This window comes from Platichthys flesus, chromosome 18, assembly GCF_949316205.1.
Source record: "Platichthys flesus chromosome 18, fPlaFle2.1, whole genome shotgun sequence".
Classification (NCBI taxonomy): domain Eukaryota; kingdom Metazoa; phylum Chordata; class Actinopteri; order Pleuronectiformes; family Pleuronectidae; genus Platichthys; species Platichthys flesus.
The window spans coordinates 9697765-9769853 of record NC_084962.1 but is presented as its reverse complement, the minus strand read 5'-3'; positions in this window follow the sequence as shown (position 1 = coordinate 9769853).

The window sequence follows — 72089 nt, the reverse complement described above, 5'->3', positions numbered from 1 at the left end:
ATTTAAAGCTGATATTTCACCCAGTTGTTGCTGTGTGACCTTGGATCTTGATTGCCAGATGTTATTGTGAACTCGTGAAAGAATCAAGTCGTGCACACAAACGCATTGTGTGAGCTGGAACTTCCAGATCAGCTCAGCCTCTGTGTTTCTGTCCTTTCACTGCACATACAGAATAGATGTAATATATTTCTCAGTTTGAACACAGTAAAACTGACTCACATTGAATATAACACTGGACAAAGTACACTGGAGATTGTATTTGAGTTTCAGGGAAATAAACCTGACGTGTGAATGAAAATAGAGAAGTACATAAAAGTGTAGACTCATTTATACCGTTGAACGAGTCAGATTTAGTTAATTATTAATTAATTATAGATTATTTGTGATAAACTTTATCCATTGTTGTTAAAAATGTCATGTTAAATTAAATTCATTGATTCAAATCAAGTTGTCTGTTGTATGCCTTTGTATGGTAAAGTTAAAGATTTTAGGTTTTTCTAATGTTAATAATTTGAAATTATTACAATTTAAAATACACATATGTGCATTTAGCCCAATGCACATATGTATATTTAAAATGCATATATAAAATAGTACCGTAATGACCTTAAAGGACAAACGGACACTTCCTGCTCTCCTGCCAGGAGATAAGAACATTCGCTGTTTCCCAATCCTGGGGCCGCCTCCTTCACTAAGGACAAACGTGAGTTCTGGCCTACGGAAGGTTTCCATTATTTCAGTCACAAGCTCGACTATGCAAGACATTCTTACGTTGTAATGCCCATTGGTTTTTTAGCATAAGCCTACATGTCGTTCAAGAGTCACCAAAGAGCCATGAAACCTGGGATAGGTTGGCCTGAGAAGGATCCACCCTTAAAATGATGCAGTTGTCGGCTGCATGTGAAGGAACCCGTGAAATGGGACAGCCTCGACGCACCGCTTTGACGCAATCAGTTTTCAAATGATACCTCTGAAGAAAACAGCCCCTGCGTTGTGACAAAGCAATTTACAATTGAATGCCTATGGGCTAAATATACAGCTACCTCTAGCAGACAAGGACAAAGGACACAGCTAGCATGACTAAAAAACAATCTGCCCACCGGTAACTGAATGCCTCACAAATAAACACGTGTTGTTTGTTGAATCAGTTGCTTTTGTGCAGAGTCAGGCTAGCTTACCCCCCCCCCCCCCCAGTCTTTGCTTACCCTGCTGCTGTTGGCAGCTGTATATCAAATAAACAGATATGAGGGTGCTATCAATCTTCTCATCTAATGCTCAACAAGAAAGCAAATAAAGCGTGACCACATTTACAGCAGGTGATGCATAAGTAGGTTAAAGGGGGGGGGGGGAAAGACCAAACCACGTACGTGTGTCCTTTGCTCCCCGGGATGAGCCGCTCCGTGTTGACATGAAAACAAAGGCACGCTGCAGCCTCCTCCTCTGTTTAGTGCACAACAAGCCACCCCAACCACCGCCATATTGGATTTTTCCTCTGTCTGCAGTTTTTATCTTCATGACCAAGCTATGTTTTTTAATGTAGAGTGTAAACACACATGACGTGCGCTTGAACACACACATACACACAAACACACAGGGTGGGGGAACCAGCGGGACAGGCTTGCCGTGTCTCTGTGGGGGGAGGTCTGCCATTTATCCTGTCCTGTCTCCCAGTTGCAGCCTTTGAGTGTTTGAGGCGAGACCCTGGGTGATCAGATTTACAGTTGGATGTTTCTGTCCAGCTCCTCCAAAGCAGATGATTTCCCTGAAGACCTGATGAGGTGAACACCGCCGTGGTGTTTCCCAACTTCTGCTTTTGCACGCTAAATTTGTACGGCTATTGTCTGTATCTCTCCCATCGATGTAACGCAGTAAATCTTATCGTTTGCTCTTTGTCTGCTTCCTCTCAGGGACTCACCGGGATATTTGGGCCGACAGCCGAGATACTTGAACTCATTTTCCCTGTATCTAGACGGGGAGAGTTCTGTAGCATTCTATGGGGATTATGAGAAATGATTTTCTTTTTCTTTGTAGAAAGGCTTTCTACTTCTTAAGATATATGCTTATCCTCTTTCCCTATCAGACTGCTGTCTGGACTTTCCAGCCGAGAGTGAAGTGATAGGGCCGCTGTTATCTGTGTTTAGACTATAAATGTTTATGAGGGATATATTTCGGAGTGTAGCAAAAAACAGACCTTCTGTGTTGAGTTTGCATGCGGGCTTTATTGAATGTAAGCGTGAACGAGTTACTGGTTAGAAAGGGATAAATAGTCAACTCAGAGGTTTGTTTTCCAGGGATAGAAGGAATTTGTCTTTTCCTGGACTCATACATCAATATGGCAGATGTTTCCTAAAGGATGGATCTGAGGCCTTTCAAAAGGATTCACAAACTACCTTAATTGCGGTTTGTTTTGTCTCCCCCCACCGACCCCATCCCTCTTGGCCTTGCGTCAGACATCTGAGGAGCATTTTGAAGAACAAAAAGGAACTGGTATTGCCGCTGTGTATTTGGCTCTCTGACACACAGGGAACTGGGTATTGTTTCCATGCTTTTATCCATCCACCATTTGATCTCTGCTCCCATGCACAGTCCGAAATGTCCTCAGCCCGCACAGGCTCCCTTCATTTTTCGGGGGACTGGTGAGTCCCATTCATGGTGTTTTTCCATGCCTGAGATGGGTATTGGGTGCTGATAGGATATCAAGCACACCTAAGTGCTTCCCTTTCCTCCCTCTCTTTATTTTCTTTCCTTTTCTCATCGGCCTCTGCCTCTCTATCTGGCCCCCCACACATGCTCTGTGTCACGTCCTGTCGCGAACAACAACCCTACCTTCCCTGGAAGGCTGCCATAGATCAATCCTCTGCATGTGCGCTGCACTGATGGAAAACTTGGAGAGAGATTTACTGTGGACATTTTTAGGAAGAAAGCAAGATTATTCCTGTTTTCCCTTCAAACCTCGCATTCTCCACCTTTTCCCTTCTGACTCAACCATCAAAAGAGTCACTCATCTTCTTTCTTTCTTGCTTTCGCCCTCTGTCTGTGTGTTTGTTTGTTGGCCAGCAGTCATCTTTCAGTCTCCATTATCATCAAGTAGGACTGTGTTTGTTGTTATTGTCTTGGCAACAACATGGGTTGCCAAGAGTCGTCCCACCTCCTGCTGAGAAGGAGCAAAACCGGAAATGACTTTGGTTTTAAGATACTCCAAACTTTAATAATTTGTTTGATTATGAAGGTCCGTCTGAAACATGTTCAAAAGTGGCACATGATCCGGAAATGTCTTTCTTTGAAATCCTGGGAAAGGCTGCCTGTGCGAGGGGCTTACGAGCAGGACAAGCTGCATCCTGACTGGCATCTCGGTTTGAAATTCAACGAGGGAAAAAAAGAGGGAATGACCTCATGTTTATGTGACTCAACAATTACCTTGATGCTACGTGCTCGGGAATATCGGTAAACGTTAATGAGTCCTTGATGATGCGGCGATGCAGATGACTGACCGGCGTTCCTTTACATGGCATCAGGGGGAAGGAATCAGCTCAATGCCCAGTGAAAAAGAACACTGAGTAATTTGATTATACGTGAGTTGGGGAGTGGAGTTTAAAGCCGCTGCCAGCCCCTCGCCCTCTCTGTGGCAGCGGTGATTCATGTGATTGAGAAGAGTGTGGGAGGGGAAGTGGGGTGGAAGGGGAGGAAGAGAGGCAGGAAGTAGAGGGGAAAAGCTGGTCTGTCAACGAGGCCTGATAATGGAGACCCACAGGAAACCGCTGAGGAGGATTTTCCACGATGTCGCACAGGAGCTCTGGCACTAGAGCCGACCGACTCACACAAATACACACATATGCATATTTCAACTCCCTCCCCATCCCCACCCGACCTCTAATCCCACACAAACAGGGACACACATGCCCACATGGGTGTCATGTGACCCAGCAGCGGCCCCTCGGCCAGAAAAAGAAAACGGCCGCATCAACCGTCTCAATCAGTGTTTTTTCAAACTGATTGGCAGATCTGTCAGCACGCTCTTCTTATCTCCCAGTCTGGCTACACCTGCTCCAGCGGAGCACGGTGCCAGCTCCCATCCCTGGCTCATCATTGGCTGGTGGCTCTCAGGAGCGCGCCGCATGTTGGCCAATAAACAAGATGAAAAGGGAGTGTACACAGAGAGATAAAGGTGGCCCTCATCTTCCTCCTAATCGGAAAACGTAAAGCCTGGGTCGCGCGAGCTGTGCTGCACCGCGTCTGATCTCACATCAAAACATGTCCCAGAGACGAAGCCAGCGAAGCACACGGAGAGAGAGAGTGAGAGAGTGAGAGAGAGAGAGAGAGAGAGAGAGAGAGAGAGAGAGAGAGAGAGAGAGAGAGAGAGAGAGAGAGCGAGGTGTCCAAACGGATCTTGGCTCGGCTCCAGGTCGGCGTGAAAGGACTGCAGGGAGAACATGTGTGACATGTTTGTCCCATACAGGGAGGGGCCCTTGTTTTCCTTCTACTCTTCCCTTTGGTTACACTGTTGTTTCCCAGAGTCGACCCCCCCGTACACAACACATCACATTAGGAAAACTGCTGCTGAGACCTCCGTGTCTCACACACACACACACACATATTCGTACACACGCACACACAAACCCAGGAGGAAAATCAGTGCTGAGAAGACCTTGCGTCTCTTCCTATGGTGCAGTCGTTAGGGAAATGGAGAGGCACTTCCATCTGCGTACGCCCGCTGCTAATGACATCTTGAGGCTCTCCGGCGCTGGTTAGCTGCTCCTGCTAGTGTTTACAACCACTGGTCATGTTTACGTGCCAGCCGTGGTATATGTTCCCCCTCATTAACATAAGCAACTGCTTTTTGAATACGTGCCAGATGGAGATTTAACCGTCACAATCCCCTTAACGTACACTTATTGATATTTAATGTCTGTTTTGATGTGTTTCCCGTTTACTCCTTATTTCCTCATCAGCCGTCCTGCTGTCATGTTTTAAACCTCAGGGGTTTTGCAGTCGTCTTTTTTTATTGAACCTGAGCCCCGTTCGCAGCGTATGTGCCCCGACGTGGTGTGCGGCTCGTCCCCCCTGTTTCAGAAGCTTGCCATTCTCAGGACGTCCTGTAGAGTAAACCCCCACCTCCCCCCTCTCCGCCAGAAACACACACAAACAGACACAAACAGACACAAACACTCGCACACACATACTTCAACCGAGCGACCCCCCTCCTGCTCTCTCACAGCTCCAGCTCCTTATCTTCAGGGTCCAGGCAGCTGTGTGTTTGTCTGTGTGTGTGTGTGTGCGTTCGTGTGTGTTTGAAAGAGGAGGGGGGGCAGATGAAATGTTTGTGTGTAGGTGTGTGTGTGTGTGCGTGCATCCATGTGTGTCAGCTCTCTTGTGTGTGAAGCCAGAGAAATAGGTGTGAAGTACAGTCACTGAGGTTGCCTTTCAAGTTCTCCTTCCCCCTGTGACTGCAGCCGGTAGTCGGAGTTGGGAGGGAACAGGATCAGCAGCTGCACCGGCTCAGTGAGTCGGCCACAGGCGAGGGGAGGACTGGGACTCGCAGCGTCAGCTCCAGTGAACAGTGCCGTGACCCGAGTTCATCCCAGTCCAGCATGTTGTCCTTTTACAAACATGAATGAAAAACCAAACAGAATGTATTGTTCATACAAACAGAAATGAACAATCAACAGTGGGCTTTACGGCCTTGTGAGAAATATCTGAGAAAACTTCATTTTAAGATGGTTTGTTATGCATTTTGAAATAAGCATAACAGCTGAATTCTCACGCCGGAAATAAATTGTATGGAAAAGTTACTGAACCCTACGCTAACCCCAACCCTTAGCCCCAACAACCATAAACAATCATCAAATTGTTTTCACTCACCATTGCAATACTTCTTTTAAGGTAATAGATTGGATCATCTGCAGTGATTGGTTGATAGGGACCAGGTAGAAAAGGTGACTGACAGCCAATGAACCAATCAATCATCCCTGCAGTTGATCCAATCCAGCACCAACAGTGAAGTTTGATATCGGCGGCTGTGGCTCAAGGTGTAGAGCGGGTGGTCCTCTCACCTGACGATTGGCGGTGTGATATCAGTCTTCTTGCCAAAGTTTGCTGATAGCTGCACTGTTCTTAAAGAGAAAGTGCTGACCATAGACACACTGTATGAATTTGTGAGTGAACAGGGGAAAATGGTGTCATTTGAGAGGTCATCAAGACTAGAAGAGCATAATATAAATATCACTTAGATTATTCACCATTTACCATATCAAATCAAACTGGGCCAACCTTACATGTGGTTGCTGGTCTTCTCTGTTGGTGCTCAAGCCCAGCAGCACCCATGGGATCCATGCTTATGACTTCTGTTGAACAAGACTGAGGGACTTTGGGCGTGTTGACACATATGTAGTTCATACATCAATGTCATCAACTGAAGCTAAACGCCAACATTAGCACGCAGGTGTAACATTCACCATCCTAAATAACATTGGTTAATTTGCTCTAAACAGAATTGCCTCATATTTACTCATTTCATTGTGTTGATGTGTACAACAATACGACAATAAAGAATATCATAGTTGGACTGAAGACACTGTTGTTTATAAATTAGGATGGCTGGAAATGATGGAGCTAAATTACACATTCCTGATGTCTGTCTGTCTTTAGCTGTACTTCTACCATTTCATAGTGTAGCTGTAAGTTATCCAACAGATATATTTCAGACATACAGAGAAGCCAAAGAGACTGAATCATCAAAAAAACAAGTGCTGAGAGAGACAGTGCAGTCCCAACAGCATGTTTCTACATCATGTGTGTTTGTAGTGCATTAAAACATCGGCTCCAGTTGTTTAGAGGCAGAGTGAGAGGTTCAGGATGGATTTATGTGGCCTTGACACAGATCGGGTGACTGAAGAGGGAGTCTTGCTGTTGAGATGTTGTTGGCGTCTACCAATAAAGAAATGTGATGCTCCGTCGCAATACGCTGAGTTCCCCAATGAAGATATATAGCAGCATCTTCGGTGAAAGGAGTGAAACCAAGTTGGTTTTCACTGTTTGTCACACTATCCTCTGTTTACACGTTTGTGTATCCCTCCCTACTCACATCTCCAGTGGTTTTCTACATGTCTGATTCTCTGTTTACTGGATTGTTTGGATTCACAAGTCTTTGATTTGGCAAATTGGGGCATTGGATGTTGTCTTTTCTTGGTGTGCGGCTCTCTGCGTGCATGTGGGTTGTTTGTACTTCTCTGGCATGTTGCTTTTGGGGGTTGTTGTAAGTTTGTGTAGGGATTCGGAGTCGCTCGTCCGTGTTATCTGCCAATTTGTGTCTTGCTGAGATTTCAGATTGTTTGTCTGTGTTTTTGTCTTGATTATTATGGGATGCAGCTTGCTGCTGAGCCACTTCCTGTTTATTGCCCTCATCCTGGCCCCGGGATCATCACTGACATCACAAGGTTGTTTACGGTGTGGGAACCAAGGTGAGCTATATTTACCAGGAGTGTGAAGCCACCTCTCCACCTTTAACCTTATAGAAGTCAACTGTAATATATTTGATATCAAAGCGCGGCAGTGGGAGAGAGACAACACATGCGACACAATGCAGCGGATATGTTCTGCAGTGCTTTTTTTTAAGTATATCCATCAGTTGCACAGTAGATGGATCTAAACATTTGTCAGCCTGTTTTAATGTTGGTCAGAAAATGGTGACTAAAACAAACTTTGGTTCTATTCATCATTCACTCCTTTTTTTGAACTTGTAGCAAAGTGACAGTGCGTCAATGTGTTGATTTGATTTTTTGGAATGTTGTACAATTAATGCAAATATCCCAGAGCAACATATTTGACATGTCTGAATCCTGTTGAGACACCGACTCTGTCAGACGTCTCCAACCCGTCATAAATTTTAGTAAATCATATAAACAACTTAGCTTGTCAACACAACGCACTTCAAAACAGTTTACATATGTTTAACCACATCCTCAATTGTTGGCAACATGAGAACTTTACACTTTGATTTCCCAACGCATTTATATGCTATAAGTAGCAGAGGCAAAGCTAACACATTTGCACGACAAGCCCGCTAGCCAAACCAGGCCTTGAGATTATTTTGACAGGGGTCAGTCACTGCAGAGTTTGGAATGCATTCTGCAAAAAGGCGGAGCAAGATATAAGCAGATTTACAGCTTGAGTGTGTCAGGATACACAAGCATACATGTTTCTACAGCCCGCCATCTACCCTTAGAGAAGTATGATTTATAACTTCTTGCCCATAATGTCTTGTATGGAATTTTGAGTCCAAGAAACAAGCTTTCACAGTGTTCACACACACACACAGCCATATTTCTCTGATGTCAGAGTGGGACGTTTTAATAATGTTATCAGGCCTGTGATCCAGGTTTTACATCTGACAAATAGTTATCGCTTGGATAGTTAGACGTTGGACTATTGTTCAGCTTAAAATAAATGTGTTCAAGATGTGCGCTGATATTTCAGATTTACACTATAAAACCGTCATCTCACTCAATGTATTTTGAGTTGTTGACCAATCAGGAAGCATGAAGTGATTGAGCAGCATTTAAGCTTCACACCCTGTGACATCAGAGAAAGATGGCAGCTATAGTGTGAAATACTATGATATACTCTTAGTCACTTCCTTGCTGAGAGTTGAGTTGAGAGTTTGGAAAATCAATTCTGAAGTCCATTTGATGACGATGAACTATTGGTAGCAGCCATTGAGCTCATGTTTGCACAAAGACTGGGAAAAAAAGTTGGCCTAAACCCTGTACAACTCAAACAAACATGGTATAGCGTGTTGATTAAGGAGGTTTTAGACATGAACTCAGGAGACTGTCCAAACAATGGGGTGTGAACTTTCTGAGGAGCTTGGGTTCAAGTGAGGGGTGGGGCTTCCTGCAAGAGGACGTAACATTCAATTTCTGCTGCAGAGATCACATGTATTTGTTTACAGCACATTGACACCTGTGTCTGCCCCTATCGCCAAAAGCTGTATTCTCACTTTGGGTCGTTTGGACACGATCCAGAGGTTTTAAAACGGGGCTGGCATGAGAAACTCTGCAGGAGATATACACAGCAACTGACCTGCACCTTTGTGTTGACATACTCTGGATCATTTCAGGAGATTTTATCTGGGAGTTCAATGCATATCTGAAAGCAGAACTTTAGTGGTGTTGGTAGATACTTCGCTAACTTTGGAAAACATCGGAATAGCTTTTTATGCTGAGCTACATGACTCATATGGACATATGGCAGATATTTTGGCATCTGATTATTATATCAACCAATGCTTATAAATATGGTAGTTCAGTGATTTGATAGAAAGCTTCTTATAGAATTAGAGCAAATAGAAGGTAAAGCCATTCCAGCAGTGCAGTGGTAGAAGAGATGGTATTTGGAATGCAGGAGAGAAAAGAGAGAGACAGTTTTAACAGGAGAAAGTTTGGCAGTGCAGCGTTCGTTCTGAGTCACCGCACAGGGCGGAGACCGCTTGCTGCCTCGCTGCCAACCGGGCCGGGCGCTGCGCTGCCAACTTCTGTCAAAACAAAACAGAGGAGTGGGGCGCAGGCGGCTCCCCCACTTTCCTCCCCCTCCTCCTCTGATGTCCTGCTTCCATTCCTCACCCTATTTCCGCTGAGATCGCGGCCAGCTTCCTCTTGCATCTCTTGCCTCGTCTTGAGCTCATCCACCTCCACCGTGCACCCCGAGGTCTGTGTTGAAAGACTAAATACCTTAGTATTTATTGGGTTCATTTACCATTTAGTGGATTTTCTAAGAAGGGAGCTGGCAGTTATCTTAATGAAGCCATGTTTTATCACGTCAGCAGAATTTGCCCTTTCGCGATCAGTCATCTTTGAATTTAAAGAGTAAATGTTCAACGAATCTAATACCAGGTCACCCTCTCCCATTTCGGCACTGTGCCGCCCTTATTACCCGTATTATTGTCCTCATCAGCATGTTTCGTTGTTCGCCTCTGAAGCGTGTCTGCCAAACTCCGAGCCTGTTCCACCATGTTGTTCTGGTCACTTTGACCATGAAATACGTGATATAGATAGATACTGAGATTGTTGTATACAGTAAATTACAACTACAAATAACAGATTGTCTCCACTATATCACTCGGACTTGTTAGTAACTCTGCAGCAAGGCTGGAAAACCACACCTCACTTTGCATGAGTCTTTTTTTCAAATTGCATTTGAATATTTGTCTTTAATTCAAGTTTGTAGGCCAAGTCCTCCCTGAGAGAGCCATGAACACACAGTGCCCCATGTTTTTAATGATCTTTTTTTGAGATCAGCACAGATTTTAATGGAGTTTTATGCAAACACTTCAGGTTCACAAGGGCATATAAAATGGTTGCTGTGTGAGGCAAGCAGCACATGCTGCACAAGGGATATGATGTTACTGGCAAGGCTGTTAAACAGCCCAATAGCATAGTTTTGTGGCTGGTGAAAATGAATTATTGCCAAAAGCTTTTAAACTCTGCTGCTGTAGCTTTCATACGGATTTGATCGATTTTATTTGAAAATACATTGAGAGTAGATAATTGATAAATTTACTCAGAAGACAAAGGCTTCCAGTGCTTGAAAGTATTGAAACACAAAGGTGCAATTCTTGACAAACTGACACAAGTTAAAATTTATATAGTCTAATTTATTTCATCATAATATACAACATATTTTGGGTTAAGGCTAGTAGAGTCCTTGGTTTTCTCATAAAGGATAATTCTATTTAATTTCAACTCCCCATTTTCATAATTCTGGTCATCATTTCTATTGGATAGGATAAGATTACCCTCCACTTCTAATAATGTTGCCTGTATAGCGAAGAAAGAAAAACAAGGTTTCAGATGATGAGCCAAATAGCAAAGGTATTACCAGGTCATCAAAACGACTGAGGCAGGCAAAACTGAAATCACACCAGGAAGTCTGTTAACTGTACTTTACACTGGACAGTTCAATTTGATCATTTGCCATTGTTTTTCTCTCCTTTAGCAAAACAGGAGAAGACACTTGGGTCCAAAAACCTGGTCTTTACCCTCTCTCATTTTCCAAACCCGTGCTTTATTAATGCGAGCAGCTAATGGCTTCCAGCCTGCCAGGAGGCCACCCAGGTCCGTCCCTGCTGGGATCTGCCGATCTGGGCCAACCGCAACCTTGTTAGTCGCTTCCAATACCCGACGTCCACATCAATAGAAGGCAGGCGAAAACACTGTGCTTCACTCCTGCTTTGCTCGGAGTGGCCTGCAAGAGCCACATTAGGGAAGTGAGGGTTTGCGTGCCAATATCACATCTTCTGGTGCAACAGCTGATTAGTGTGTTGTCATACAAGGTGCGGGAAGAGGCAACAATGTAATAATGAGCTGGGGGGTGAAGGGGGCGGCGCTGTCACAACGCAACACGTTGGATGTGTGTTTTACTACAGTTCACCTGGCAGAGCATGAGGCCTGTCCCTACTCCCAGTGGGATGGTGTGTGTTCGAGGCCACGCCTTCTCTTTCTCAGCCCGACTAAGCTGCTTCAGGAGTTGTCGTAGCCGAAGTCGTCATGGCTGCAAACGCTGCCGGTAACACAAGGTTCCTCTCCACTCTCTCTCTCTCTTTCTGATTCTCTCTCGGCCTTCTACCTTCCAAGCCTGGGAGCGGAATTCTGGGAACATTTTTCCATGTGAAACAGCGAGGGTTAGCGCAGGGGTGTGACGCCACGGCATTGTTCCCGCTGCGAGGAGAGGAACCCGTGCGCCGCGAGGCCAATTCCTGTCCGCTCCAAAAAAACAGCCACTTTCTCACACCGCTTTCCTTCCTCCGCCAGGCAGCTCAAAACAATCCCAGAGTGTTTGTGGGTACGAGGTACGAGCGTCGCAGGCCAGGGAGAACAAGCGACCAGAGGGAGATGCAGAAAAATTCAATTAAAAGAGGAGAATGAGTCTTTTTTTTCCCCTTTTGCTGGTTTATCCAGACTGTTTATGGACCATGGAAAACAAACAATGGGGAAAATAAGATCCCCACTGTTCTCTACTGACACTCGCTCAAACAAGCTGACATCATATCACTTGCAGTATAGGCCTCAGCAGCCGGCTGGTAGCCCAGCCTCCTGCTTCTCGGAATAATCCGGTTTGTTGTAAAAACAATGAAACATTTGTGTCATAAAAACGGACTGCTACTCCCTCTGACACAAGTTTTTTCAATCTTTTTTTCTGTCACCCATATTCTCATAAGAAAATCCTCTGAGTACATTGTAACGGTTACACTGAGTAAACTTTCTTTAAATTGAATTTGCTCGTGAGGTTCCGCATGCACAGGAGTGTGTATGAAAATATTTAAATGATGCTTTCCAGAGCATTTTCAGCTTTTGGTGTTGGCCACTTTAACTTGCGGCCAAACCCATTTTGCCCCATTTCACCGTAAATAGTCCCTGAGGAGCCAAACTAGTTGCTGTAATAATATCCTAGGGACATTACCATAACCCCAAGCTAAATGACTGTGCCCTATTTCGGTCCACAGCAAAGCTACTATTAAAGTTGTTGTGATGACACTGACAAAGGGATGCTCTCCTGTTATCATATATAATTAGTAATTTCCTATGATTTGGTAAATTGCAGCACTGGCTTTTTTTTTGCAGGCCTCCGCAAAGTTTTAATTGAAGCCACGAAGGCGTCTCGCCAAGTTTAGGTCAGAATGAGCAGTTGCATGTCTTTGGTTGCAGCCCTCCGTGGGTCAGAAGTTTAATAAGTTCCAAATGTGCTTCGCCTGTGTGCACACGTATGGAGGCCGTGCATTTAATACGGTGACGCAGCCTTGCATACGTGCACCTCTCGGCACCGGCTGGAAAGTGTCCCCCCTCCTCGCTATTCTCGGCCCTAACCCCAGCCGTCCCGTCTCACGACCCCCTTCAGAGCCGCAACAGTCCCATTGTTTCAGTCCACTATGTGATCTGCACGTATGGACACGTCACACACTGCATTCCTCTGTGCCTTATCATACTTCATTCATGGTGATGCAGCGGTAGCCTGGCTGAAGCCCCTGACTCTGTACTCAATGTATGCTTTCCTGTACTCAGCGAGGAGGAAACATGATAGGGATGAGCCCTCCAAATCCCTCTCATACGTAAAACAGGAGACTCCTTCGGTGCTGCTGTTTCCTTTAAATACCTTCTTCAAGGTTTATTTGAGTTTTTCATCGTGCCCCTGTTTACCTTTCGGAATTTTTTTTTTCATGACTGTATTTTTTTCCCTACCCTTTTCTGTCCAGAGTGGAAACCGAGAGCATGGAGGAAAAAAGCTGCTACTGCTCTCGAGAGTTTCCTGCCTGTTGTCAGGCTTGTCTGCGTGCGTGCCCTGTCCTCCGTCCTCCTTGGCCTGCTTGTCCTCTCCACCCCGCCTCTCTTGTCTGAGGATGCATGTGTGTGTGTGAGTGTGTTTGTGTGTGTTTGTGTTTGTGTGTGTGTGCGTGGGCTGGTTGTCTGGGAAAGCCTCTGACACAGCTGAGGGAGGAGATGAGCAACAGGCCGATTATAGTTTGCAAATGTGTGCGTGCGTGCGTGTGTTTGTTTGTGTATGTGTGTATGTGCGAGTGTGATGTGCATCCTTAAGGAAGCACCTGTCCCGTGTGACCGTCAGTCCTGTTGCGTTTATCTGACCCCTCTCACATCAGGTGGCTTCCTGGTCTGCGTCAGATGCTGCTCCCCAAGGCCTGCTGAGATTGGCCGACACAAGCTCCTCCTGTTCCTCTGCTGGTGTTCATTGATCTTTCGAGGGCTGTTACATCCCTCACGCTTCTTCCAAGGCCCAACGTTAGAATCTCTATTCCTGAGTTTTCTTTTAATTTAACCCTCTCACCACTGAACTTGTTATTTGAATGGAAAATGCTTGGATTTAAGGCATTTTGTCCTGATTTGTCAAATATCTGAATTTAAACTCAGAACTATTTTTTCACAATGCATAATAGAAAAGTTATAACCTGCAGGCTATTAAAATACCACTATATTGAAGGTTGTAGAATGCAAGCTGAATAATAAATTACAAGCGTTGCTTCCCACATGTTGTCTTTGCAGACAGCTACGCGCTTAGCAAATGGTCAGTTGCTTGCACCCATGAATCCCATATTTGTGAATCTTTATTCCTAGTTGGGATTTAAGCTAATGAAATATCCTCATAGAAACACTACACTAGCCTTACAAGCTCTCTCCACGGTCTCTTTAAAAATCACTCGAGCCACAGCCGAGATTTCCTCCACCCCTGCGGCCCCTGAGTCTTTACCACCCCCATCAAAGGCCGTCTTCACCTGGTAAACAGGACACTCATGTCCTACTCTCATCCTCTTGTTGATTACTCCGCCGTCTGATCCCCTGGAGTCTCGCTTCCCATGAGTGATAATGATCTACCATATGTTTGTCTTCTGGATACAGGTTATTATCCAGATATGTGAGGGTTATGCCTCTTTTTGAGACACCATTTTAGTGTTCTTATAAATGGGTCTCCGAGCAAGCAAGTGGAAAGCCCAGTGCTATCTTTCCTTCACACTTTTTCTTTATTGTGTTATTCACCACATGCACTTTTTTCTCCGTCGCCTTCCCTTCATCGCCTTCCCTTCCCCTCTTTCTCTCCGGCTGTGATTTTGTTTTATGGCCACATTATTCCTACATAGAACTGCCTCAGCTCTTTAAATTGGTCCAGCATACGGCACATCTTCTCTGCTTTTTAACCTCCTGTTTGTTTGCCAGCGGGGGGGTCTTTTCCTTGATCCCTTCAAAGGGCGGCCCTACTGTATTCTCTGATCCAGGCCCAGGACGGGACCAGCTGGGGTGACTGCTGCACACATCATTTAGGGGAATTAAACGGTTGTGGGAGAAACAGAAACGGCAAACAGACCCGAGCTCCATCCATCAGGCACAACTGGGTGCTGGTTTCTGCAGGACACAGTCCGGCAGTCTGCTCAATGATTTGATCCATTATTGATCCCATCTTCTTGCTCCAGAATCCTTGTATACTGTTGTGCAAATGACCGCTGAGTAAATCCATATCCCCGAAGAGCAATCAGTCAATATATAAAGCCTATTAGGATGTTGCAAAAGCTTCTTTTGTCGGACAAACTTCCACTTCCACAGTGGCTCTGTTGACTGTTTAGAGGATACACTTCATATGTAAATATTAAACTCAGCCTTTGTCTCTTTTTCTGCTTTGTGTGCACTTAAGCTGCACAAAGAGCCGCGCGGTTTTTCAGAAGGCTTGAAGGTGTGTCCGCTTGCGAACGCCAAGGTCAGACTGCAGGAGGGAGGAGCAGATATGAAAATTAGACAGTAAAAATAATATGGCTGAAAGAGCACTTTCCTCCGCTGTCTTTGACTTGACAAGGACGAACCCTTCCCTCTCCCTCACCAACTGGCAGTGTATAAAAATCCCTGTATTTTGACAATAACAACTCACTGACAGCCCACTATTGCTGAATTATATCGGGTCGTGCTGCTTAAGAGCATTCCGACTGCCGCTCCGACTTGATAAACGGACGACCAGGACTGCTAACCTAAGTGCATTTATGAGTGGCAGTAATCGAATACAGCCTAAAGGAAGTGATTCAATTACTTCTGTGTGTGACACGGAGTGCCCTCTTCCTTTTCTCCCCCCTCTCAATCTAATGGCATGGTGCCTGTAAAGAATGCATTCTCAATAGGCCCCAGTCATTGCACTTGTTTGGGTCTATGTTTGGCAACTGCACTGTAATTTTCAGTAGCCATAAGTGACCTCAACCATTTTCTATTCCTTTAAAGATGAGTAAATGGTCATTTTGTATGTATATTGAGCTTAAGATATCGGCACATCCTCTGTACTGTCTCTTTAACTATTACCTCTTAAGACTCAAGATCTGGCCTTTGAGTCGTACTTTTCATTTAATTTAATTTAATTATTATATCATTTCTATTTTCTCATTTTATTTGATATTTTATAATAAAATGTTGTATGATATGTATATATTTGTATATGGTTACTTGTAAAACCCATGTCCATCTCTGACAGGCAACATGGCTTCTGTCATCAAACGGAAATAAGCGCCAAAAGAAAGTAGCCCGTTAGCATTATTTAATTAAAGTTAACAAGATAGGGTGTACAGTTTTTAGAGGTTTGCTCACACTGACCAAACTCATCATTGCAGCCGGAAACATGATAAACTGGATTAAGACAGACATAATGATAAACACTGTAGTTTTGTGGTGAGTGAGCAAATAGCGTAGAAGCTGAAACCTTTTAGCTGCTGCAGATCTGCCTGAACTGTTCCTTAAATGTCTGCTTAGCTCGAGGGAACTGCAAAAACACTGAAGGACAACAACACTTAGTTTTTCTCTGTGGTCCGCAATGAAACAACAGACATAACAAACAGGTTCTATTTAATCACTTTTATGCGAAGGATAAGTGCAGAGATTGAAACACAGGAGGAGTCAGACTTTACAAGCTGTGCATGGCACTATCGAAGGTTGTCTGAAACCAGCTGTGTCCCCATCATCATCATCCTCATCATCATCATCATCATCATCATCATCATCATCATCATCAACACCATCTGACATCAGACTCCTCGCCAAAGAGAAGCACTTCCAGTCATCCCTTTAGTGAGGTGAATGTGATATGTGTGTTCATTACTGTAATGTGACTCCTGAAGGATGTTATGAATACTGAAATGGCCCTTGATAAGAAAGAGGTTACCCACCCATGGGTTACGTGACTATTCATTGGCTCGGGGCAGGACTCACTCTGGGTTCATGTGGTGTCGGAATCATCAGTCTCTGCGAGAAATTGGAATGACAACTAGAAAGTCTGTGAAGATAAAGATCCAGGAGTTGTCGAGGGCAATCGTTTAAATGTTCCAATCAGCTCTAAATAGCAGCTTCTAATCTCCATTTTTTTTTGCAAATACAGACGTTTTTAAGATCAATGTGGATACAAATTAAATTTTTCATATTCCCGTCAAACCTGATCCTTGTTTCCTCTTTGTAATCATGCAACAATTGGAAATGAGTGTCAAGGGGTTGTTTACATGCTCTAAACAAACAAACACAACATATTCTGTTAACAGCGTCCATTTTTCTCCCACATTCCAACTTCAAAGCACTTGAGCACGACGTCTAGAGGAGCATAGGTACTGACAAATCCAGTCTAGCCGTTTCCTCGCAGCTTCCACTTACTACACTGAGCTACGCAGCTGCTGCTTCAAATTGAAGATAGCAAGTGCTGTTAATCTTCCCATCTAGCTCTTGGCAACAAAACGTACAAGCACAAATAGTTTTTTATTGCTGCATGTGGTGCAGAACTCAGATGTCCCAGCGCATTTCATAACAGACACCAGAGTACAACATGTTTGGGGCCGAGCCTGAGCCTTATCTAGATAGACCCTAATGTGGTCACTACAGTCTGGTTTGTAACAAAGTCTCATAAAATCTCCCACCACTGTCACAACAAGATCCCTGAGCCTCGTCGGAGTGGCCCTGCCTGTTTCAGATCAACAACACGGCTGTGGCGCGCGACAACAAGCAGGTTGTTGCCTTCTTGTGAACTGGCCTGTTCTCTCACTGTCCACACCGTTCAGTGTTGTGTCCATGGTGTTGTCCAGCAGGTGTTTTTGAACCCCTCAGCTCCTCCTCTTGTGACCTCCCGTCAACACAGGAGCAAGTCACTGTTAAATGTTGCTGCTGACTCACATCCCCCCTGCCCCGACGCTTAAGACAAAAATAATGAGCCTAATTGACTCGGGGGTTATTTTCGAGCAATTTCCTTTTTAATGGGCGACGGCTCGATGCCATTTGTTTGGTAAACGGCATGTGCCCTTAATGATCTCTCCTGTGAATGAACCCTTCCCCCATTTTGCGCTCAAGTCCCAAGTGATCTTCAGACTCTGAGGGCTTACTTAAAAAAGAAAGAAAAAAAAGGTCTAATTTAAAGCTGGGCAAATGGGAGAACAACAAATGTTGCAGCAATAGCTTATTGTGTGTACGATCAGATTTCAGTGCAAAACTCATTTGGAGTCAAGGTGGTTACTTTAAAAATCTCCATCCAGACCAAACATCAAAATGACTAAACAATAGTAGCTCGTCATTCTTGTACTTGTATCTTCTCTTATAGTTTTTTGACATCTGTTTCTTCACTATTTCCAAGACCTTTATAACAAACTGCCCAAAGTGTTAATATACACAAAGCAACAGTGGGCCTGTGCCAATTAGTTGTCATTGTGTCCCAAACGCTCCATTTCACAAACACAGAAGCCAGATTTTTAAAGTGAGCAAAGTTTTTTGTTGAAAATGTAATTTTTAGTGACCTCTCCTTGATGAGTACAGAGGTAAAAGTTAATTTAGCCATGGTGTCTTCTAGCTGAGAACCATATTCCAAATCAATCACTTTGCAAATATTTTTGTGTTATTGTTTTCAGTGTCATTTGGTAAAAGGTTTTGACTGTGTGTATGTGAGTCTACATGTGCGTCCCGAGTTGTGGAGGTTTTTCTCATCAGGGGGTTCGGTTCCCAGGGATATTTACTCCCTGAGGCAGAGGAGTGACATTGGCCAGAGTGTGATTTGTTGGGAGAAGCGCAACCCCTACATCATACAGTGGAACACATGGCCTTTCACTCACACACACACACACACACACACACACACACACACACACACACACACACACACACACACACACAAGCACAGCCATCTGGGCAAGGCAAATGTCAATTAGAGCCAATTCGCTTTGTGTCACTCAGGAGTTGAAGTCATGCTGTAGTGTCATTAAAGACAATGTGTACTGTACCGCACTGAGATGTTGTGGAGACAAACGCGCAATCAATTTCATTTCTGCTTACCTCTGGTAGATGAGAGTCCTGCCCTGGAACAATAACACCAAACATGAGAATGTGCTGACGACCGGCTCATTTAGCTGCACGTCAGCCTCTGGCTTCACCTCTACGGTTTAGCAGAGGGAACCCTATTTGCTGATGTATTGGCTCAATTATCTCACCACTTCCCCGACTGTGAGAAACAAATATTTCACCAGTTGCATTATGTCAGAGTTGTGCATTGCCGATGGTAATCGCGCGTTTCCAGGAGAGCTCTGGGAAATGTATATCGTGGGGGAGCTAAGACGTTTGGAGTGGTTGAGAAACCCCCCCCCCCCCCTCCTCCTCGTCCTTGTTCATGGGTGATTTGGTGACACAAACCAACTTGGATTGTGTCAGTGGAGTTGAAACAAACCTGTAAGCAGTGGGGGCCCAGTGTGATGAATGTCACTGAGGAGCAGTTTCCTTACAAATGACCCAGAGAGTTTTAAACTGTTAATTTGAATATGATTCGTAGAAAAAAATAAAATGCTTGAGGTTTGCTTCGTGTTGAGCATTTATATATTTCTATTCCCAATAGATTGAACTCAGGATATAGCTCCACCTGTTGTATTCAGTCAAATTATACTTTTTTTTCAATACAGGAAGTGAAGGTGTATTTTTAGAAACGCTCTCTGTGTGTGATTTTCTTTGGTATTTTGGGGGTATTGTCTGCCTGTAATAGACAGACAACAGGAAACGAGAGGAAAGAAGGAAAGAAAATGACACAACAAAGGTTCCAGGATGGACACAAACTGCAGTTCAAGGCCCTCATTGATTTCCGTGTGTCTGCACACGTGCTATAAGGTGAGCATGGAGATTTATTCATGACCTTTGAGACACATATTTGTGGTTTATATGCTAAACCCATAGTCCACTTCCTGCTGTCCCAGGTTGTGCCACACAGTTTAGATTGCGTTAGAATATTTCACCACATAAATACTGTGAGTGCCAGCGTGCTTAATAAGTAGTCAGTGTGGTCCTGGGTAAATATATATATTGACTCAAGACAAGATCTGACTTAAGAGTGGCTCTGACTTAATTTTCATCAAGAACTAGATGTTTTTCTAACATTACAGACTGTCGTATAAAATGGCTTAAAACAACAATTGTAGTTATAGATTTGTTTAACCCATTAAGAGAAAACTTGTATAAAAGTAAAAGTAATATGAAATGCCACTGGTGAATACATTTGAGTACAAATACATAGACCAGTGGCTCTAAAGCCTTTAGGCCTTTAAAAAAATGTGTACGTGAGTTTTGTGTATTTCCATGCGAACAGTTGAAAGTGCATCTTTGAACCAGAAATGCCTACAAAAAGTTTAATGTATTAGAAACTTAGTGTTGGGAACCCCTGGCTTCACGTTGTTTCACATGCACACACTCTGTATGCACACATATAATTCTTACTCTAAGTTTTAGGTAAAGACACATGCAGAGACACATCAAATCTTGATTCCTCTACTTTCAGCACAGATGTCACGAGAACTAGATGTAATCTCAAGTCTCAACATCCCCGCCGTGCACTGACTTGCACCGCTTCTCGTATGAAAATCACACTCTGCATCTCTACCTGATTCCTCATAGAGCAGAGTCGGGGGCATTTTTCCTTATCCTCCACTCTGTTACAGTGCTACACATGCAGCGCCGTGCGGACACTCTCCTTATCTCTCGTGCGGCGTGTGCAATCTTGTTGCGGAGCATTCTTATCTGTGCCTCCCCCCCAAACAAAAACCATGACACACGACGCAGATCTGCTCCCTGCACACAGCTTGAGGGAATTTGGGGAGTTCGGGGTATTCTGTCCGAGGAGAAATTCAATTAAGTGCACGCACAACATTTGTGGTGTTTGACTTTGCTCAGGCGATGCATGTCGTCTCAAGAGCTTGCGTGACAGGAAGATTGATCGTTTGTTTATTTAATGTCAGGTTTCGCATTGTAGGCTTGGCCCCTGTGCTTGCTTAGCATTTGGCAGCAATATTGACCATCTGACACTGGAGACATTCAAACAGAGAAACCCTTGAAATTGATCTCATCCAAAATCTTTGTCAGGCGATGTGGTTTTCTAGGTTTGCACGGTAAAAGCTGTGTGTCATCTGCGTAGAGGTGAATGACAAATTGTAAATGAATTGTGTGTGGCAAAAGACCTCCATGCATTGTCCCACGGTGCCGCCTCTGGCATGATTCAGCCTAAGTCAAAGCAGTATGTCCCCTTCCCTTTTATTTATTTGCAGCTGTATTTCCCACAGTAGCGTAAATGACATTGTCTTCTAATTAACCTGAGTCCGTGGCAAAAATGTCTCAAACAAACCATGCACCGGTTTTCCCCCCACTCTCCCCTCGATCGGGATCTTTCTCTCTACATGGGAAATCACCAGGAGGTTTTTCAGACATTCCAGAGGCTGGAAGAATGACAGCTCGCCTGGTGATTGTCTGGATCTGGGTTTTGAGTGGAGGACAGAGAAAAATATAGCAGGCCAAAGAGCAACGAGGGAGAAACCTTCAAAATGCAGATTTCTCATTAGATTGGGAAAAAAAATAATTTAAAAAAGTGTGCTGAATTTGGAAGTTCACTGTCACATGTAATATAAATCAAAAAGAATATGTATTTAAGGTATAGAAAGGTGGAGAGTTACTCCTTCGAGATAAAGAAATTAAATGGCTACTCAGAATCTCTCTCGCGTGACAATAGGATGTATTTTAAACAAGTAACAGAAAACATGTCACTGTGTAGAAAGCTTTAGAAACAATAGAGCCATCAATTCAAAAAGGTTTCTTCAGCTTCAATCCATTATCACATGGCCAGAAGGCTTCAGAGAAATGGAAAAGGAATTTCCTCGTCGGGGAAGACAGCCGTCCAGACATCAAATATTCATATTAATGTTCTTTTCTTGGAAGCAATATGGAAACAGAGAGCTGCTGATGATAGAAAATGCCGTTTAACAGACTTCATTCAAACCATGTAACAGTGCTCTGGATCAGATTGTGAATCTTGGCAGCATAGCAGCCTCGCTCTGCACACTACACACTCACATATTTCCTGAGGCTGATTTACGTGAAAAACACAACAACTTTGGCACCATCCATTCAAGTTGCATTTTGCCCCTTTTCGGGCCACGGCAAGTTAACAGCGCTGCATTGATGCATGTTTATCGAGAGCGGTCCAAATAGTTTACATTGTCCCTTATCGAAATATCACATGCACATTTTAGAAACACTCTCGTAAACTGTTCTCTGCCACTCGTGTTCCCTCATGCATTGTTGTTCTTATCTTCCTGACACCATGCCCCTGGAACAGACCGTGGCACAATGAGAATTTGAAAAAAAGAGTGGAAATGTGGTTTCGTGGGTGCCCTTGAAAACTATTTGCGCTGGTATTTGTATCCAAGGTTTTGTCCGGTTTTTGAGCATTTATTTGTGTCGACATGTGTGTACTTTACATCAGCCTCCCTGCTGAGTTGCAGCATGAAGTCTGCTGTACTTTTCCAATATTTTTGTTGTAAACTCAGGTCGGGCTGCAGAGAATGCTGGTGAGTACAAAGTGAAAACACAGACAGACACCTGGATATAAAAAGAAACAGAGAAACGGTAGTGGAGGGTGGAGGTTGGTTCGAAGCCTGAAAAGGCTCCGCTCCTTCAAACAAGTCTTTTGACTACTCACTCACACTACAAGTGTTCAGCGTCTTTTTGGGCAATCGCCTGGCTACTGCACCGATGATTCGATTTCAGCTTATTAAGCTTTCTCAGCAACTCTTGTGTGGTGGATTAAACATTTTAACAGTAAGCATACGCCATAAAGGTTTTCCTCTTAACACCTTTTTATTGCATATCCTTTCTCAAAGAACTGGCTCCAGTTCTTGAGGAGAACTTAGACCCCTTCTCTCTGAGGTTTATGCCCCTTTTTCCCCCCTGGGACTGCAATATGGTAGCACAACTGAAACACCAGCTTAACTTCAGGTGGCTCACCCGTCTGTTTAAACCATTAGTCTAGAAACCTGGTATAGCACAATAAGTGCAGGGGACACAATGGTGCCGACATATGCAGACAATAATGGAGTGGATTTATATAGCAGGTTCCCAGCCCCTTGAAGCTCTTTAAATTGTAATAAAAAAAGTAGGGGAACTCGCACATGGACCGCTTAGCACAAAGCAGTTCAGGTGGCTTAAGGAGCGAGACATTCAGCATTGTTTGATCCTACAACGACCAATGCAGACATCTGGAGAGCATAAGCCTTTTAAAGCTGTTTGAATGGTACAGGACATTTCGCTACTCTCCCCCGAGTGGAGGCCACCTCCTTTAAGATGAGTGACTTATTCGGGGGAAAGTAGGAAATTGCAGTTTTGTTGAGTTCACTGGTCAAACAGTGAGCGAGTGTAGGCACCAACTTGACCCTTTGCACCCGGCGCTGGAGCGAGCGCAGCAGTTTTTTTAGGTGTTACCTCGGCCTTACACACTCACACTGACCTGCCGAGCTGTAACACGATGAGCCAGCACGCGGTTCAGCTCTCATCGCTTGTGAAGCAACCTGGGCCAGATAGACGCAACAACTCAGGCATCAGAATCTGTCTTAAATAACAAGCTTTGCAAAAAGGAGATCACGGTTTCCCAAGAGGTCGATCCGTCTCAGCAGAGACAGACGCGCGTTTGGAGAAGGGACCAGTTGATGTGCTCGCATTTGGAAAGTCATCTCCGAAGCAAAGAAAGAAAAACCCCTGAGGCTGCGTCTCCTCCATCCTCAAGTTAACCTTTCTAGATTCTCTAGATTTTTCATTTCGACGTCTTTATCCAAGTAGCACATAAGGATTATTCTAGTTAAGGCTGTGTTGTTCTGTCTGCTGTCAGTGGGGCCACAGCTTTGGTCCAGAATTGAAATATCTTAAATGATGGATTGCCATGAAACTCTCATAAAGACATTCCTGCTCAAGATGAAGCCATCAGAGCATGGTGATGCTCTTACTTTTCCTCTAGCGCCACCATGAGGAGGACAGTCATGGTCATTGAGAGCGGGTTGACATGCTAACATGAAGCTCAAGACACAGAACGGCTCTATTTTAGAGTACACCATGTTTTTAGCGATATTTAGTGAGTAATTCTAAGTGAGGTTCACTAGAGCTCGCTGGAATGATCGTCCGCCATTTACTTTAATTGTAATGGATTTGGCTGCAACGCTGTTTACCCCCAGTCTATCCCCCAAAACTCATATATAATGAGTGAATTTTCATTTTTGGCTGAACTATCCCTTTACCATTTTTCTCAGAAAGTTACTGAAACAGAAAGGATTTGGAAAAGAAACTGCTGATGGATGCATCGAAGCAGCAAACAGAGAGAAACATCCTCTCCAGTGTTTTCTGTCAGTCGTGATCCAGGCGAACCCGTGGCACTAAAAGCATTTTCCAACCCGACCGTGATAAACCCACACCCCTGCTTTCGTACAGCTGCTCGCCCCTTGGATTCCCTCTCCTTCTCAGGTACTTTAGTTAGCTTTAATCAGACATTTTTAGAGGCGGGTAAATACAAAACAGATGCTGGCTCACACACAGGAAGCATTGTAAACGTTGGGATTGTAACGGTTTGTGACACGCTGCAGCGATGGCGGCGGGCCGGCCTGAGGCAGCTTGGTGCTTCTCCTGTGGAGTGATAACGTGTGTACCTGGTGACACTGCATACGTCTTCACCTGTGTCCAACATGAGGAGGACGTTTTCGAGCCGTGGCTGAAACCAGGGCCGCTGAACAAAAGGAGTCGAGCTTAAAATGATTGATTTTGCTGTAAGGGGGGATTTTGTGCTGGTAAAGTTCAAGTTATAAAAATTTGCAGAGAGGGGTTATTAAAGTGTATTTAGGTTACTATTCTGGGATGTTGTTTTTGTCGATAGAGTCCTGTCTTTTTTTGTTAGGATAAAGAGTGTGTGGGAATGTGTGAGAATAGTGTTTCCCTCCATGTAGCTCTGTTTGCGAATCTGTGTATCTAACTAAGCTTTTATTTCTATTCTATTTCTCTTTTTTTCTTCTCTTGGGGTGAGGAGGTCACATTACAGTTTGGGTGTTCTTCTCTGGCCACGGAGAATCAAACAGGCGATACACATTGTTCTCATTTAGCTTTGGATGGAAGAGCAGAGGCTTGGCAGAAGGCAGCAGAGGCCCCTTCTGTTGATACGAAAAAGGTCATTTCATATAATGGAAGTGACATTTAACTGGAAACACTTGACAAAAGACTTACAAATCAGAGTTTGTAAGTGGCGAGCTGAACAATATATCTGTATTCGGGATATTGCCAACTGCAGGACCAGTCTGCGTTCAAAATGACAGAACACAGTTTAGTCAAGTTCGATTGTCTTGGTCTTGATCTGATCCCAGAAACGATTTGTTTTGAATACTTGTTGAACGGTGTTTGACTGAAACAGTACATACACCAAATAGTTGTTTCATTTCATAATCAGCGACAGCAGCGTTGTGTTAATTTGAACCAGATGTAATTCCAGTTTTTCTTTAAGAAGATATTTTTAGAGAAAGGCGACTTTAATTAATTGACGGTTGTCCAAATCGTTTTTCCTGTAATTTATCTTCTAGGTAAAGAATAATCTAAACTGTACCATGTAAGTGTAACATCCCTGGTTCAAATCCAGACTCCAGACTTGCACTGTTTTTGTGTTATTACAAGCTACTACCTTGGATAAATAACTAACAATTACTTAAATAACTAATAGCTAAATATGCCCTTATTAGGCATAAACATGATTTACTGGAAACACAAAGGATATTTTTATATAATTGACTATTTGGTTGTAATAGCTTTCTGATGCTACTGCAACAGGACTTTGTTTACATTTCTGGGCCTGAACTTTTCCGTGCAACTGCACAGTGTGCTGCACATTAAATGAAACTAAAGGCCTCTGTATGCTTCTCCGAGTCTGTTGCAGAGGGACGGACGGACCCAGCGGACGGACAGTTTTTGAGTTATAGTCCTACAAGCCTTTTTGTTCCGAAAAAAAATCACCGCCAGAACATTAGTTGGCGCAACGGAAGTCGAGCTTAGAGAAGCCTACCTCATGAGGTATATAGAAGAAGTCCACACTGGTTTATTTACGTCCCCCCGGCCCCTCACACACAGTGAACGATGACAACTAACAGAAAAAGGCTGTTGATGACGCGACAGTTTTTGCTGAAATAAAGTGACACCCAGCGGGTCAAAATGCTTGTGTTATCGTGTCTTAGCGCAGTGGTACCCCGGTCTTGTTTCCAAACTGCGTTGCTAATTCAACAGCTTGAAGCTACACGCAGGCAGCTAGCTTCCCCCCCAGCTTCCACACACAGTCAGCACGGACTCCCGATACTAACTACTACCAAGTGTTAGCTTCTAACCTGACCGTGTTTGAGAAACAGTGTCATGAGAGCCGTGGGATTAAAGTCAGCGGGTTTTTGCGCTGTTCCCACCGCAGTTAGCATGGTGGCTAGCCCGCTAGCCCCGTTATGAAGTTCGTTCTAACCGTATGTTACAAATCCCGTAAGTGCTCTAACCAGCCACCGTCAGCCAGACAACGCTGCTGGCTTAACACACTTGTCACATTAATCATAGTCGTAGTTGTGATTTAGGTTTATTGTGATTTAGGGAATGAAACCGGAACTTTGAGGTCCGGAAATGATGTCGTCCCTAAATACAGGCGTTAGCGGACCATCAGGGTCTTCGCCATTCCGACGTGTAGTCAGACAAATCAGAACTGCACGAAAATCTTTCAGAGTAGCCCCGGAGAGGCCTGGAGTGGGCGTTCCACGGCGGAGAAGGTGGTCCTATCTGTCCGTGTCCGTCAAAACGGAGAAGCATACATTGGCCTTAACAAGTCAGTATTGCAGTTCTATGATGTTAGGGGACAAAAAGAAGAGGTATCTTGACTTTTAGTTACTTTTAGGAACCAAATCCTGCAACTTTCAATGTGTGTTATTATATCCACCCCCCTCGCTGAAAAAATGGCCATATCTATCAAAATTATTTGACTCTACCCAAAGCCTGAAGTTTGATTTAAAGGAACCCGAATAACCTCTTCAGTTACTCTCTATTTATTCTTGTTCTTTATCCATGTTTTGTATTCAGGGCAACAAAAAATCAAATGTAAAATTTAACATCAATTGTACATTTTAACAATATCTTAGTTTTGGACAGGGATGATGATTCTTTTTTCACACATGGAATCCTGTATGAAATGAGCACTTTGTATGCCACTGATTTAGCACCATGTAAAGAGGAGTTGCCTAAAGACAATGAAGAAGAAAAGTCTTTGCAATCAATCTTGAATGTAAACAATACATGTTGCATTTAATGTTCAATACGTTAGCTGGACCTCAAGGCTACAATTTGGAAAGAGACACTAAATGTGTACTCAGATCTGTTGACAAAAAACTCCTCAGGGCACCTTCAAATTTTGCAATTCGTTATTTATATTCTCACGTTTCTTTCCATAAATCACATGATATTCCAAGGCCTCACATTCTCCTACGCAGACACGATGGGAGGCCGGGATTACAAATGAGCCGCGTAATCCTGTGAGTACAGTTGTGTGTGTAAATGTGAGAGAGTGGTTGGAGTCTTAAGTAACAGTGATGTGGTGATGTGGTCTGGAGACAGCCGGCACACACTCTCCACTGACTCACTGAATGGGATGACCTCTTGGCTGGGCTCCACGCATTTATGCCTCAAACACTTTTAAACGTTTATCCTGCTGACATGTTTTGTATTTCCATCAAGATATAGATCTGCATATTTTGGAAATAATCTCCTGATATGAGTGTTAACTGGGTGTTACGCTGCGTTGGGCTGCAATCATGGCTCAATGAAAAACCTGCATAACAATCAGAACAAGAGTGGAGCCAAGTGTTTGCCAATATGCGGCTCAGCGTTCCATTAAATTGCTGGCTGACGGTGGCGGCCACTGCAGGGACACTGCGTGTAATTGAGTGGAAATGCTGCTGAGCGTTTGTGGTGCAGCGACCGGTGAGAACAGTGTGAGTCTGGATATCACTTGGGGCATGACTCTTAAAGGGTTGGAGTGCCCCGGCGCTCCACCTGCTCCTGCAGTCGAAAACCACTACAAGCAAGTGTTTGCAAAACACTGAGTCATTCATTGTTCTGTTTGCTGTGCAGCTGAAGCTCTTTGTCCTCACAATACATTTAAGGGACACATTATCATGAAAGACCTGGAGTAGAGCCACACTGATGAATTTTGGAGGCGTATACCAATATTATATCATTGGCAGATGTATATATTACAGAAAATTACAATAATTCCAAGATGTCGTGGTTAAACCCTTATGATAAAGAAGTGTAAATGAGGCTTGATATTTTTTACAAAAATTTAAAACATAAATACAGCCAAATATATAGAATTTATAGAAAACAAACATGTTTTTAATGTCAAATGTAAAGATGAATGCACATCTTTTATATATTGTTTAGTCTGTTAAATTAAAGTTTTAATATTGGCACACATTGCAGAAAACTGATAAAATTGTAAGAGGCTCATATTTTCAGCTAATACAGAACCCTGCTAGCTGTTTCCCCTCTTTGCAGTATGCTAAGCTAACTGTGGGCTGTAGCTTAATATTTATTGCAGATATTAAAGTGGTATTTCAATTTTCATTTAGCCCTCTATCAGAGAGTAGGCTATAAAAGGGCAGTTTCCAAAATGTCTTATTATTTCTAATTAAGAATTTAAACACATAGTCTGTTCCTCATTAAAGTCACATCTCTCTGTAGTAAAGTGTCATATTTTATCTACTGCTCAGACCCAGATCCCTGCCTGTTGAATGCTGAGTCTTTGCCCCAAGGGCCCGGCTGTAAAGTGCTGATGGAAAACGACGGCTTTACCTCAGCGAGCAGATTTTACACATCATGCACAAATACAAGTCAGCCTTATGCCATCAATTTCCACACATGCACGTCAAATACATTCTCAATTGAAGCAACATTCAAACATGTTGGGAAATATGCTTGTCTTTTTCCTTTGCCAAATGTTGGATGGGAGGACTGATGCCAATCTGCTGGGATGAAAATGAAGCTACCATCAGCAGCCGGTTAGCTTAGTTCAGAACAAAGGCTGGAAACAGGAGGAAACAGCTATTCGGGCTCAGATTAAACAAACAAGATGTAACAAAACGTGCCCCCCCTAGAGCCAAACTCAAATAGAGTCAGTTGAATCTCTGCAAGAGGAGGAGGAACAGGCGAAGGGTATGGTGGGGTGATGGCAGAGGGGATTAAGGCTACCGAGCGATCTTTGATCAAATAAAACTCGGCGTTGTTACAACCTGAAAACATCCGAGATGTGCCGAAACATTCTGACTTCTCCTGTCGTCGAGTGACTCAGTGCCATGGTGAAGTAAACGCCGCCCTGCCGGTAAATGTCTCCTGGACTCTTGCTGAGCATATTCTTAGGAGTGCCCCAAAAATTGTTGCTACTCTTTTGTTGAGCAATTGGCAGACAGCATTTGGCACCGCAGACCCACAAAAGCACAATCTGTCATATCCCGGAGGGGTCAGGGTGAGGGCACCGAGGGCCAAAAGACACAGGCTGCTTTCTCACTTATCATCTTTGCAGTACACCCACCGTTTTCCGTTAAGGCGTGATTTAGAGCTATTGTGTGGGAATGAGCTTTTACTGGTTACAATAATGTCATGCTATGATTTGCAGCTCAAGGGGCTTGCGCGGCGGTTGTCGCTGGAGCTCCCGTTCCCGCGATGTGGAACTGTTGTGCTTGGATCCACAGGGGAGCTGTTTACCGTGGCACCACTCATTCTGGCCATTGTTTCTGGGCTCTTAATGACAGACTGGGCCACAATGGAAATCAAAATGGAGACCGTGTGCCAATGTGATATGCATGCAAACGGCAAGTTCAAGGGGCCAGAGGTGACGAACGGGGCCTGGAGGAGGAACCATAAAAGCTGAGTGATGGAAAAGCTTAGTGGATTCAGATTGTTATTACACATGTAAATATTTTGAAATGACGTTCACCTCCACACCTTCAAATAGCGTTTCATTTATTTTGAAACCGGCAAATATTTTTCCACTGCTTTATTTCATTAAATGTCTGGTAACAGATGTCCCCTCTCCTCCTCTGAGCGATGACTGTAATTAGCCCGGGCACTGATGTCTGGATTGTCCGTGTAATCTGCGCCGTTCACGCTCTGGGATATTTACACAATCCTGCGAGTGAATCAGTCAGCACATCTGCAAATTAATGAGGCATGCTGTGTTCAATTTCATGGTTACCTTGCAGATGCAGATAATCCAAAGGGATTTCTAATGAAAATTTGTCATAGCTGATGACAAAGAGCGTTTCCTGACAAGGAACTTAACTGACACGTCGATATGTTGCTTCAAAGTGTGAGTCAAACTGAGGGAAATGTGCCATGTTGGTGTTGTGTTTAACACTTCAGCTGCTGCGGTGCCAAATAAGGTTTCAGTGCAGTTTGCTCGCCGTCACTCAGCGCCCTTAACTACATTTCAATCACGGGCCTTATTTGCCTGTCATGCCAAGGCCAAGTAACGCAGCTTGAGGTGAGACATACTGTTGGGAATTCCTCTATTTCAAGGCTATTAAAAACACTGGCCTGACAGGCGAGGTTTTCCCTGTAGGGCTTGTCAGTTCCCCGGCCCAGTCATGTTCCCCAGCTGCTGATGGAGAGAGCGAACAGGACACAAGTGGTCAGGTTTTGTAAGACAGGTCCCGGTGACCCACTGTCCTCCCCGCGCCGGTAAATCAGCAGTCGGTGTTCACCCAGACCGCAGTTTTAAGACAGGCAGAGGGGAAGGAGGCAGAGCCGGGGAGGAGGCGCGACCGTTATTCAACCAGATATAGCCCTGTGCCAAGACCTGAACAAATAAACAAGGCCATGATTATTTCAGCACACACGACACGGCTAATTCAGAGTGAATTAAGAGTGCCCCAGCTCACAACGCCGATAAGCCAAGCCCCTGTCGCTCTCGGCCCTCGTCTCTGTTTTCTTTGCTAATGCCCTCCTCGCTCCGTCCTCGGGCCCGGTTTAATCACTTTAAGATCTGCTTTGGATCTCCTCGCCATTCCCCAATGAAAATGTCAGTGCAAATTATGTGAATGAGGCAGTTCACACGTCCTATGTGTGTTCTCAGACCACATCACTCCGGTTGATTTCATTGCTTGTTTACTGTAGCTTTCTCTTTGCTGACCTGGTTTGCTGCTACTTTATTTGTTTAAACCCGAACCTGCGGCAGACACACAGACTTGGACAGTTCGTTTGGAGTCTGGACTTCCTCTCCTCTGCTTGAATGACACACATTAAGAGATTGTTGTAGTTTTACAGCCGGTTTCCACACTTGAAGTGACATTGTGCTTTATTCACACTCCTGGCAATGATGATGATGCATCACAGTCGAGCATTGGTTGCACAACGTGAGTAATTGCTTCACTTCTACATTTCAACTACAGCAAACAACTATTCCTCGAAATAAACCAATTCATCGTCCTCGTCTTTACGAGCTCCTCTCGTTTTTGCGACGCATTCCACGTGGATGGTTTGCAGATGTTTCCTCGACGCGACTCATCGGTGAACTTCGGCACCGGCTCGCTGCTGTGCCCGGGCTTGGATTACACTCTTTTGGTTTTTTTCATGGTGAGATGGAGCTGAAGGTAGATAAAAGACGGAGTGTTATTCTATGATTAGAGCCGGAGCAGCTCCTTAATGACCACCCCCCCACTCCCTCCGCCCTCCAGATCAGTCATCAGCCGTCTGGTCTCTCTGGCCAGCATCACGTAGACCATAGACCTCTGGTCCCCATTAGTCCCCCCCTCCCCTCTCCTTGTGTAGTATCTCTGAATCCGATGGTTAAAAGACCCAGGCGGGTTCCGTTCCACATTAGTTTTGGCCTGGTATCTGGCCTGAGCAGTGTTTGTGGCGCTGCCCTGCAGCCCTCCATTATGATTGAGTGGCGCTGAGTTTCCCCTGCTTTGATGCCCAAACGGTCCCCTGATAGACGAACGAAAACTGCGACATGTGTTACTGGCCATTTCTGCTGTTTTCTTCACTTTGTGATAGAGGGTGATATGAATACAGGCTGGTATAGTGGTTAGCTCATGCATTAACAAGGGGTGAATTTGTGTATCGTGCTCTCATGGCCCAAAGGCACTGAGTCAGAGGAAGCAGAGCTGAGGGGAAGTCAGTGTTTTAGTCAAGTCCTCTTCCTGTTGTCGAAGTTGTCAACACGACCAACGACAATCCAATAGGAAGACGTGACTTCATCGCTAGTACACACGTTACCTCCTGCATCTTCAGAGGACCTGAATCTATATCACAGCCTGGATAGAGACTCCCTGTGCACATCACTTCCACCTGTGACTCACAAAGGCTGTTGACTCATTGGTCCCAGTGACACATTTCAGGATGAAAGACCTGTGATGATTGTTTACCAGAGTGGATTTAGACAACATTCAAATCTTGCTATTGACTCTGGAACAAGACGCGGTATTAAAGGGTTGGTTCCCCTGCTTTCTGTGAGCCAAAACATACAAGATTTAAGAATAGTTAAGGAACTAAATAAAGCAAATTAAAAGCAGCACAAAACCAATGTTTGTTCAGATTTGTGGAATTACTGGGATTGTAAAATAAAACTGCTCTTGGCAACACTTAGCTCTGAGTTCATCATTTTAGTAGATGCTTTAGTGGACACATTTTTGTTAGATATTTACCTCATATTGTAACATATATAATTGTTTTAGATATGAATAAATTATAAATAATATTGTTATTATCAGTATCGTGTTCTTTGTGTTTATTTATTCAATTTCCCTCATTAGAACTAATATCATAACACAAAATGTACAGCAACAATCTCAAAGATAAAATCAATTCCTTCAGTTGTTTTTTCCTCCCTCTTCTAACAACAAATCATGATTTTGGTGCGTTTACTGAAACTTTCACAGATCATATGAGGGAGCACATGGTGTCATATCCTGGTTGATCTGATATGCAAACGAGGGAGCGACGCAACAACTTTTCCCCCCCGACTCTTCCCCCCGTCATGTTTCCAATCGAACAAGCAGCACCGGCCAGCATTCACAAATGTGCATATTCTAATTGTTCAATTGCGTAACAACAGTGTCTGTGATTGTTGTGAGTGCTGGCCTTCCCTCTGTTGGTCAAAATAGTACAACAACCAATCAGGGAGCTCTCCGTATCTCTCGCCATCCTCGGAAATCTGCTGAGTGACAGTGGCCATGGCAACAGCCCGGCTCTGTGCGGCGCCCTCGCACCCCCGCTGTGCAGCGACTGATGGCGGTTAAACGTGTTGTGGAGTAATTGGGTTGCGGACCGGATGAGACATGTCCCCTAAGGTGTGACAGAATGTGAGACATGGAGCAGGTGGTGGACGCCCAGAGGCTCTCCCATACGCATCGCAGCGTTCAAGCCAAAGGCTCCTTCCTTACCAGGTGTAAAGCGCCTCTGCTCTGTCATCCTGTCCTGTGTGTGACAGCATGGAGAGTGTGCAGGTCTGGAAAATAAAATCAAGTTATGCTGCTAGATAGCGATTTAACATCTGTGGCATTATAAATAGTAATAGAAGTGACAATCTACATAATGCAATATCGATGATATCTGACTCAAAGAGTGTACATTTTTGTTTGCAGGCACTTCAAACGCCATAGATGTAATTAATATCATGGTCCGTCTCAACTCCTGCCTGAAAGCCTAATAATGTCCAAGCCCAGGAATAAAATAAAAATCCAATTAAGCTCTGACATTTGCTTTATATGGACATTTCGTTCTTCAGTTATTATTGCATTTAAGAAATTGCTTTGTATTTAATTAGTATTACAGTATTAAATTGAGTTGTAACCAATAAAGGAATGCATAGCTTGACAGGTTACTCTTCTCATTCATCTCAAGCAGAGGTGTTGCAACAGGGAAGGCAAAGGAGAGGGTCGAGAACATCTGATCCACAGCAACAAAAAGTTGGGGAGAACCCCCCTAAATTCTACGATGGGCTTTGTGAAGTGTCAACAGCATTTTCATCTTAGAGGTTTGGATGAGGACCAGGATGTCCATCATGAAGAATGGGTTTCTCAAAGGGGGTTGGTTGGATGTAGGGTCCCCTGGGGCCCACTATGTCCCTTGAAATGCTCCTGTACTCAAACTCTATCCACTGCTCAGTGGATAGACTGACTTTTTCTGAATTCTTGTCCCTGTTGCCTTGGAAAGAGTGAACAGTGCATTGTCGGGCTGAGGAGGATTATATAGGATATGTTGTGCTGTGCAGTCACTGATGTGATACTGTTGGAATGTGTGGTCTGTTCCATGCAGTTGTCGTCTGAATTAAAGTGACAGAGGAGATCATCAGCCACCCACGGCTTATTCCTACATCAAACTTTGCAGCTACTGCTATCCCTACCCTGCACACCTGATCCAACCCAATTGACAGAAGTGATCCGAAAGAATCTGCATTTCCTGCCCTGGCATGTGCCGAGTGCTGTAACTGAGTAGCATAACCCTATCAGTGTGTGTAGAGTCGACATCAGGCGGATGCCATGTGAAAGGAACAAGCTGTCACATTACACTTGTACGAACATCCATGAACAGTGCCAAGGCCATGCCAAACATGATCGGGTGTCAGGGCATTGGCAGAGGCCGCCCAGGTACGTGACATCACGGTGTATCACAGCCCAGTGGGGTGATGCCAGCCTGGGGCAGTGGGAAGCAGGCGAGCAGCAGTGGCAGGGCCAAAGGCAATATCAGGAGGTGTTTATCCTGCTTTTTGTTTTAGGGAAACAGTTTTAGGATTTCATCTCTATCTGTCTGTTTGTTGGTTGTTGTTTGTCAGCAGAATTATGCAAAAACTAGCCAAAAGTTAACTACAAAATTGGCAGAAGAATGGGACATAAGCAAAGAAAAGATCCTTATAATGTTTGCTCAGATTTGGTTAAAGGTTGGATCCAAGACAGTTTCTTTTACTTCTTTCAAAGTGCCAGATTTACCAGGGAATTTATTTTATTTTTTTGATGGAAAAAGAAAAGGAATAAAACACACTGACAATTTTAAACTTATTAATTCTCCTACCCCACTACATCTCACAGCAATTGTTACTGATTATTTTACAGATAATTCTTTCTACACAAACCTTATAATCTGCTTGTGAAATATAAGTCAAAGTTAAAGATTAAACACCAATATAGTACAATCTAAAGTAGCTAACAGTAGCCAGATGATACATTCAAATATTGTTTAGTTAGTGTATCCGTAATGATAGTTCAACAATTCAACATATGAGGTTACTGGCCATTCTGAATAATGAGTGCTTTTAATCTTGATACTTAGTACTTGTAATAGCACAAGTCACATTTTGAAGTAGAGCTAGAGTATCGTTTTTGTGTGGTATTGTGTGGTAAAAGATATGTGTACATTTCAGGACTCCAACCCCCCCCCCCCCCCCCCCCCCGTAAAATGAAGATGTTGAATTGCTTCCAGCTTTTAGAACTACACAGCCTGTGATATGTAATACAGTGTTAATAGTGGTACATGGTTGTGTATTCAAGAAACAAAGGCGATCCTACTGTTTATGTGACAGTATCCTATGGAATAATAATGCTCATCCAAGGATCACCATGTCACATTTCTATATAAAACATGTGTAGACACCCGGTGTGCAGGCGTACAAAGGCTTTTCATGAGCCTTTGGAGCCATGAACTCAAACTGATAAACAAAAGACTCCCAGTTCCTGTTCTTGGCCCCATAAATCTGTCGAGAGCATGAAGGAAGTATGTTTAAATCATCAGTGAAGTGACGCTGCTCATTCATAGGGAGAAATGCATTTCCGTAATAACTTTGAAGACAAACACAACTACTGGGCTGAGTGGGATACAATGGTGTGAAATTGTACCCTGGTGCAGGACAACTAGCCAGCATAGCAACAACACAGCACAGTGTGCCAGTCAGATGGATTAACTTGTTTTCAAACCACAGTTGATTGTAAAGCAGATATTGAGAGTGTGCCAGTCGGTCCATAATGGTGTGAGATGGCCTACATCAAAGCTGCATAGCCAAGAGCCGCGCTCCACTGGGAGGTGTGTTTGTATTTGTGTGTGTGCGTGTGTGTACTTGATGGGGAGAGTACGTGTGTGCTTGCGTACGCGCTTCCATCTGTTTGTATACACATGGTAATCTGAATCAACTGTGTAACCCGAGCCGGCTCGCCCACCACTTGTTCAATTATTCAAGGTGCTTTGGCTGAAAACCTTGAGGATCCGCTCTTACCGCCACCACAGCCCCCTGCTCGCTCCTGCCCGCGAAGGGAGGGACACAGAGGGAGGCCACTGGAAAGGAGAGAACATACCACACTTGGTCTCTGTGGTATGTTCACCTAAACAGGCAGAATGAATTATCCAAACACGGTGTAGAATACCTAAGGAGCCATTTGTAAATCTGCAAAACTGCCGTTCCCATGTGGAGGAATTATTCGACTCGCCGAGAGGTTGCTAGGAGATTGCACAATGTAACGTCTGCTCCGCGAAAGTGCTCAATTTTCTTTATATTTTCTCGAGTTAGATTTGATGGTTTCGAATCAAAACATGTCAACTTATCCTCCTAATCCCCCACAGTTCACCAGCAGCTGCCTTGATTTCATCCAACCTAATTTGCAGAGGAAAGCGAATTGTGGTTATTTGACCATCTGGTCCTGTGGCTTTTCTCAAAAGTAGAGTCTTTGCCTGCCCAGTCAGAGGTCCCAATTTTATTAACAGCATCGGGCAGAAGACACCCGGGAATTAACCCTCTCCTAAGTATACCATGGGGGCGCGAGCCCGGGCTCAGGAGGGGAAGTCGAGCCATGAAAATAGAGATTTGTCAGTGTTGTAGCTGTGAAAGGCGTCTTCCCAGGATGTGGAGTCATTCTATAAGCATCCAACTGGCAGGGAATTACTTGGTTCAGTAGAGCGGGGGGCTGAGGGTGTTCAACATCCCTGCCACACAGGCCTGCGGGATCAAGAAGCCTCACCAGGGCCAAAAAGCCACTTATTCTGGTTCCTGTCAGTCCAACCAGTTCCCACCATGGTTTTGATGAAATTCTGTGGTAAACTTTTCCTTGAGAATTTTTTCAATGTATGCTTTTACTGTACGATATTATCATAATATTAGTTATGCCTGGCAAGTCTCGGTTTTCTTTCTTTTTTTCCAACGTCCCAGGGGAATGGAGACATTTTATAGTTATTGAGTCAGTATTCTGTGGTGTGATGAATTGTTCCATAATGATTCCCTAGAAACACTGTGTATCAAAATATGACGCAGCGCTCATAAGAGACACATCTTAGAAAACATGTAACATTGTTTGCTGGCTATAACCCTGTGTCTTTGAATGGGCCCCTCAGTCCTTGTATAACCCCCTGAGGCAGCAACACAAACACCACTGAGCCTATGGTTATCTGGCCAACTTAATGAATATTCACACTCAGCCGACTGACTGTGAAGCTGAGATAGCAGCTGGGGCCCTGGGGTCTAGGGCCCAGAAAAACTGCTTTTTGGATGAGCCGCTATTCATCTGATCAAGGAATTGGCCTCTACAGCCAAGCTCCTCAACTGCTGCCAGGGCATGACTGGACTGGACAGCTCAAAATGACTGGGGGGGACAAGAAAAACATAGGTTGGACATTTTTGGTGATAATCATAATAATCATAATAATCATAATATGGGAAATTTATACCAGGACTTAGCTCCCCCTCACTAGTAATCTTGTGTATGATGACATGTTTTGATTGAGTCTGATTATCAGACAGCAGAATGGTTTGATGTTTATGAAAATGATGAACATATGAGACAGTACTCCCACCAAGTCAATAAAATTGCAGATCAGACAATTACATAAGCTTTCTCTGAAACAGACACAGGAGCTCCGTGCCTCTGTTTTATAAATAACAGAGTTGGTGATTCCTTGGTAATTGTTTAGAAATGAAATGCTAGAACGAAAACCTTTTTGTCCATGGAGATGTTAGACTTTTTTAGTAAGTTAAAATTAATATGAGAATTTGCTAACAAAATTTAGAATCAGTGGAAATTTTTGAATTTTTGAATATATATATATATAGTCAGGATAAATCACACATTTGATAATATCTATACTACAGATAATAAAATGTATATTACAGATGATAAAAGATGGTTGAAGAAATGTATGGTTTATAATCATTATTATTACCCTAAATGCAGGGAATCAGCTAATAGTCACTCCTGTCAGGCATCGACAGATTTTCAACAACCTCAGATGGTATATAACATGAGAGAGTATCTCCAGCTGAATAACTGTATACTCTTACAGAACAGGGCCGGTGTTACGCTGAGCTCTGACTGCTCAACTGTGTGCTTGTCATTGAACCGTGCACCGCGAAAGGGCTAACTGCCTTTAATTAAGATTTTCTTGCATGCCTGCCACGTACAGTAAAAACTGGATGTTTTAACTGGATCTCTCCTGGTTCTGCCTTGTTTAGTCTGACTTTGACACTGTGTTTGTGTGAGAGAGAATGAGTGACAGTTATGCAATGGAACAAAAACACAAGATAGAGATCTAATCTGTTGTTCATAAACATATATATATATATATATTAAAGCTGTGAAAAATAACGCGTTAACGCGTTAATTTTCGTTAATTTTTTTTAACGCATTTTGCGCATGCGAAGAAGGACCTTCCAATATACCCACATTTCCGCCCAATCTGCACTAGTCGCCGCTCTAATGCAGTCAGACGGCAGCTGCTATTCAAACAAACAAACATCACCTTCTGGACGGGAAGATCGTGCTCCAAAAAAACAAAGACGGAACATTCAATAAAACCAAGGATGATATGCACACTGTGGGAAGACGTTATCGTTTCTCCGTAGCAAAGCCGCTAAAAGTAACAGAGCAGCTTTACTGTCAGAGAATGTGAACAAGTAAGTTTGCCTCACCAACTGGCTTAAGAGCAACTAGCTAAGAGGACCTTTAGAGGCATTAGATTGTGCCATGGTGTGGTGAATGGTTGTTTGACAAAAATTAGAAAAATGTTCAACCATCCTATAAAAAGAATGGCTAAGAAGCCCAAATAATTTCAGTTTGATTTAAAAAGAAAAGAAAAAAGTTTTATTCAACCATCATCTGTTTAGGATGAATGTTCCATATTGAATAGCAAAGAGAACTGATAAAGAACTGCTGAGTTGCAGCACCATTTTTTTGTTTATTTATGAATAAAAAAAGAAAACATGTTAAATGTATATATCTGTCTTTTGTAAGTAAATAATTTTGTTCTCACAAAAATATACCGAGAAAATTGGTAATGTGATTAATCATGATTAATCCAAAGAAACCTGCGATTAATTTGATTAAAATTTGTAATCATTTCACAGCCCTAATATATATATTTTTTTTTTCAATGCATTTAGGGTATACACTGGACTTCTGAGGCTTTTCATTGTATTTTACGTCATTTTCAGTCACTTGTTTAGTCAAACACTGAGCAATGATGCAAACATAATGCAACATCTGTCACATCTCTCACAATAATGGCTCGAGCAAACCAAACGCAGTGATCACTCTGATTTTAATTGCTACCTGGAAAACTCACAGGTGTGTTTTAACTGCACACTCCAGTCATAAAACAACTGTCTCTGTTGGTCCCTGCTTCTCATAATGGACTTTTTATAGGTATAATCAGTGATCTGTACTGATAGTGGTTCGCTTAACTGGTACCGGACAAATGCTCCTGTTGACATTGTGAAATAAATCTTTGTTTCTTTACTCTAACCTTACTTGATGGTGTTTTTACAGTAAGTGTTTTGTTGGCCACTGAACAAAAGAAAGAAATAAGGGTGAGGTCAGTGAAAAGGGAAAAGATGCACAACTGTTGTTTGAGATCAACAGCTCCAAGACCTGATTTCCATTATATTCTAATGTCATTCAGTTTGAACTGTTGTGGGTTTATTTAGTTTGCTTGTCCCAACCGTTGCCTCCAAACTTGTGAGTCGTGTGTTTGTGTGGGTTTTGTCTGGGCGCTCTAGTTTCCTCCCACTGTCCAAAAACATGCCAGAGTTTGGTAAATTAGAATGTAAACACGAGTGTGAAAGTGTTTTGTCATGTTCATCGCTCTTTTCCAATACTTGTTGTGATCCAGTCCAGCCCCTGAATATGATGCTGAATATGATGAAGTGGTGCAGAAAATTGATAAAAGGAAGTTTCCATAATTCACTTTTCAATATAGAGCTGACTTAGTTCAATGAAATTACAACAGAAAATTCACATGACTTCAACTACCCTGTCAAACTCTTAGACCAATTACTTTTGATGTTTGTGACATAAACTGGGAAATACAAATGGTTCATCATCCGTCTGAGTGTTTTTTGTCAGTATAAAATTGTGCATCTGTCAACTAAAGCTTTTTACTCATGAGGGCATTTGTCGCCATTGTTGTCACACGCCTTTCTGTTGATGACTTGGAGGAAAGCTTCCCTGGTTCACCCTCTTCATCTAAAAACGCTGTCCTCTGGCCCCAGAACATAAACAAAGCAGTAAATATCCCTTCTCTGTTTGAACCCTGACAAAAGGAAGAGGCTTTGATCACATTTCCCGGAGCTCACAGCGAACAGAGTGTTTTTTCTTCACTCACGGAGATTTACGGGTATAGAGGTAATGAGCATTTATTCGGCAACAACACCCATTACCTCGGACATAACGCTCGGTGGATAGAATTCACACTCTTGATATCATATTTAATCTTGGGTGATTAAAACAAAGAGCAGTATTGATGAATTCATTGGAATTGTTTGCGCTTGTTAGAATCTAAAACACCTAATTAAATCAAAAACCTGGCATCGGAACGTTTTTCACAGGACAGTGTGAGAAACAGAAACCAAAACACCCCTTCAGTCTAAAACCAGTTCAAGCTACACTCTCTATATCTGCAAAAGATTAGAAGGTGCTAAGACTTGACTTAGAAAGCATGCAGGCTAAAAACTTAATTTTATCTAGCATTAAAAAAACATGCGCCAAACTGTGTGTTTATCTGGCTTTTGAAAACTATCTCTCATCCATCCATCCATCCATCCATCCATCCATCCATCCATCCATCCATCCATTCTGTCATTCAATAATTCTTGGGTGAAAGATGGGTTATACCCTGGATAATATATATAATATACATATTTCAGGTGACCTGCTGTTTGCATGAGGTGGCTCACTTGACTCACCACTGCTACGGGTCAATTCTCAGTTGTGGTAACCAGTCCTCCAGGTCATCCAGTGCACTCTTATCCAATTACAGGGCATACATACAGTATAGTAATGCCACACACACACACACACACACACAAACACACACACACACACACACACACACACACACACACACACACACATACATCCACAAACGCACACAGACAAACAAGGCCTGGTCCCAGAGGAGCAGTAGAGGATGAGAGGGCAGAGACAAAAGGATATCCAGGAGGAAGCGTCTGTAATTGGGCTGCACTGGGTGGCAAAGACCCACGCAGAGCGCCTCTCCAGAAAACAGAGGTTTTAAAACTAAACCCGCCGTCCGTCCAGATAAAAGACTTCCATCACCTCCTGACCCAGCTTCTAATGACAGTGTTCGTCTTTCTGCATATTTCTTTCAATACGTCTCTCGTAATCCTTCACAGCCGATCGTATGTGGCGGATGTTCCACAGATGTTTCCTTTATATTCCTCCTCAAACAACTGGCGCTCATCAGTGATAAAACGAGATGTGTGAGAGTGAAGGCGGTAAACCCATCTTGAGCTGTCGCGTTATCCAGCTCAGATGTCACCGAACTCTGCTTAGTACACGTGTTGGACCGCTGACGCTGTGCTGGTGTGAATTATGTCGTCGTGGAGGGGGGGGTTGCATTACAGCCGAGAGATGTGCCTTTTCTTCTCTGGGCAATCCAGAGGCCATATCTACTCAAATATTGTATTAAGTACAGCTTTAGTTGCCTTTTAAAACACAAAACATTGTTGAAGATAGTACCAGTGTTTTCTCACCGTTTCGGCGCATGACGTTTCAGCTTCACCTCCATCTGCTACAACTGTCAAGTGCAGCTTACACACTGTTTCCTCAGTAAACATTTAATGATAATATCTATAAAAATGTATCAGCTAGAAGGACCAAATCAGTACTTTTACTGTAATTCTTACTAATATTTAGCGATTCTCTGGTCATTCCGTATTGGTACTTTTACTTAAGTACACACTCAAAAAACTTCTTTCCTCACTGGCAACAGATACGAGAAAAAGGGACTTTTGTCTTGTAACTGATTGTAGTTCTGTTAAATCACACCTCTGATACTGGATCAGCCTATTATCTGTTAGCTATAAGCATTCCACTGGGGAGTGGAGCTGAGGTTCAAGAGTGAGGTATTGTTATAAAACATTACTGTCTGAATCCCTGCCATACTCTGCCAAGTCATGACGCTCTATTTCCAGCGGAGCATAGGTTACACATTCTTCCCCTTTTTTCTTTTTATTTGTCTTTCTCCATCTCTTCCTATCGCTCTTTGTCTCGTTTCCTTTTTTTCTATCAGTTCATCTCTCGCCAGCCTCTCATCTTTGTCCATTCAGCCCTCGGTCATATTCTCTTTTCCGTCTTTTTTTTTTTATCGCTCCCCTGTCCTTTCTCCATCCATCCATCCTCCCTGCTGTTTGACAGGGCGTGTGTGTTGTTTTTATCCGAGTGACATCGGGTCTCTTCCCAGGGCACGTCCCGGGAACAGCGATTTCAGCCTGATGACTCCCCTGGGCCCTGCCCCCTTCATGAGGCTCCATGTTCCCGCTGTAAATTACAACCTGTCCCACGCGCACACAAGAACTCTTGGGCAGGCGCACAACCCACCCACCCACCTACACACCCACCTATGAACACGCACTCTTCCAAACACTCCTAATCATCTAGTGCAGTCAGTGTGCAAGCGAGCAGCATCAGTGGCAGCAGTGAACCTCTCACAGCATAGATACATTATGCAAACACACACACATACATACACTTACTCACAATGTGCACATGCGCACTCACTCACACACACACACACACACACATACACACAGGGCATGTTTATTCAGGTATATCCTTCCTGACCTTGCCAGTAAACCCGTAACAGTCATGCGAGTATCTGTCAACCTCTCTGAGAAAGACAAAGAAATGAGAATGAAATAAGAGAGGAAAAACGAAAAAGAAAGATCTCAACCCGCCACGGTGACAGGTCTCTTTATGATTGTTAATGTTTTATGAGACTCTTTGGAAAAATGTTTTGGCTCTTTGAGAAAATGAAAGGAGCAAAGATGCGGGTCACTGAAATGAAAGAGAAAGAGATCTTGGCTGACTCAGAGGGGGAAACAGATCGAAAGAGGAGATTGCAGAAGGAGGACTTGGGAATGAGAGTGTGGACAGAGCAGATAGAGAGATATCCACAGGCTCCGCGATAGCAGCTAGCGCTCTAATTAATAGGTTGTAAAAGCAGATGAGCGCGGAGGATGCAGATTGTCAGTGTCGTGGTGCACACACGCACACATGCACTTAGTTAGTCTTCCCATAAGAGAGATAAACCCTGTGGAAAAAGGCAGAGTCATCTTTCCCGTTGATTTATTCGTAGATTGAGCCAATATAAATTGGACTTTGAAACCGTCCAACTCACATCTTTGCGTAACCTCAATCATAGCTAATCTTATTTATTGGGAATGAGCAGAGCTCTCCATTAGCCCATATTCATTTCCTTGCAAATACACAAACAGACCATACAAAAAGACAACAAGCCTGCAGTTTATCTGTGTTGCTGTCAAACTATTTTATGTCTGTACTTTGACCCATGGCAGCTTTACCACTGCACAATAAATACACACAGGTACTATATTTCCCACACCTCCCTCCAAACATATTAATACTCCTCCGCTCTGTTCCTCACCCCCTAAATGGACCCTGAGCTCCAACTATTTTTTTCTTCATAGATCAGCTGATCTTGTCCTTCAGTATAGTTCCTCTTTGATTTCTAAAGCTGAATTGTAATTTGACAATTTATGTGTGCGCCTGCTCATTTTCTCAGACTCCTCCTTTGTCATTTGTCATTACAGCAAGAATTTTTCCAGAAGCACCGTCACAGCAGGGGGTAGCGGTACTCATTTCCTGCTTCTGTGAGTGATTTTCAAGTCATTCCTCAGACTGTTTTTTTCCATAATGACATTACTTTTTTTCCATTGCTGATCCCGTTACATGTGGAGTTCCCCAGAGGTCAAACCTGGGACCTGTTTTATTTTGGTTTGCCGTGTCTCTTATTATTGCTACGCTTAGTCTGTCCAGCTTTGTGCATCCATGATCACTGGGAAACTTCAGATACGGTAATTTTTTATTATTGCTCCATTTAAGTGTTTGGATTCTCTCAGAGATTTCTACAATTAAACCACAACAAAGCTTAAGTCCTGGTCTTTGCAGGAAATTAAACCTTTAGAATTAATCATGAAAGCTTCCCCTGGCTGCTAACTCAAAGCTGATTTCCAGAAACCTTGATCTTTTTTATGGTCCCCAGTTGAATGTGGAGAAACATCTTAAGTCAGTTATCACAGAACCATGCCAATTGTGATCCCTTAAAAAACTCAAAACATTTATTCATCATTTGTTTCTTCATGTCTGGATCATTTTAATGCTCTGGATTCTTTGATTCATTGAAGAAACTGTAACACATTTACACATTTAAGCATTCAGCGACATAGTTGCTTACAATTTGCAAAATAATTGTCTACACTTTAAAGGGTCCTTCAAAACATGGATCCATTAGTGAGTTTCTGATTCCATACAGACCTTCCAACAAGGCATGATGAGTTTGTATTTGTTTAGACCATCTTTGTTCTATATTTTCTTAAAACTGTTAGATTCCTGTTTGTCCCTACAGACATAAATTCTGGCTCAAACGTCTGTGTTGTCATTGGCCTCAATTTGCATGTTGTTTCCATCAGCTGGCTGTTTCAGGCTTGTGTGTCCCCTCCCTGTGGACCATCACCTTAACACGCACACACACACACACATATACACACGCCCTAATGATGACACTTGATAGCGGCTTGTGTCTCTTACAACCCTTCTCTTCTTCTTCCCTCCCCCTCATGGATCATAAAGATTTGTCATATAGCACTAATAACACAGGGGCAGCATCATTTTTGGTGTGTGTGTGTGTGTGTGTGTGTGTGTGTGCGTGTGTGGTAAGGAGAGGGGGGGTTTAAGGAGTGATAGTGGGGGTTGAAGAAGGAAAACGATACTGCAGTAATCCACCTCTCCTTTCCCCTCCCTCTTCTATTTTCTATTGACAGACCCCGCTCTTTTTTCCCTCCTTTGTTTTATGCATCTCCCGCTCATACACACACTAGTGTCCATTTCTTTTTATTACTTCCACCCTCTCTTTCTTAGTCTTTCTTCCTTTCCCTCGTTCCCAATTTGTATTAATCCTGTTAATGTCTTGACCTTTCCTGAACAGTATTTTTGTTCCTGTGTTGCAAGTTAAGTGTCAATAATAATAATCCTTTTTGAACTATTTTTTCCTTCCCAGCTTCTTTGTGAGCCTTGTGCCGTTCTTAACCCTTAATACCAGTATCAGCACATATTTTTGACAGTTTCCATAGTAACAGATTGTAGTGCTAGTGGAAGGACAACTTGAAAAATCTCCCAAAAGCCCAATAGTGCATCCTCTTGTTTTCTCTAGTGTCCCTTACTCCATCCATCCATCTATTTCCTTTCCTGAAGTCCTTGATCCTTCACCCTTTACCACTCCTGCAACCACAGTGGCATTCAGGGTATAGACTTTGTTATCACCATTGACCCCTACTGGTCAACCCAAGAACAGCATGCTACAGTGAATTATACACAGTTTATCATTGAGGCCAAGTGTCGTGCATGTGAGTGAGGTCTGTTTTCAGTGTGAGGTGTCAGTCCCTGCAGGTCACAGATCATATGTATTTGTGTTTGTGTTTTGAAAACCTAATTTAGATTTTTCTTTCAGCTTGAAATAAGGAGTAAAGAACGGTTTTCTTTCCTCGTTGGTTCTTTGTCCAGATCTGATTTCAGCTCCGTTCCTCCTTCTCTCTCCCTCTCTGTTCGGCCCACTCAAACTCCTACGCTCCGCTTATCTACCTCTCACCCACATCCTCCTCTCTTCTTTAGCCTCTCTTTCTAATTCTCTCTCTTTTTCTGTTAGCACATATAAAGCCCTCTCACCGGCCAATCCCTGGTGCTTTAAAAGACAGTGTCCTTTTAAAACTTCTTCTCTCAAAGAATTATCATAGAGAAGCTGGGTTAATTTCCTTCCTAACCCACATTAATAGACTGGCAGTGATCTGGCTTGTTTACGGAGATCCAACAGAACCTGCATATGGAATTATCAGTATAATAGATGAAAGTCTAATAGCTTTATTTTCTGTGTTAAAGGAAAACATTTTTTTTGCATATTGATAATATTGGTGTCAGAGAGATGTTTGCTGAACAACCTTTGATATTTTTTTTCCTCTTCTAGATACAAGCCACCATTCACACCACTAGACATGATAGCTGTGTGCATAAATGCCTAATCATTTTCATGTGTACACGCACACACACACACACACACACACACACACACACACACACACACACACACACACACACACACCCCAAGGCAGCGGAGTGGCCCCCATTTACACACGACTGTAAATTACCCAACACTTCTCAATCAATTATTCATAATCCGTAATTAATTATGAAACGATCAGTAATCCAACACCAGTCCACTCCGCTTGTGGTAACCTAGTAACCAAGACCCATATTAAATGCCACCATTGTTGCCCGTAACTGGAGCGCCATTTTTTTCCCCTTAGGGCTTTCTGGCTTGTGGGTATTATAGTGGAGAGTAAATAACGTGTGTGCGTGTGTGTGTGTTCACGCTGAATGAACGCGTGGATGCCCTGGTGTGCGCATGTGGCGATATCATACTGGTTGCTTTGAAGGTTGATCACACAGGGTAAACAAGTGAGGCTGGTTAATAATGCAGTATTTTGGCTCGTGCCGGGAATGAGGAGTTGTGGCCTGCTAGAGACCACTAATGGGACACGCCACAGGGAGCACGAGCAAAGACCACGGCGCTCACAGCCAGACAATGATGTTATAACACGTCTGCAGGGAGACGTAACTGCGCAGTGCACTACTTTGTCTGCACTTGCTCTGGAACTGCATCAGCAGGTTCCCATATGGTGCTCTGGAGGTCTGAATGAATGATTTATAGAAGAGGTTTTGGGGTGTTGAGTGGCCATTTTTAGGAGGAGAGTGTACAGTGGATCACTTTCTCTGCACTCTACTGCAACGGCACACTATAAACTAGATATCCTTTCCTTTCTCCTCTTACTATTCCCTCTCATTATTTCTCCCTTCACTCATGCCTCTCATCCATGTTCCAAACGCTGCCCAGCTGCCTTTTTTAAATACAACATCCAAATCCCATTTCCACACCAGGAGATAAACACAGCCTGTAAATATAGAACCAGTGCTTTCTGCTCTTCAAACCGTGTCAGTGACATGTGAAAATATCCTTCGATCTGGGGAACATCCTGCCTCCAGTGAGCTGAGGAAACATGCATCTTTGTCTGTGCGTGTGCCTTCTCCTGCAAGAGGCAGGGTGGAGTGTATCTGTGTGGGCCTGTGTGGGAGGTAAAAACAGATAAAGGTGAGAGCAGCAAGAAAGAAGTCAGTGACATAAGAGAAAGAGAGAGTGAGAGATAGAGAGAGAGAGAGAGAGAAATAGAGAGAGTGAGAGAGAGAGAGAGAGAGAGAGATAGAGAGAGAGAGGGAGAGAAGGGTGAAGAATGGAGTGGGAGGGTGGGGTGGAGGTAGAGTGGAAGCGGTGAGCACCGTGTGACCAGACTGCGGTTCCTTCCTCGCCAGCCTGAGAACCAGGAAGTAGAGCTGCTTGTTCCTGCATTATTGGACTAACAGGAAATGCAGAGGTCTTCAGGAGGGGGTGACGTGTGTGTGACCGTGTTTGAGTAGACACTAGCGTGTTGTTGTCAAACACGTTAGGCGTAGTATTTCCAAAAGACCCTCGCACGATCAGAAATATGAATTCAAGCTCCTTTAAGCGTTGTTTTTATATAAATAAAGATTAATTGAATATGTATGTGTTTCAGCTGCCATTTTAGACATCTATCAAAAACTTTGCAGCTTCTCTCAGCTTTGTGGAGCTACTGCGTCATTTCTGTTTTGCTTTCACAGCCCACAGTTCCATGCTTGGGACACACAACCTAGCCAGCTTTTGTGCTAACGTGCTATGCTAGTTATCAATGCAGTGCTATAGATTAAGATACATTTATCTGTACCAAACACATGCACAGGCACACTCATGCAGGGAGGGAAATTTAACCTCTGCTTTTAACCCATCTGGTGCAGGACACACAGAGCAGTGAGCAGCCATGTACGGTGCACGTGGAGCAGATGTTAGGGGAGTAAGGTGCCTTGCTCAGGGGCACTAGACAGGGTAGGGAGAATCCTCTTGGATTTTTGGACAGATCAATCCAGGTTTGTCTTTTTGTTGTTTCTCTGTGGAGTCGAACCAGAGACGAACCAGAGACCTTTTCTGCCCATAGTCCAAGTTTCTGCCACTAGACCACCGCCTCTACACAGGGAATAAAACCCACAAACTGAGGATTGCACGCATTTGGATTACCGGCCATCTCCTCATTCGCATTATCATGATTGGCTAGCGTCTGCTAGTGTTGTTTGAATAAAATTTGATTGTCTTGCATTGCATGAAAAGTGTAGCTCTGCACAACTTCTGTTGCATGGGACAATGTTGTACCATGCATTATGTAGCACTTTGAAGTTTCCTACGCTTACATGACTCATACATTATTGCATTGAGTCAGCCGAAAGTGATCAGACAGCAGCCTGGTGTTATTAGCAAAAAATATCTGATAAACACATTCCACTATTACCCACGACCAAATGTAAAGGTAGACAAGCCATATCGTGGAACCTTTAACAGCTAAATGAGCAAGTATTTATCTTAACAGGCAATAGTGACCAAAGCCAAGATAAAAATCTGGACCTACATTCATTCATAATTTGTCAGTTTTGTGTTTTCAACTTTTTCTGCTTCCTTTCAAGTTGCCAGGAAACTAGTCAATGCAGATGTAAGAGTAGATAAGATCCTGCGGGCTGCAGCTAAATAGCTCAAGTTGTGATTGCAAAGATGAAATAACTCACTGATGGAAATAACAGATGGACAATGCTTCGACTCAGCTGCTCATCAGTCAGGGAGCTTTGGTGTGTTGTTCCGGTTCCAAACCGCAATGCAACCGTCTTCCCCCTCAGTGCTGTACTGTATTTGTTATTTATGGACTTTTTTGAATGTTTTGAAATAGTTTTGTATGATGCTTCAGAGGCGGCAGTGCAGCCCCTTCCAGTTCAACACGCACAGAGAAACACATGGAACCTCTCTACTCAAGACTGAGATCTGCTTCAGTGTTGGCGAATGCTGCAGGTTTCTTTAACCTCCAGCATATTGACTCAAATCCGTCGTATTCCCCCTGACTTTGATGAGAGTGCGTAAAAGTCGCTGGAGACCACTCCGAGCAACTGTCAGCCTCTGTGTGGACTCGGGGTCTGCTCTGATTGTTGCTTTACTATGGTCTATGGCACATCCTCGACACATTTCCAGCTGAATAAATGGATGACATCTAGAGGGAGATATTAGATCAGTGGATGTGGCCTGCGCTGTGGGCTCTTCTGGCGAGCCAAGAGATCATCCAAATAATCACTGTTGCCTGTGCAAACAGCGTGCAGGTGCTCAGGCACAACACAGGACGGCACAGGGCCCCCCACGCCAGCTCGCAAGGGCCAGGGAGCAGCAGGTTGCCTTGGGAACCCTCGGCTCCCTCTTTCTTGTCATTACTCCCTCGCACACTCCCCTTTTTTTAATCTGCGCCATGCTTTCAGTGACAACCCCCCCCCCCCCCCCCCCTTGATATATACACACAATACATGCACGCACACTCACACGTATAAAGAAAAGGTGACATACAAGTAGTCATTCAGAGACACGGGTTCATTCGCACACACACACACAGGCATGAACATCAGGCCTGTAAAGATAAACACGCCATTACTGTATATCCATCACCGAGCCTGTAAACCCTCTTATCAATCTGTCTCTGCCTGTTCTCTATTTAGATTTCTGGCAGGAATGAAATGAAGCCATTGTAACAGAGTATTCCTCCAACGTACTTTATTATTCAGTCCAAGCACAGCTGTGGATCGGCTTTTTTTGGTAAATTCCAAAACATGAATTTAATATTAATGTATTGGCAACTATTCATGACATTTTGTTATTTCTTCTTTCTTGCCAGTATTCATTCTTTATCTCTCGATGGGTTTATGTCCTAACAGGCAAAACGCGCCCGAGTCTTTCTTGCTCTCAACCTTCGCCTTCACGAGGGTTTAATCAAATCCCCCTTGAACAACCCCCAACCCCTCAGGTCCCAGTATTCCCCACCACCACCACCACCATCACACACACACTTGTTAATAATATATACAACACTCAGGTCACCCGGATGAGGGTGTGACCTGTGCACAGCTCCCTCTGATTGCCCATTCAAGAGCTGAGGGGGTGAAAATGATGTTGCCAACGTCCGCCCAATGCTCTGGCTCATCACCAAGCGAAAGCCACTGCACTTATGCTCCTCAAGCCGATTGTTCACGTAGTAAATCGCCATGAAGTAATGAATAGAAACCTGTTATTGTTCCGAGGTGTGGCTGTAATTTAAAGAGCGAGTGTAGGATCTGGACCAAGCGTGTGTTTTTCTTTTGATAGAAAATGTTCATTTTATGGAGTCTGGAAAATCAGCACAGTTCAGCAGCCTTTGTTGTGAAGTATTTTATTCAGGCGAAATTTTGGGCTCGATGAAATATGGCTCTGCGGGCAGTATATCAAAAACTCTACATTTTGTTATGATTTGCTTGGCTCCTGGCAGAGGCAGCACTTTGGATTGAATGGTTGTTCAATACTGGAACTCTACTGCCTCTCAGTGGACGGTGACTGACTCAGCGCAGGATCACTCTGGTCTCATGTGTTGAACTGAGGACTAAACTTTACAAACTTAAAAGATAAACAGAATGAGAAAAGGCTTATCAGAAAAATAAATATGGGGATTTAGCAGCTGAGGACAATGAGAAACCTTACAGGCATCTTTTTTTTTTTTAAATCAATTGGTCTTTTAAGTAATTATTCAAGAATCTATAGCAGTTATTATCTGGTTCAGGTTCTTAAATGTCAGGATTTTGACTGTTGTGATGTTGATTATCTTTTGGTTGGAGATCAGCTGTCTATAAGTGAGGTGCTCAAGCTAAGCTACCTCCACCAAGGCTGGAAAAATCCCAGGAAAGTTAAAAAAATAATAATATATAAATCCTAGCTCCACTTGTGTTTGAACTGCGTTATTAAAGTAAAAAACAAACTCCCTTTTAATCTAAATCATAAATTTGAAATCCCACCTGCTGAAAGCCTGTGGATTTCTTTCAAATGTGTCTGTTAAAGTTCACAGTTCGTATATTTTGGCTGTTCCAGCAGGAGGTCGAAAGATGCCAACAAGTTGTATAGATTAATTTCTAAAAAGTGGAATCATTTTGTAGTGGCCAAGCTGCAGTGATGGTGTGATCACCTTTATTATATTGACAAGAACTCCAGCTTATTTCTATGGGAGGTGCCAGCTGTAGTCTAAACTCACACAGGGAGTTGGCTGGGTCAACACACGACACTCCTGGCTATCTGGCTGACACTGAACACACTCCCACACACTCCCCCCCACACACACATCCATTCATTTTGGGTCATGGGAACGCGACAGTGCGCTCACACTGTGTTTATTCTCTATGGCTTCCTATTTGAATGTTTCCTTCTCACGGGACTGTTAATGGCTTTCCCTTTCCCAGGGCAGGCAGTGTGATCAGCCCCTGTGCAGGTCATGCCAGGAGGGCAGGAGGTACCAGGAAGAATGAAGTCAGCCCTGGACCCTCGTCGTCCCCCAGGGCTTCTCCTTCCAGGGTTTAGAGCAAGAAATATGAGCTGTGATTCATGAGAGCCTGAGCACTTGTAGGAGAGGGTTGTTGCAGCTTGTTGTTGTTGGCGTTATTGTCTGCGCTCATACATTATGCCTGTGTTTCTGCTGAGATGGCAGAATACATAAATGGATTCACTCGTGGAATGCAATAGATCTACAACTGCAAATGAGAACAAATAGAACATCCTTATTTGCAGTCACATCAGATCTAGTGCACTTTTGATACTGATAAATGCTCAATGATTTAACTGCGCAATTCACTTCATAGCCTGCTGATGATTTATTGACTGAGGTCAACTGTGGCCTTTAAATCTCCAGGCTGGAGGTAAAAGGATGGTGCAGCGGGGGTGAAACGGGCTCTTCCAAAAGAATGCAAATGTGACATTATGGCTTGATTAATCCTCGATGGTCTTGACAAATGTTAACATTTTGTTAGAGCGAGCCGACTTTAGAGGCAGACAGTCGCCCGTATACAGCTCTGGACCAAGGGGTACCTTTCAACATATAAGAAAGAGGTAACAGTTTCAGTTTGTGGACTTCAAATGAAGAGGCATGTGGGTCATATTAGCTCCCCGCCACACGGGGGAGCTATTGTAAGATGAATGTGACAAACGATCATGTCTGCACAGAGTCCAGAGCAGCAGATGACGTGCAAATCCAAAATGTGTCGATAATAGCACGAAGTTTAAATGCTTTCACAGTTACAACGAATCACATTAGAAGCAGAAGATAAGGGGAGTCCAGCATTTATCTTGCACACTCAGCTCCAAGCACATTTGCTCACACACACCCTGAAGGAGATTAGTCTTCGGCATTGTTGCATGAAGGATTGATAATGATGTTAGACGCCACTGACTAGAGCACCTCACATCCTCCAGTGGCCAGAAAACTGAGTGAACGAGTATTTTCAATATTTGCAATGGTTCAGAGGTGCCCGAGGTTGAAAATAGAGCAAAATGAGTCATGATAGGCACTTAACTAGAGAAGTGAGGAGAAAAACTGCCACTGGTATCTCATTAAAAAGCCAATGTTTAGTATGGGCTATATTAAGGCAGGTATTGATGTCTACTGAGCTGTGCACCTCGATCGATCCGCTCAATGAGGGGCCCGCTGGTTAATATCCATGCCCTGTAGGGGCTGAGAGTAAAGGCCATACCCCCTCCTACTTCTGTTCCTCTCCTCCTGCCATCCATCTATTTTCCATCTGCACCTGTCTCACTCCAAATGTCTTCACTATGGTCCCGATCAGACTGGGGATGATTATCCACCGCCGCCTCTTATTCTCCCCATCCAGGGATCCTGATGATGAGGGACATCATTATCATTGATTGAACCGGACAGATAATTTACAGTGTTATACTGTTGTTCATATTTGGCAATTACGGTTCTCTTCACACTCGGTAAGTTCCAGATGAAGTGGTAAATGGCGACTCGTTTGCAGGCTGATGGTTTTATGAACGTCGCAGCCACTGATTGACCTGTTTTCTCTCATTTCTCCCGACCTCTGAAATCTATACCATTTATCTTAGCTATAATCAATAGCTCTACTATAACAATGAATGATTTGACTCTGTGTAATGTGACAGGGGTCGCTTAAAGTGAACCAACAGAGAATGATCACCTGACCTCGCTGCTCCCCTCAGATGTACAGAGCTTTCAGCACTTCTCACCTTATTGTTTTCATCTGTTCTGTGTGAAAAGGCTCTAGAAGGCCAAAACCAACAGCAGTCAGACAAGGCTGAACTCAATCTTCTTACTACTGTATTTAGTGCACTATATTTATTTTCTGCCAGTTTTCCATTTTTAAATGTGAAATGTATGCATGACACTGTATCATACATGAAAACTGCCAAGCTACTGCTACTCAAAAGGTAACATTTGTAACATATATATTCCACTTTTACTAGCACAGACACAGACAATGCAATTGGCCACATTTGATGGATGGAAAAAGTAACAGTTCGGTGACACTAGACCTTCAATGATTGATTATATTTAATAAATGCAACTATTTTTCTAAGCAGTGAATGAGTGAACAAACTAGGGATATGTTATAGGCTTAGTATTTGTAATACAGTTTATGGTTAAAAAATTTGTATCAAGAACATTTTTGTCATAAAAGTTTAATAACTACATATAAGGAATAATTATTTTGCATACTTTTAAAAATCTATGCCGGAAATGTTTTACTTTTATTGCATAACCCCTAACATAACCACAGTGACCCGGTTCTACAAACCATGTTCCCAACCATCTGCTAATAAACATAGCATCTAAACTGTGTGGAACAGGGCAGCTCTAACTGCTAACAAGTTTGCCACATTGATCAGGGGATGGGCTCGGCTAAATATATTTTGATGTGTACTTTGGTTTGGCCCTTGTCCGAGGAGGAGGAGGCTGAGGTTATGACGTATACTGCAGCCGGGCCACTATGGGCAATCGTGATGCTTTGGCTTCACTTTTGGGGAAGAGGTCATGTCACCCATCTTTATGTACAGTCTATGTTACATAGACTGTACATAAAGATGGGTGACATGACTGTTTATCATTTTGGCCCCAACATTATTTCTTTGCCTCCTCCAAGTCTCCAAAAACCAGACACCGCAGCTTCAAATAATACTTTTCCATGTTTTTTTAAAACTCTCAAAGAAGTCTGCCAGGCAGAAATGTAAGAGCACTAGCCAACTGGAAGCCAAGCTCTTCACTAGAGTGTCAGCCCCTTTGTGCATGGTAAAATATGGACGTCTTCATTAGACTCCCTGGCTATAGCTCCTAGCTCTGATTTTCACTTGCTAGTGTGTGACCGCAAGGCTCCAGCCCGGCCAAGCCATTAACATAGCGGACATGGTGATACACTGACTCTGCTATTAATGAAATGTCGATAGAGACGAACCGTCCACCCTAATCAAATGTTAATTAAGGAAGCAGTGGAATATGGCTGCAAGGTCCCTGCGTTTCTTCCTCTCCCTGTCTGCGTGTGTCTGTCCTGCCTTTCTCTGCGTGTGTGTGTGTGAATGGAAAACAAGGCTGTGCATGTGCAGACTGTGCTGAGTTTTTACTGTTCTTTTCCTCTTGCATGTCAATGATTCATGTCACCCAGTCCTGGAAAATATCTTGTGTGTTAAGGCCTCAGTATGCTTCTCCGAGTCCGTTGCGGACTGACGGACGGACGGATCGGACGGACCCTTTTTGATTTATAGTTCTACGAGCCTTTTTGTTGTGAAAACAATTCACCGCCAAAACAATAGAGGGCGCAACGGAAGTCAAGCTTAGAGAAGCCTACCTCATGAGGTATATAGAACAAGTCCATGCTGGTTTATTTACGTCCCCCGGCTCCTCACACACAGTGAACGATGGCAACTAACAGAAAAAGGCTGTTGATGACGCGACAGTTTTTGCTGAATAAAGTGACACCCAGCGGGTCAAAATGCTTGTGTTATCGTGTCTTAACGCAGCGGTTCCCCGGTCTTGTTTCCAAACTGCGTTGCTAATTCAACAGCTGCAACAGCTTGAAGCTACACGGAGGCAGCTAGCCTCCCCCCCAGCTTCCACACACAGTCAGCACGGACACCCGATACTAACTACTACCAAGTGTTTGCTTCTAACCTGACGGTGTTTGAGAAACAGTGTCATGACAACCGTGGGATTAAAGTCAGCGGGTTTTGCGCTGTTCCCACCACAGTTAGCATGGTGGCTAGCCCGCTAGCCCCGTTATGAAAGTTCGTTATAACCGTATGTGACCGTACACACATGCCGTAAGTGCTCTAACCAGCCACCGTCAGCCGGACAACGCCGCTGGCTTAACACACTTGTCACATTAATCATAGAGTCGTAGTTGTGATTTTGGTTCATTGTGATGTAGGGAATGGAACAGGAAGTTTCCATTCCGAAATGCTGGCTTTAGCGGACCAATCACAGCCAAGGGCTATCCGTGGGCTCTCTGCCATTTCAACGTGTAGTTAGAAAAATGAGAGCTGCACGAAAAGCTCTCCGAGGAGCCGCGGAGAGGCCCGGAGAGGGCGTTCCAGGTTGGAGAAGGCGGACCTATCTGTCCGTGTCCGTCAAAATGGAGAAGCATACATTGGCCTTTAGCCCTGTCGCCTCTCTGTGAGTTTGCATGCTCCCCTTTATGTCTGAGTGGGTTTTCTCTAGATACCCTGGCGTCCTTCCAAAGACCAAAGACATGCAGATGGGGTCAGGTTAAAAGATTAAATGGTTGTTTGTCTCTGTATGTTGGCCCTGTCACACACAGGCGACCTGTCTGGCACTGCGCCTCCCTTGCTCAGTGTCAGCAGGGATTGGCTCCAGCACCCCCTGGACCCTTGTTGGATAAGCCCTACAGATGATGGATGGATGGATGTTATGTTGCGCTATGTTGTCACTTTGGTCCATGAGAGAACAATATATCCTTCTGCCCTATTCTGTGTAAGTGTATGATTGACAATGCAATTTGACTTGGACCAGAAGTTACATTTACACTTGTTGGAAGTTTTGATGAAATCCAACGAGAAGCAGATGGAGCCGAGAAGATCCTGCTAATTTAATGCACCACCCAGTTATCGAGTCAGGCGTGTCAAATCAAACCCACCTGCCATGTTGCGTTACGAACAGGTGCATCCTGGGTCTCACGAAAACGCTAAATGCTTAAACTGCGAAACCTTTATTTGTGCACCACTTTTCTGCTCCTATACATTTCCCTGAATGTGGATCTAGTGCAGATTGTGGAGGAGGTTGAGTCTGACAAGACAAACAAAGTGACATTCAGAAAGGTGTGTGCAAATTAAAGGTGCATAGACTAAGCATTGTTTCCTAGCAACTTTCTTTCTGTGTTTGTCGGCTGCTGTGCTGCTTGAGTCAACATGTCCTGCTGCTTTAGTCTGCTGTTTATTCTATAAGAAGTGTCAGCTATGTGATTTAAGTGGGCTAATATTGTTATATAAAGCAGAATTACTGGAATGTAAAGCTCGCCTTTTGTGGAGTCCTCCCCTGGGAAAGGCTTTAAAATAACAATGCATATATACTTGATGGCCTAAAGATTTGCTTTAATTTCATCATACATCATCATTATCCGCACATACCATTTTCATCCCTACCTTCCTCATATTAAATGAAATCCATCTGCTGGAGCCAATCCCAGTTGACATTGAGCTAGAAGCCAGGCACATCCAGGACAGATCGCCAGCGTATCGCTGCCATGGCAAGGAAAACAACCATTCATGCCTTCGGGCATATTAGAGGCTCCAATTAACCTTAGCTGCATGTCTTTGGACTGTGGGAGGAAGCGGGAGTATCCAGAGAGATCCCACACAGACACAGGCAGAAGATACAAACTATACACAAAGAAACACTCCGGCCGGCAGGTTCCAACCCATAACCTTCTTCTGCTAACCACCGCACCCTCCAAAAGCAATGAAGAAATAATAACTCACAACACATTCACTTTGTACTTTTATCTGATCACATTTTTCACGCCCACTTTGCTACTTGAACAAAATGTATCTTTCTAATTGACCACAGCTTCCCAGCCCTCTCGACGCCCTTGTTTAAAACCCACAATACCGAGGTAAGTGCAAAGAGGTGGACACCATCTACATAACAGATGGGAGACATAAAAAAATGTTAAGACGGACTGGGAGTAAGTGCTCGCGGGTGAGCAGTTCACCTCTAGAAACAATCTTCGCGAAGGATCCTGATAGGGGGTGGTGCCCTTTAAGACAATAAACACAACCTCGACTATATTCATCTTCCTCCTCATGAGTGCTGCCGCATTAAGTGCCGGCTCTGGGCATTTTGAAATGAACTCACTTGTGTCTCTGGGTAGCAAGGATAAAGATAAGTAGCAGAGCACATCGTGGGTCATTAGTGGTGCGGAGGAGAGATGGGAAAGGTTAGTAATTCTTGCCTGTGTTAATTGGCTATCAGCATTAATGAGATGCAGTGGCTGAAGAGAGGGCGAGGGGGGTTTAAGCGGCGGGTGCAAAATGTCACGAGCAAGTTCGGCTTGACTATAGATTGGAAATGAGTGATTGGGTGTGTGTGTGTGTTTGAGAGTGTGTGTGAGTGAGTGCAGGCACCTGTGTGTGTTGATTCATATCTAGTGACAAATTAGATACTCTGTCTCGTTAACATCGACCTTTAGTCTAATTATTATAATTGCTAATTACCTCCATCTCCTCTTCTGTCCTGCACCCAAAGAACACACAAATACACACACACACTTGACACCCTTGCCTAAAATAATGTGTCTTACGCCGCCTCTGCTAATGAGGAGTTGTACTTTTTGCAAACACTACATGCATTGCAACCATGGAAATCTACGGGCGGCCAAGACTTCTCACACAAGCTCATTAATGGAAAACATCAAATTTAAAAGCCACAACATGAATGCAAAAGCCACACAACTATAACACAACCACAATGGAAGTGTGCGCCAGTGTGATGTTGACAATGAAACGAGCAGAGTTACTTACTGTGGTCTAGTGAGCCGCAAGTGAAGCAGCTTGGAGCAGCCGAAAAGGAAGAACACCTTTACCGTAAACCTCTAATAGACAAGATTCAAAGTTAAGTAGTGACTTCTTTGTCCGAAAGTTCACAAACAGCTCAATGAGTTTCGTTATCAACATCCAATGTCACTAAAGCACAATGCTTCTGCGACGAAGCTAATCCGCAGCTTAAGGGAAGACGTGTACTTTTCATTTCCAATGTTTGTAATGTTAATGTCCCCTTTCTTTTCATTCATAAGTTAAAGGTCCAGTGTGTAGAATTTAGGTGAAGGGGATCTTTTGGCGTAAATTAAATGTATAGAAATCCTAGTGATGTCTTGACTAGTGTGTTTCATCTAAATTGTAGACATTGTTGTTTTCATTACCGTAGGAAGGGCCCCTTATATTAAAATCTTTAAATTTACACTCTCATACCTCCAGGTTTTTTACAGTGGCCCAGACATGACAAACCACACACCTTTTACGCCCAACATCAGAAATCACAGGAGTTTAAGCAGGTATTAATGTCATGTGTGCACAGTGTGGTCTATCAACTTCCTCTAAATATGACAAAAACAGACATCTTTTTCTAGTCTGTCTGTCTGTGCTTGGCTGTACTGTGGGCTGATGTATCATCGTTTCACCTTTGATGACAGCCGGGCAGCTGGATGCACAGTTTTTATTGCAACTGAAGGCTACCACAGGTTCTCTTTCGTGTTTGGAGGTGGGGGTGGGTTGAGATGAGGGGTGTTCAGCTGCAACATTTAACTTCAACACTAGATGTCACTAAATCGTACACACTGAACCTTTAACATCTACCAGCTGTGTGTTTATCACCATATGTCTTACACATGGAAACTCGAAGCATACGTAAACACGGCAGTTGTTTCCTATCCTGACTCCCTTTCTGGTCTCCCCGTTTTTTCCCGAATATTATTTTTGAGCGTCAGTAAGTGCACATGCTTGCAGGGCGGGACAGATTCTTCTCAGGGCCATGCACTGACATCTCCAGATATTCACTCTCTTTGTCCAGATGCATCACCTTGCAGGGCTTTCGTCCACTTCACCAGGTGGACACAGGCCGAGGTAGTTCTAGGCAGAGGCAGTGGGGGGCAGTGAATATCAGCATGTCAGAAATATTCAATTCTAACCGTGCGAGCATTCAGTGGAAATGTAAGAGTGAGCTGTGTCTCCTCTCCTCCAGATCTGGGTTTGAATAGTGATGGCAGGTCATTTACAGTAGATTTAAATTTGACAGGCAGTTTGATGGTGACTCGATAAGTCTCCGAGAACCTCGGCACCTCAAAAAAAAGAAAGAAAATACAGTGTGATGAAATAGCAGTGGAACAAATTAGGGGGAGTGGAGACAGGGTGGCAGCTGCTGGTGAGTGCCGGAGCATGTGAGTGGCTGGAGGATACACAGGCATGATAATCCAGGTGTTTGAGAGTGTGAATGTGTGTGTGTGTGCGCCTCGTTCAGAAATGTGCTGTCGTGTCTGTTTTGATTTGTGCAGAACTCTGACCCCCATCAATCAATGCTCAGCGTGCCAGTTTGGGTCGAATGGTCACAACAGAGCGGTGTTAGACCAGCTACCTGGAATATTAGCGCACACGCAGATACTTGCACACACAGACACACACACACACACATACACACACACAGGCTCACACACACACTCTCTCTGCATCAGCGAGACCAATAGCAAACCCATAAATCAGCCCCTTTCACACTCCTGAAGGACGAAGAGGATCAAATAAAAGCTTTCACTCGAACCCCCATCCCCCCCATCTCACACTCTTGTGTTGGGTAAGAAACATAAATTTGTTTACTTGTTCTGGTTGATTTACTGAGTAGCACAACATAACATCCCATGAATCATTTTCATCTCTTATTCCCCCCACGGTGGCTGACAGCTCTGTGGGTACATTGTGAGGAGGTGTTAGCCGCGCAGGCTTTCTGCAGAGACACACTTGAAGAAGGATTAAGTGCAGAGTGCACCATTGTGTGGCGTCACTGGGGAGGAAGATACTGACTCCGTAGGTGGGGGTTTGGATCTAAAGATGGAGCTGGTCTAATGGGACGCTGCTGTTTGCAGCAGGAAATGTTAACCTTTAACAATGGTTCTTATCTATTAATACCGGGTTTAATTTATTTCCAACACAATTGTTTTCCTTTGATACATTACAATTTAATTTCAGTAACTCTAAATAACTTTAAATGATATGTTTGTGATGAAAAGCATATTTGAGGAGCCCTTGTCAGCACATTAGAAATAAATGTGTTTTTCAGTTTCTTTGGGACTTTTCGAATGAACTTTTGCTGCTTTTTATATTCTAAAATGTAAACACACAGCATAACATAGCAAGACTTCATAGTGGCTATTTATAACTAAAATAAACTAACTGGCTGATGTGCATATCATTTGTTGTGAGGGTGTATTTTGATGCGTCGACAGGATAAATGAGATTAACATAAATATTTAGCATTCATTAAGTGAAAATAAACGAGATGAAAATTATACTGAGTTAATATCAGTGGTCCTCATAAATTGCAGAGGGATGGTTCGATTTGATTGAACAAAGCACAATAAAACTCAGAGCTCACTCACTGTAAAGTGTAAGCAAATGTCTAAAATGTGATTTAAATGCATTGCACCTTGGTATCAATGGGAGAGAAGCTGTGGTGAGGTGATCCCAGGTGATTATTCAATAATACAGCTAAAGAGGATGGAGCTGGGGAGCAACTGAGAAGACAAAACTGTAGGAAAAACATAGCTGCAAGAAAAAAATTGGATTTGGCTATCTATGATACCCAAGGCTCTTCAAAACTACCTGTCTGAGGGGACACTTTATGTATCTAAAAATAGAAAATCATCGAGCCTACCGCCCCTCCTTTCCCTCTCCGGAGACACTATCTCCGACAGCCAACGGTAATTGGCTCTGAGAGGTTTTGCACCAGCACTTTCGACTGAATCCTTAATTTGTGAGGCAAACATTCGTGGTGGCCCCCCGAGGAAAGCCAGGCCTTGTCTGGCACCTGCCTTGACCCCGGGCTCAGCTGCCTCCAACTGCCCGGCTGTCATCAGAGGTGAAACGCTGATACATCAGCCATTCAGCCCACAGTACAGCCAAGCACAGACAGACAGACTGGAGAAAGATGTCTGTTTTTGTCATATTTAGAGGCAGTTGATAGACCACACTGTGCACACATGACGTTAATACCTGCTTAAACTCCTGTGATTTCTGATGTTGGGCGAGACTTGGCTTTCATTAATTTGCCACATAAGATAATATTCAATTCACGCCACAATGAATTATATACCAATAGAAATTGTCTGGTATAAAAATACCATAGTACAAAACCATTGGTACACAACCTGTGAGACTAACACACACACACACACTTAACATATTGTTACTTAAATAATGACCCACTGTTATTTTGACTTCATACAATGAAGTCTACACTTTACAATAGAGATGAAATGGCAGGAAAATGTTGTATCACGATTATAGTTGCCATAATGATCACGGTGATCTTTATAATTGCAATATTGTTAAAATGGTAGTAACATTGTTAAAATGCTTGTAACACCAACACCATATTAAATGTGCAACATCAACATTGAGGAAGTAAGGCTTAAATACAAATAAATAAGCTTTTTCATTTTTATTACCCTGAATCCCCATCATAACTACCAACCGATAATCTTTAAATTCCTACAATACTATGTCGCTAATGTTTATAGCGACACGAACCAAAACAATGGCCTCAACCATGGTGCTTTGTTAGCCAGCTCACCAGACATATGGCTACCAGATATTTAGGTTAGATCCCAGTAGATATCGTAATGAGCACAAGCCCTTGAAAAACAGTGAAGTTCATGTAGAGTAACTTCAAACTTTGGATTTTACTCATGAGACCAACATGAATTGATTAAAGTCCAGCTCAGGGGGACTTTGTATTTGTGCCTTTGACCGACAGCAAACGGTTGACATTCCTTTGAGGGAATGGAAAGTGTCCAAAAAGGAGCTGTCACGCACCTTTTAATAAATCTGCCCCACAAAAGAAGCATATGACACAAAAAGTTAACTGTACAAATACTGTTTTGACTAAGCTGCATTCATTTGATGTCTTGTTGTCTTCCCTACTTTAATAACTTTTAACAAATTAAATAGGCTAAACTAAGAAGTGAGCTCGGAGCACTCGCTGTAGCTTTCTTCCATCCGGCTGTCATGTTAGCTGGTCAACTACAGGTGTTCCCTAGACCTGTCAGTAACCCCATGTCATCAAACCATGACACCTAGACGTCAGGATTCTGTGAAGCTTTTTGCATCAATATTGCAGAGCTACAGTCTGGTGTGACCAGGTCTTATCAGCCGTGTTCAATGAGCCGAGGCGAAGTCCTCCTACAGGCATCGGGTTCGCTCAGCCTGTCGAGGTTCTGTGGAGGATGGAGCCTCTGGGAAACTCACACGGTTTAGATAATTCATATTGTACATGAGAATGGTTCTTATATCAGTGGTGCCCTATCAGCTATGACATTTTCAGAGAAGTGCAATGAATTAATGAGGAAATAATAATTCTGTACCAACTGAGCAGGCGTGTATCCTGTCAAACCACATAGGGCATGATTGCTCTTCACAGCACTGCTTCCTACCTCCACTGTGCCATCAATTATATCCGGACACAGTAGGCGTACGCTCCATAGATTACAAACCGCTTTCTCACTGACAACTACAATTCAAAGTATCAACCAAAACGAGGTCAGAGCCAATGATCGGTGAACATTCTGCCTAGATGATGTTTTAATACATGATCAGGGAAAAACCTTCATTTTTAATGAATAAAGCTTGTACAAATAAAGTTAATGTATGAGGCTTGATATGTTGATGCGAGTCTGATTCAACCTCTGGACTAAATTCACGCTGACATTAAAGTAGCTACGGATCCAACTTAATGTTTTACCAGAGTCAGAAGATGACAACTGTGGTGATGGGAGACACTTCATCATCCAACCATTATCTAAACCACTGATGCTTTGAGGGGGCTGGAGTCTCTAGTTCCTCTGGATAAACTGTATGATTAACATCTGCAGGGAATTTCATTCTTCTAACCCTAACCCCTAATCAAATTTGATACAAATATGAATGTGACCTCAGATAAAATTCAAGATTAAGATTAAGATTAAGATTAAGATTAAAATTAAGATACATTTATTAGTCCCAAACACATGCACAGACATGCACAGGCACACTCATGCAGGTAGGGAAATTTAACCTCTGCTTTTGACCCATCTTGTGTAGGACACACAGAGCAGTGTTACAGAAATGTATGTAAACTGATGCTGCAAGCCAATAGTTCAAGTTTTGTCATGTCCATGGAAATATTGGTAACGAAGATACTGTTTTGATGTAAAAGTCTAGATCCTCGCTAGTCTTCATAGGTTTCCTTCTAATATCCTCATGTGACGAAGAAAAGAAGGGATCAGGAATGTAAAACTTATATTTCTAGAAGGTTTTTACAAGATACTTGATTAAGCTGATCAACGGAGACGCTACCGGAGGCAGAGGGCGGATCACCAAAGTCAGTTACAGCCAGATGAAGGGCATCTCTTGATCTATGTCAACAGCACTTGAACTACCTGCTCTGCTGTTCAACATTTCACGCAGCAAACTGCATGTTTCTCTGTAATTCTTTTGTGGAGGTCAGAGAAATTAAAAGCTAATTGCGTCCAGAAAGCAAAGTAAACCAAGCGAATCGGTAGCAGAGAGCTAAGTAATGACCAGGTGAACTTAGTGAACCAAGTAAACCAAGTGAGGATAGAACCTTGATTCACTTAATTTTTACCCACCTACATAATAGGATCCAAGGATCTAAGGATACAACGATGCAAGGATCCAAGGATCCAAGGATGCAAGGATGCAAGGATCCAAGGATCATCAAAGGACACACAATCTTACAATTGCATCCTAGAATTCCTATATGTACATTTTTTAACTTTTATCTGAACCAACCCTATCCATGGCACGTTATACCATAATAAGAAAAAAATTTTATAATAAATTATCACCACTTTCTTATTTTCTGCCAATTTTGGAGCTTGAGCTTGATAAAGCCTCAAAAAGCCAATTAACTTGCCAGAAAAATAATAACAATAATAATAATCCTTACAATTTCAATAGGGCCCCCTGTCTGTCAGTGCCTGTCAGTGCTCGGGCCCTAATCACATCAGAAGAAGCTAGATGTCAAAGAGGTCCCCAGCAGGAAAGGAGGGAAACAGAGAGATTAAGTTTGTAGTGAAAAAACATAGCAGTTTTCAGGTTTTTCTGATAATCAATTTAGACAAGCATGCAGCAAAGGAAGCCTTTAGATTAAGGAGAATCAAAGGGCGCTTAAGACATCTTGACAGCTTGTCTGTCAACTATTCCGCATCTGGACTCATTAGCTTGCACTACACACTTGTACACATGTACACACACAGACACACACACAAACACACACACACACACACACACACACACACACACACAAATTAATATCTTGAGAGTTCATTCTTCCTCCCTGTGTGACTTCTTATTCAGAGCCTGACCAATAGGAAGTTTTGGTGGACCATATCCCAATTATGTTTATTTATACTGATATATATTAATATATATTTATTAAATGAATAGGCAATACAACCAAATATGTAAAACTTGAATTCAGATAAAATACATCATTTTAATTTATGTAAAATATAAAGGCACACTTTTATGCATAATTTATTGTGTAAAATAAAAAATTTCATATCGGCAAACATAAACATCAACATCAATATGTCTGTGAAAGGCTCATATCGGTTGATTATCATTGGATAACTGATAAGTAGGTCAGACTCTATGCTGCAACCTGTGTGGTGTTGCAAACTCACAACGTTTCTCCCCTATCTCGTATAGCCTCCTTCCTTGTTCCTGTAATTGTTGTTGTCATGTGGCGGTGTGGAGAGGTGAGAGAGGGGCTGACTGATTGGGAGGCAGATTGAGAGAAGCGTTGTCAAATAACTGTGTGAACTGCCCATAAAAAATAATGGTAAAATGGCCTAGTACCTGCAGATAAAAGCGTTCCTTTTTTTTCCCAGTGAAATGATTTTCTTTACAGTGCTCGTGCAGCTCAGAATCCTCGAGTGTAAAATAAATGAAAAATGGGGGCGGGAGGCCGGATTTCATGCTGCCTCATTATACCAGCTACAGTCGGGCCTTTGTCAAACGGTGCAAACTTTTCTGTTGATAGACGTTTTTTTTTCTCCCTGCTGAGAATTGACTCTGACAAAAGTGTTTCAATTAAAGATTCAAGCCCACTTTTCTTATTTCTTCTTCTGCAACAGATAAAAGGGCTGATGCAGTTTATAGGGCAGCATCTTTTCAGCATGCTTTCCAAGGAGGATATAAATCACAGTTAGTTCTTTCTCTGTGAGGCAGTGGTAGACAGTAATTCTAGATTTACTATAGAAGCATTTTTCCTTTAAGACCTTAAGACCTAATGACTACCTGTTGAACTAATAGAAGGGATTTATTACACCCCCCCCCCCCCCCCCATTAAGACAGAACACACACACGTTTGTAGTTCTCTCTTAGTGAGGACACTCATTGGAACAACACATTTCTTACCCCCTTACCCTAACTTTAACCATCCAAACTAAATCCCGAAACCTAAACCTAATTCTAACCCTAATGCAAAGTCTCCACCCTCAAACAGCGCTTTGAAAAAGCGAGGACCGGACGAAATATCCTCACTAGGGTCTATGCTTAAAATGCTGCTCACAATAACACATGTCCGGAACACACACAGACACACACTAACATAGACTGTATATAAAGATGCATGATGTGTCTCCACTTCCTCCCATTATCTAGAAGAGGAATTAACACTTGAACAGTTTGATTACAAATAAATGAAAGAAAAAATCTTCAAGAAAAAAGTACTTCTTGTGTACTTTTTAGTTTCGTCCATGTCCCATCCACTAACATTAAGGAGATGGGCTTTATGACCTATACTGCAGCCAGTCACCAGGGATTGATAAACTATGGCTTAACTTCTGGGGAGCCATCAGGTTTATAGTGAGCTACTGAGCTGGTTATGTCTGTGGTTTACAGTACAAGTTCAACAGAACAAATTCAAATGTCCCCTTTTGAAAATATGCAAAACTAAAACTGATCTCCGAGTGAACTTTGCTCAGTTCAGCCTCATGAGCCTTTTTGTCTAGACGATCAGCAGAGCTGGATATTGAGAGAATCCGAGCTTTGATGCGAGTCACTAATTGTGTTTGTAACCATTTCAGCTGAACCAGAGATTATTTATGAGGTGGTTTATGACATAACATTATTTTTTTCTCCATCTAATGAGCAAATCCATAAACAAAAGAGCAATTGGAGTCTGTGTTGACAAAGTATATGAAGGCTCATTATTAGAGTGTCTACAAAACAACTGCTTTTGCTGTCGCAGGAAACAGAAATAGTGTTCAGCTTCAACATTAAAGATCTTTCTGAGCTCATCAGAACCAGACACAATCTCAAATTATGCAGTGAGCAAGAGTGGACATGTCATTAAAAATCAAGAACAAGAACATTCACAGTCTGCCGTCCGCAAGAAAAACAAACTGCTGACTGTGCTGGTCGTCAGACAAACTGCTTAAAGAGAAAAGTAAGAAAGTATATTCTACAGTATTTCCACTCTTGTGGCCTCTAACCTTGAGGAAGTGCTTGCTTTGAACTATACTGTGATCTTTCCTGGAAGAAAAAAACAAGTTTGTTCTTGTGCAGAAACCTAACTAAAGCTTGATCGTATGGCTAAAGCACATCATTGGACTGTTATTCAGTTTACATGACAAATATCCAGAGGAAATGCTCCATAGGGTCAAATCAGAAGCAGGTATACGTAAAGAATAGCCGCAGTCAGATAAACAAACCAACTTTAGCTCGCTGAGAGAAAAACCACCTCCCTGCTTGCTGCAACAGAAACCCAGTCGACATAAACAGTTGGCTTCTGGCACAGCTACACTGCTGTGCTGTGGTGAAGGTGGAGTTTGTTTAAGAAGAAAGCTTTTTTTTAAAGATGTCAATCCTCTTTGGAATAATGTTTAAATAACCCGAGAGCTAGGAGCTCCTGGTGCAGAATGACAACTGACACAGTATCTATTTGTTATTCTATCAACAAGTATATCTATTTCTTAGTATCTATTTCAAATTAAACCTCAACCAAAGAGCTACTGTTTTCTTGAGAAAAGGGTTTGCACACACAGATTTGTATCTTCCAACGTGGACTGATGTGTCCATTAATCTACGAAATTGCCAGTCAATAAATGGTCAGTACTACTAATTAGAAAATAGATTCAAAGAGAAGGCTACAGTGAGCATGACCACAACTGCTCAATTGCTGCTGAATTAGTTTCCCTGCAGACCTAAAGGTGCAGCTCCTAATTGAAGTAAAACTTTGACAAATATCTCCTGACTGTCCTCTGGCTGACAATTTTGTTAGGGTGCTCAAAAACACACAGTCCAGTTTGTGCACAGCTTTGGTGATCGGAGCCAGCCATAGCTTGGTGCCCCAACACAATTCAGTGTGTGCTAAATTGAATTTCCCACTAATAGGTAATCAAATGTCCCCATTTGTCACTACACCAGAAGGGATCATGTCACAAACTTTATATAATTAGGATCCTTCCTCAAAGGCTTTTCACGTTTGCGCTTTTCACTCAGGTCATTTATTCTCATTTAATCAATCGTTGCCCAGCGACAGTGTAAAGGATTATTATTGACACAGTGCATGCAAACAGAGAGCTGCCCTGGCTCAGTCTATTTAAGCCGACTCTATTAGGTCTATTAGCTGTAGTATTTGTTTGTTATTATAGAGCCACCCAGGATCCACACATCATATTCAATGTTTGTCTATGTCTATGTTCCTTGCCCTTTCCACTTTTGCTTCAATCAATACAGCAACTTCTCCACATCAACCAAGTGTAAAGACTTTTTTGCATTATTTCATTTTTTTTAGGTCAGAATTTATGGTTCCACTCTGCTTTTTAAATTGTAAAAAAAAAAAATACTTTAAAAACAGGTGACTGTAGGCAACTAGAGTAACATAATCAAAGTATCAGAACAGAAACCTGTTCACAATAAAGACTACCTGTAATTATGTGTCGAAAGAATGCAGAGAATGGAACAATGATTGGTACCTTATCAAAGCTTGGAGATACATAAATAATTGGATCTTGTGGAAGCAAACAGCGGTGGATGCTTGGTGTCCACTCTGCTCATTAGGAGGACTGACACAGTGGAAGAAAATGACCCTTGACTGCTTTACTATTTTAAAGAAAGGACTGGAGTCAGAGGAAAAACAAGGTCCTCATTACTGACTCTGTCGTTACAAAGCAACTCTCTTCATCTGCGGTTGTCCCTGAAAGCCAGGAAAGACCAGGAGCGTTTTGATTCATCCAGTCAGCGGTGAGGAGAGCGCAGTGAGAAAGAACAAAGCATCGGTGGAGTCGGATCTGAAGGCAAACCGGGGCTCAAGATGAGCTGCTTGAGATACGATCAAGCACAAGACACTCGGCACAGACATGTGTGTTATTTTAGACGGAAGGAGGGAGATAAAGGGAGGGGGAGAGAGCAGATTAAGCTAAGAAGAGGAAGAGAAAGTATTGTTGACAGACAGAGATACACAGGAAAGGAGCAAAATATAAGGAAAGGAAGTTTCTCGTGAAACCACTTTGTGTGCCCTCTGTTCTTCTTAGTTGCTATGGGAACGACACAAACCACACGTGTAAATATACATGTACATTATCTCACCCTGTGATTACTGCAGGAATCTAAATTGCCATCAGACTGTTTTCTATACGTGCCATACCAACCAAATGCAAAGCTTTTACATTTGTGTCTGCATCTTCACTCTTTAACAACAGCCAGAGACATTCCACGGAGCTCTCCTAACCCTTTCAAAGGTGTTGACTCAACCGCAGGACAAGCAGAAGCTGTGGGACGTCATTCATCAACTGGTGTTAGAGCTTTATTTGAAAACCTTTTAAAATATTTGGTGCAGATCCAAATAAAAAGCTGGTTCCAGGGAATTGAACAGTGGTTTCATAAGGGCACTGTTGGGCCTTGTCGGTGGCGTGTGAGCTCCTGAGTGACTTTGTTGATTAACTGTGTTTTCCACCTAGGGGGAAACGGGCACAACACTAAACCTGTTTCAGATGCTATATAAATAATGGCTGATTACAGTTTGGTCTTTTGTATTTAAACCACAGCCAGGTGTCAGACCTGCCCACATTATTTTCAGTTGCCACGGAAGCAGTGGTTTTTGTGATGATCACAAAAATGTGCCAGTCTGTTTATTTGCTATATCTGTCGGTCTATTTCAAACAGCTGTACAATGTTGGTCTGTATTTGTCACCATTTTTTTGATTCATTTTCTACCACACATTTTATGGATGTAGCAAATCTTTATGTTACCAGCACAGAGAGGATCACATTGTTAATCCCTTCTACAAATCTCTGATTAGTTGGTCTTTTTTACAACCAGGCGAAAAGCGTGCGTGAAAGCATAAGGCTCATTTTAATTTAACTTATTTGAAAGAACCAAGTTAGGTACAAGCCATAGACTGTAAATAAAGATGGCCGACATGAAAGGTCCGTAAAAGTGAAGCCAAAGCATCTCAATCACCACCTGTTGGCTGGCTGCCCTATAGAGTTTCCTCAAATATAGTTTATTTTTCGTCTTAGGTCGTTTGTTAGAGTGTTTTAATGGTGAGGTTGATATTAATGAATTATTTGATGCTATAAAAAGGTGTGAAATGTCACGATTGGCTATAGAGGCAAGGCTCATGATTGGTCGAGAGTGTGTTACAATGACACCTCAATACTAGGGGCTCCATCCCCAATTCCTTAGTGTTCAAATACACAAGATACACAAGATGGCAGTGTTCGTATCTGGAATATTTCGGCCCACACTGTATATACCTTACTACATCTGCCCATGTGGAATCAGATGAAGAAAAGGGAAGAAAAGGAGGAACCTTTTGCTCCAAAGGCAGAAATTGGGACGACAATAACAACTGCATCCTTAACACGGCAATTTTATTTCTTGAATGTTTTGGGATTTCAAGCGTCACCTTTTTGGTCATGAGCCTCACCCCTGAGTCCAAAGTTGCAGCTGCCCCACTCGTACTTGACTGCATTAACTCCGTTTGATCTTTCTGTGCACTCCATCTGAGCTTCGTGCTTCACCTATGCCAGACACCCCACTGGGACCTGTAGCTACGTCTTCATACTTATCAGCAGTCTTGGTCCAGCTGCAGGAAGCTGTACTCTGGAGTCCACTCCGACCTTTCCAATGCAGCGTGTTAAGGAGGCAGACTAGGTTGCAGGCAACAGGGCGGTCCCAGAGGGGGAAAACAACAACTTGGCATTGAACAGTGTGTAGCCACAGACAATGTTGAATGTTTCCAGAATGAGAGGACTCCAGTCAGCCCCTCTGTGTTTCATTTACCATTTGCTTTCTTTCCACAACCTACCTCACTGACTAATCCTCTTAGAGTCTCTGTCGCACTCTGACTCCCCTAATTCCCCCTTTTTCTTCCTCCCAAAACCAATATTGCATCGCTTTATCTGGAAGAGAATGTAATAAGGTCCTCTGTGTACAAAGTCTGTGGGAGAGGGTGGATTATATAAGTAGGAAGAAGAACTATTTATCTTGTTGATTTCCCAGTGACAATGCAGAAACACTCTAGGGCCCTGAGGATTCAATTTAGTTTGAGTGTTGACTGCTTGTATACATTTAACTTGTTTTTTATTTCTTAGAAATATCAGGAATAAACTTCAGACCACTTCATTGTCATTATTTTCATGTCTTCCCCGCTGTGTAAAATGCATTCAGAATTGCCGGACGTTGTATACAACAAAGTGGAGATTAAAACCACAATTTCAGGGCTAAATAATATCCAGTTTTATTATAACTTATTATCTTGTTCCTCAAAAAATACAGGGTGAAATTACATCTATATTTCATCATACACATAAGTGCATTACATCACGTTCGATTTCCACACAACTTCAGTACACACGCTCTGTGTAAAAACCAGAGGTGCAGATTAACAAAGTGTATGAACATACTTGGGGGCATTTTGGGGTCAGAGTCATGTTTAAAACACTTTCTTTGAACCGTGGCAATGATGTAGCCTAGTTATAGATAGTAGAGATGGTTCCCAGATTGAATGATAAAGGCTCATGTTTTTAATTTGTCTGTCAGAGTCGTCTTTTTTAATTGACTCTTTTATCAGACTTTATATCAGGTCACTTATATCAGATCATAATATGCTTAACGTCCTGAGCCCCAAAACAAAAAAGCTTAAAGCTATGAAAACCGAAATAATTGCTTGATTCTCTACTTTCCAACATCGATACACTCGCCATGTCTTATAAATATTTTCTCCGTGAAATATAATATAATTTAAGCTTAAAATTGTGATTATATTCTCAAAATCCCTTCATTACATGGCTCAATGACTAGAAATGTAACAGGAGCAAACATGTTATTAAGCATAATCATCAAAAAGTTCGTAATGTGTTACGGCATTTACACACAGTTTGTGCATTGAGAGAGTGATAACAGCAATCAGTGCTATT